The 53258-nt window shown below is 39.0% G+C and overlaps 2 protein-coding genes across 5 annotated transcripts; both read right to left on the bottom strand.

The window, feature by feature from the left end:
- Positions 1–1047: 1047 nt before the first annotated feature.
- sass6 (SAS-6 centriolar assembly protein) lies at positions 1048–11780 on the bottom strand. Of its 2 annotated transcripts, none has more exons than XM_042005958.1 (16): positions 11602–11780; positions 9761–9821; positions 9529–9608; positions 9327–9431; positions 8224–8392; positions 7397–7474; positions 6981–7100; positions 6334–6525; positions 5798–5992; positions 5537–5626; positions 3996–4175; positions 2697–2778; positions 2154–2278; positions 1975–2057; positions 1446–1534; positions 1048–1245 (listed from the first exon to the last, which is right to left on the bottom strand). In XM_042005958.1, the coding sequence occupies exons 1-16, from the start codon at positions 11661–11663 to the stop codon at positions 1193–1195; spliced, it is 1764 nt and encodes a 587-aa protein (XP_041861892.1). In that variant the 5' UTR covers positions 11664–11780; the 3' UTR covers positions 1048–1192. The 2 variants fall into 2 exon arrangements, with proteins under 2 accessions (XP_041861892.1, XP_041861893.1); XM_042005959.1 differs by having other exon boundaries at positions 1049–1245; positions 2169–2278; positions 11602–11779.
- Positions 11781–14759: 2979 nt separating this feature from the next.
- Positions 14760–47006, bottom strand: nfic (nuclear factor I/C). 3 transcript variants are annotated; one of them, XM_042005652.1, is made up of 13 exons: positions 46688–47006; positions 38528–38698; positions 38153–38329; positions 36258–36441; positions 34840–34914; positions 34196–34270; positions 32341–32473; positions 30729–30850; positions 26951–27064; positions 26466–26623; positions 26090–26273; positions 25710–25798; positions 14760–23275 (listed from the first exon to the last, which is right to left on the bottom strand). In XM_042005652.1, exons 1-13 carry the CDS (start codon positions 46688–46690, stop codon positions 23255–23257), a joined length of 1506 nt encoding a protein of 501 aa, XP_041861586.1. In that variant the 5' UTR covers positions 46691–47006; the 3' UTR covers positions 14760–23254. The 3 variants fall into 3 exon arrangements, with proteins under 3 accessions (XP_041861586.1, XP_041861585.1, XP_041861587.1); XM_042005651.1 differs by lacking the exon at positions 46688–47006 and adding an exon at positions 44603–44902; XM_042005653.1 differs by lacking the exons at positions 34840–34914; positions 46688–47006 and adding an exon at positions 44603–44904.
- Between the last annotated feature and the right edge of the window lie 6252 nt (positions 47007–53258).

Genomic DNA, 53258 nt, shown 5'->3' on the forward strand with positions numbered 1-53258 from the left:
TTGCTTTGAGAGCAAGATTTCTGGTTTTCACGCTCAAATATCATCTTGCGCACTCTCAAAACTCTGCTCTCACACTCAGAAAGTCCCTCTTGCTTTCAAAACTCTGCGCTCAGACTTGGTCTCTTTCACTCACACTCAGACACTTTATCTGCGCACTCAAAACTTTTGCTCTTGGATATTTTTTCCTCTCTCTTGGGTTGCAGAAAGAGCTGTCTGTCAAACCTCCTCCAGCCAATAGAATACGAGCTAATTCGAGCGAATAGTCCTCACTTTCTTCAGGGTGCGCTTGTTTTACTTGACACAGTGACGCCACACTGAAGACAGTCTCGGTCCTCTCTCCTCTAACATCACCCCCTCTGCCAGAAACCTAGGTGTCATAATTGATTCCAATCTTAATTTTCATCTTCAAATCAAAAAAGTCACCCAGTTATGTTTCCTTCACCTCCGTGAAGAGCAGACAACACATTACCCTGTTTTAGCCTCGCTGCACTGGCTCCCTGTACGTTTTAGAATTGATTTTAAGGTTTTACTAATTACTTTTAAAGCTCGTTTAGGTCTGGCCCCCGGCTACATTACAGTTAGATCCTCAGGCAGGTCCCTTTTAGCTGTGCCAGTGTCGAAACTCAAGACCAGAGGTGACCGAGCTTTTTCGGTCCAAGCCGCTCGACTCTGGAACTGCCTGAGAAGATAAGGCTGGCACCATCAGTATCATCTTTTAGGTCACTTCTTAAAATACACTTTTATCGACTGGCTTATATATATATATATACATACATATATATATATATATATATATATATACATATATATATACATATATATATATACATATATATATATATATCTTTTCATGGTTGATTTTATTACCTTACTTTGCTGTGCGCTTTGTAAACCTTGTTTTTTAAAAGTGCTATACAAATAAAAATTTTTATTTTTATGAAGGACATGGAGTCCAAATGGTGGAATAAATAAAGATTCAAATAAAATTAAAAAAATCTTACACCAATCACTTAAATCATCAATATGTAAAATAAAACGTCAACAACAGAAATTTAAAATCCATTTTATTTAACATATATTCTTTAAAAGTTTTATACAAGAGCTGAGAGCATGACACAAGTGGTTAAGGTTTCCTCCTAATGTGGAACTTAAAACATCATGTTGTGGATCACTGGAACCAGCAGCTTCACTTTCATGCAGAAAAGTACGCTGAGGCTATGGAGGGTTTTGTACGCTGCGGTAACTCTGGGTAGGAAAAAAAAAAAAAACAACAAAAGATCATCCAATGTGCAAATCAAAATCCTTATTCTTCATTACAAACACAAGGAATTTACGGCATTGATAGGCTTTTGAGAGGCAGTGATGTTTGATATCAGTCCATTCCTAAATAAGATTTAACAGATGTGAACAGTTCAAGTAGGGCTACAAATGAGGAGCAGTTTTACCTCTGTGAGGCAGATTGGATGATAGAGTGTAGAGCGGGATGCTAACATCCTTCTTGCCAAAGTACTTAGGATCCAGGCCAGCAGAGTCTCTAATAACAACAACAACAAAAACATAGACACACTCTCTCATTTAACACAAATACAGATCATATTGCTTAAAAATTTCTCTTTAATTCATGGATCTGAGCAAACCACAGCCGGAGGAGCATATACTGACGTTCCACATTTTTACCCATCAGACTAAAATATTTCAGCAGAATTTCTTATCAAATTTGCTTAAGCGCCCAGTTTGTTTAATTAAGAAGTGAACAGAATCTGACCTTTCATCTAATAAAAAAAAAGAACAAAACTTTTCTTAAAACTTTATTACTCTTTTAATGCTGACATTAGAAAGTAATATTTTTGTTTAAATAGTTTTTATTTGTATGTTGTGGTACAGTAAAGAGATTAAAAATTGAACAACTAAACACTAAACAGTTTATAAAAACCTCAGTATATTTGGAGAAACAGAGCAAACATCCAAACTCACGGCTGTGTGACGGCTGTCGGCTCAGCAGGACTGAACGTCACAGAGGATGCAGTCGTTCTGCCTGTCTGAGGATAAAACTGTGCCTACAAAAACAGAGATGTGTTCAACCGGCAGCAGAGTAAAAGGTGGAACTGTTGCTATAAAATTAGTGTAGAAAACTGATAAGAAGCCAGACGCACAGAAACAGGCCATACCCTCAGTCCTGGTGCTGTGGAGAGAACTGAAGGATTCTCCAGAGGCTCAGGAAACTGTGTCTTTGTGGACAGCTGGTTTTCATTTAGCTGCTTGTTAAGCCAACTTATAACTGCAGTAGAAATACAACAGAAGATGGGAGTTGTTAATAACTCAGATACCAGATTATTGTAATTGCAAACAATAAACACATGGAAAGGGACAGGAGTTTATGATCCTCTGCCTTCATACAGAGAACGGCACTTAAATCATCAGTAATGTAATAGACATTGTGCTGTATTTTGAGCTGAAACTTGAAAACATATTAGGACCATGTTAGTTACATGAACTTGTTCCTAACCATTATCAGCATTGAGGTTGTTTGGTAAACCTAAATGCATTTAAAAATGGACCACAATTTAAGGACAGAGAAGGCAGATTTAAAGGTAATATGGATCTATACACAGGAATCTGCTGTTTTATTTTTTTAAATAAAGCATTCAGTCCTGTTTAAAGAAAAAAAAAAAAACAAGTCAGGCCAGCTTGCTTACCGTTCTCATTTGTTTTTAACACCTCTCTGCTTTCATTTAGCTTCTGCATCGTTATCTCAAGCTGCTCCTTTAGTTTTGAAATCTGAAAGATAGAAAAAAATTGCATGAATGTGATGTTTTTTGTATCAATAATATAAACAGATCTAAATAACCTGTAAACTTACAATAATGATGCACTTTTCTCAAGGTAAATGTTTTGGCAGCTCATTGAAGAAGCTAAAGCTAGGTACACACAAAGATTATTGGGCTGTTTTTGTCCCGATTTTCCCTCTTCCCATCCAAGGAAAGCAAACGCCTGATTATCTTAAGTCTTTCAAGCTTATCCTGTGGTCTGAGGTGTTTGAAGAACAAATTAGTTCCAACAATTGGGAAGGATATAAAGTCCATGATCACGCTGTCTTCAGTCTGTTTTTTCAGTTCTGGATTTTTCTGTTAACAGTAGTCGCAAGACCACCATCATTACTTCATCATGTATGTCCTCTGCCATGCTGGGTGTTGCCATGGTTCTTCTTCGTTTTTCCAGTTGTTGCTATTTTTCTTCTTCTTTGTTTTTGTTACACAAAAACTCTTCTTTGTTGTCACATTTGATCACGCAAGATTTCTGGTTTAGAGGACTAGATTCTAGATCGGCTGCAGGACAGAAGCGTTATGTGTGTGTTGTTCTGTGCTGCGAGTATCGGAGCACACCACATAGTACGATCAAAACTGTTAAATGTAAAATAAAAAATCTCACAAAAAAATCTCTTCAGATTTAGAAAATCCTTGTGTGTTTACCAGCTTTAGACACTGTGTTGAGCCCAAAGGATTCCTGTTCACTGCGACCTGATTTGTTCATATCATGTTCTGCTGCTTTCTGCACTTATAGTTTTAAAAGATCACTGATGAGATCAGTTTAGTTTTATAATTATCAATCACGCAAGTAAAACATGCCAGTCTCTGCATTGGACTGACAAAGAGTCAGGTTTGGGCCAAAAATTACCTCTGTTGGCACACCTGCAAACCCAGGTCCTCCAGACCTGGTTACTAAAGCCCAGATTTACATTTGATTTCAGGTTATAAAGCAACCTCTAGGAATGCTCTCCTGGCATCATATTTATCTTTAACACTGATATCTATGGAAAATCAGGCATAAAACCTTTGATAATGAACATAAATTTAGAAGAAAAAAAACAAACAAAAACATTTGTATTACACAAGTAGAGAGAGATCTGAGCATGAAAAGAAGGCTAATTTAAGCTCTGCTTTACAAAATGACTAATGTAAGCAGTGTGTCAGTATTTCCCTTTTTTGAAAGCATACCTGCTCATCCTTGGTACTGAGCTGCAGCTGAGCACTCTGTAGATCCTTTTCAACGCTCTGAAGTTTGTCTGATGTGTCCTGAAGAACTTTCTCCTGGGACACAGTTACAGTGTTTTTGACTTTTATTTTTCCAACAAGGCCTCGAACCTCTCCTTGAAGCTTCTTGATGATACCGTTAGCCTGAGTAAGAAACAGGACCAGCGTCAAGGACAAATACAATGTTCCATTTTCTTCTTTTTTTTAATATTATTAGCTTTTCTTAATAGTTTTAGCATCTAAAAACTAATTGTTCTCTCGGGTGGGACCATCCACCTAAATAACAGCAACTCGTATTTCTATTAAGTGACTGTGCTGTTTAAGAACGTTTAAAATTTCTATACTTATGCATGAATGACCTCAAACCTCACCAGATTTTCACTCATGTCCTACAAATAGATTACAATAATCCAGTTAAATGAATGGAGCTCTCATAGTGAAACTCACTATTCTAATCAATGACAGCATTTTCCCTACAGCTTATTCTGTCTTTGTGCTGATGAGATGCAACTGATGTGTGATGAAAAAAGGTTTAAAGGTGGAGAGTGCAACCGGCTTTACTATCACAGCCACATTAGTACACTTACATGACACTACTGTGTATAGTATTGCCTTTCCATAATAATACTCAGTTAAAGAGACAGAGGGGGAAGGGATGCATGTTGTGTGTGTATGAGGGCATGTGAGAGATTATGATCAGGTGTGTTTTTAAAATTGTTGTGTGTTTTTAACACTTTGACCTATTTTTTGTATGAAAAGTGCTTCATAAGTAAAACTGATTTAGTTTTAAAATGCATGTAAACATTTGAGTTTGACCAAAATTACATGACATCAAAGCCTTGACTTACATACACAGATAATGTGACCGTAGCTTGAATAACTCCTGCATGTAAATATAGGGCTAACTGATAACAGTACAAACAAAGTTTTTCACTATGACAGGAAATTGTTAAATTTAGTAATCATGACATTTCTCTACAGGAGGCAAGCCCGTTTCCTCCATTACTGCCGCTCCTGTCAGCTCTGAGGTGTATCAGCAGAGGATCAATTTCGACCTCCAATTTGTTTCTGTACTTTCACACCATACAATGTGCAACAAAGAAGCATCAGTTCAGGCATGAAAAGGCGGATGTGTAAGAGGCTACTAAGATCTGAACGTTTCTAATAAGTCACCAAGTCATTACAGAGCTGGTTACATACATACATACCTACATACACACACACACACACACACACACACACACATACATAATAAACAAATAAATAAATAAAGAAGTTTGCAGGATATTTGTGCAGATTTTTTCCAATTTAGTTCTTTTATTCATTTATCACCCGTTCAAAAATCTGATGTCTCAGCATTTTTTTATGTTGTTTCTTTAATCTTCGAACATGACTGAATGTGGAACGTTCGAAGGTCAGATTTACAACCAGACTGTAATTTTAGTTGTGGGTATGTTATAGGACTGTGTGTAGCAAAGATGCAGCCTGCAAACAGCTTCACAAACCTTTATCAGCTCATCTGACAATGATTTCACTGTTGCTTCAAGTTTTCTTAACTGAACTTCTTTACTTTCTGCATTCTCCTCCACTGATTCCTAGAGGGGGAAAAAGGACTTTATATATAAAAATAGACACAAATCAAAGACCATATTTAGAAGGTCGGGGTAAGATAGTAGTGAATGCATTATGTCAATGGAGAGCCCATAGTTCATTTCAGATGTCAGAGGCATGCTGCTGACTGCCAGCATGACAGGCATAGCTCCTACCTTTTGCTGCTGAGTTGCTTCCAACACCTCTTTTGTGCGGCGCATCAACAGTTCCTTATCTTTGCTTTCCTGCTCCAGAACGGCTACTCTCATCTGCAGCTGGCTCACTAAACGCTCCTTTTCATGGACCTCTGTATCCAGAGTGCTGTTCTCCCTCCGCAAACTGAGAACCTGCTGCTTCAAACGCTGACATTCCTGCACATGAAAGGTTACAACAGAATGCAATCCAACAGCAGATAAAGTCAAACTCGCACATGATTCTGATCATCACTCTAATCCATAGTTATAATGTTACAATACAGGAGATCTTCTGAGTCTGTAAAGTTATGTTCACAAAGAAGAAAGAAGTAGGAGTAAGTCTGTGCATATCTGAGACAAGAGGAACACTATGTAAATGAGAACTGGTTCTCAAACATTTTTTTTACCTGGTTAAATAAAGGTTAAATAAAAATAAATGCACAATCTGTGTGCAGACAAATAATCAGTCAACTGTCATCATCATAGCTCCAATAGAGTAATACAGTAGATTCACCAACCTCCTCTGAACCCACTAGTTTAATCTTCAGGTCTCGGATGACAGACTCATTTTTGTATTTCTTCTCTGTCAGCTCCCTGCAGGAGCCCTCCAGCTCTGTGACTCTGCTCTGCAGTTGCTGGCTGCTTTTCTGATGAGTGCTCTCCAGCTCCTGACGCAGGTGCTCAGTCTCATTTTGAAACCTGCTTTGTAACTGAGCATAAAAACAGAAACAATCTCTCCAACCACTCCTGCAGCATCATTTATGGAATGATCCATATCCTGATGGTCTAAACATACATCATCTGTTTCATGAGTTTCCATTATGTAGGGAATATGAGGTTTAAATCAAAGTAAACTGCAGTGAGAAAGCTTGTTCAGCAACCACCCTGAATCAGGAGCTGTTCAGTTCAAACACTAGAGACAGATGTGTACTTTAAAGTTTAACATTTACCAGCTGCAACTTGTGAAACTGCATGTTTGAGTCTGATTGTGTCATTGAGGCAAAATGTGGTGACAGTGTACTGTGTACCAGGACAAAATGGGATTCTGAATACTTAGAAGAACATGGAACACCTGCCAGGTGGTGCTGGAGACTGACACTGGAAAAGAATGAAGGTCACATTGACAAAATTATTAAACAGAACCATAGACAGAGGAAACTCTCACCTCTAAAACTTTCTCCCTCTCCAGCTGTAACTCCTGACAGTGCCGGCTGGACAAAGAACTGCTCTGATTTGTCCACTCTGAACGCAGTTTGTCCAACTCTTTAGTCTTCTCTGATAGAGTCTGTAAGAAAATGACAATAAAAAAACTAAAAATTATTTGACACAAAGCCCCAACTCATAGAGAGAAATATTAAACATGCCACTATCATGGTCAAAAGCCGTAGCTCTGTAATGAATTTCTCAGACTAAGAACTAGTAAATATTAGCTTACAGTATTTTCTCAGTGGCCTGTCTTATAAAAGTACCAGCCGAACTAAAGACAAGAGGAATGTATACACTACCCACCTAGCACTACCAACAGAATTACAATGTTGTTTTTCTATGAGACAACAAACAAAACCAAAACAAAAAACAAACCTGTTGGGCATAACTCAGCTGTCGGCTCAGATCATCTTCAATCTTCTTCAGCTTCATGTCGACGGCCTGCTTTTCTGCCTGAAACAACAAAGTCACACAGTCAATCTGAGCAAATATTTTCTTTCAGTGTTTGCATGAACAAATATTTATGCAAAAGTAATAAGAAAAGTAAAAGACAAAGTATGTGCAGCCTACTGTCGATAGGTGACAGCTTCCTTCTTTTTACTGCTATATACACTTCATACTCATTAAGTGTATTATAATACAAGCAAATTCCCATTACAGCTGCTCTTATCAGAGGTTATCTGCTTCAGACAGCACAAGGAGTCAGAAACATCAGCTGAAGAGACAGCTGTTAATCAGAAGTCCCATCAGGGTCTGATAAAATCACAAATGAAAAATCCTGTGTTTTTGTTTCCACTGTATTTACCTTTAATAAGTTTATTGTACAGCTCACAGCCGTGTCATTAGTCTGTAGCTGCTCTGCAGGACAACCTAAGGCTAAATCGACTGCATTTATATAAGTTTTATAGACTTCAACACTTAGACTGGAGGAAGCAGGGGATGAAATCGCCAACACCCAGACTGAAAGATGACCACTGTCAGTCTAGTACTGCTGTTACTGCTGAGCTACAAGAATGTGCTGGTGACTGAGTGCAAGTAGCAAACAAACAACATCGGCTGACGTCCATATGAATGTTGTCATCGAATCTTCCATCTCATTTAAAACTAATGATACAGAAAACTACAGACAATATCCCACCCTGTCCTGACATCAGTTTAAAGTCACATATGACAGGTAGTATCACAATGTGGAATGAGCAAACCTTCAGAGTAGAAAGACACGTTGCCAGGTAGTCTTTAATCTCTTTGTCAGAGCCTTGGACCAGCCGTAAACTCAAGTGGTTCAGGTGCTTGAATGCATTTGTCTCTACAACACTGAAGCTGACAGGACCTTCCAGCAGGGAAGACTGGCATGTTAACTGCAGTAAAAACCTGGGGAAAAATTATAATAATGTATTCATTCTATGTGGATGGTTTAACTGGTAGATATCATCATAATATTGTCAAGAATTTCAGTTTCACATCACAGTATTGTGCAAAGCTTTTACTCACTTTGGGTTATTCATTTCTTCTATATTAGAAGTCCATATTATTCACTATAAACAGATTTTATTTACATTTGTTGGGCAAATTGTAAAATATTGTAGGAAAATATGGCATGCTGGCAGCTGTTAGCATTAGACTGATATTATGTACTTTTGACTGCACTCTTCTAAAAATAGATCTTTGATGTTGTGGAATTTATTGGAGCCACTCTCACAGTTTATCAGCCACGCAGACCAGCTTAACATGTTTAACTTCCAAACCATCATTACTATGTGTTGTGCTAATAAGTCTTATGAAGGTATTTTCTGGTGTGACAAGAAGCAAGAACCCAGAAAAACTGAGACAAGTCTTATGATTAGATGATGAGCCTTTAAAATATCTGGTACAAAAAGAATTTGGTTTGTTTGTCAAAGAGCTGGAACATGCTCAAGGATGACAGAACTGATGTTTGTTTCTTACATGTCTGGAGCTGCGTATTGACAGATGAAGCTCTGAACCCACCAGATTAATGGTCTTATTAACCCTCAAAGTATCAGCTTGTGCATCATACAAAACCATGAAGTGAGTCAGAAGAAAAGAAAACACCACATATGGACTGCCTTATGTGGTACACTTTTATATGAATATGGGCAATAAATCAAAACTCTTTGTAGAATAAATTTTTTAAGCATTGCATTCTAAAGAATTTTTCCTCAAGCACTGAGAATGTTTCCATAAAACTGGATGAGGTACGCAGGAAGAGTGATTTATCAAGACTGATAGAAGTTAAAACATAACAATTTAACTGCACACTGTAAAGTCTAGTAGCATTTCTCCATACCTTGGATTGTCTGACTCCTGCTCTAAGCAGCACAGGTTCAGCAGGTCAATAAACTTCTGAGGAAATGATGCAAAGTCTATCAGCAGGCCCTGCTGCATTTTTAAACTAACCAAACACAAAAACCACAAGTGTAAAAGAGTTTGTTAGTGTCCAGTATTCAAACATGAACCATTACACCTCACACAGTTCTAGCAATACGAACCTTTGGAAATCTTCTTCTGATATAGACAGGTTGAAGAGAAAATATGGATCTACATCATCAGTTAATCTCACCAGAAGATCCTAAAATGAACAAAAGAGAAGTTCAGTCATCGAAAATATCTGCCTTTAATCAAATTTACACCAAAAGGAACATATGTCTAATTTAAAATTACAAAGTACTTTCAATTATTTATACAAGTAGTTTGAATTATTCATGCAAAACTTCCACTGACCCTTTTATGTACGGGACTTGTTGTCAACTGAAGCTCAATGGTGACGCGGACATTTGCTTTCCTGTAAATATAAGTTACTAAATCAGGTTATCATCATTTTGAGAAGTACTGATGATACAAGAATCAGTTCATCAGTACCAGAAGAATTAAAGCCAGAGTACAAGGTTCAGTTTCCCCAACATTTCGGTCAAAATGTTTATATAGCCGGAAAGGTTATTTCAACTGCATCTTTTGTAGGATTACTCTACTCACAGGTAGGGTTGTCATTATTACTTAATTTCACAGTTAACTGCAGTATTAAAACACCACAATTAATCAATTACAGAAGTCACTCAGTATTGACACTTTCCATAAAGGATTATATCCAAACAATACAGGCATATGAGCACAACTTGCGCACGAATAAAAATTTTACACTACATACCCATGTAGTTGTGACGGAGAGTTTCGCAGTTCAAATAAGACTTAGCGTGAGGTCGGTGCATTTTTACTTTTTAAAAAGAAATATTTTGTAGTTGTCAGTGTGCAAAGGCCTGTAGAAGAAACCGTTATTAATTTCAGAAATATGTTGTTTTATATCTTTATTCTCACTGTTCCAGTATTATGTATGTTTCAACCAGCAGCTATGCTGCTACAGAGCAGCTGCAATTCCAAAGCTAAATAGATGTTTTTCAGTGCATTTCAAAATTTTCTTCTTAGGTTCAGAAGAAATGTACAAAAACATTTTTTGTGATGTAGCTGGGTCACTGCAGAACAAGAAAGAATTTTCCAAGACCAGATGTAGATTCAGTAGCCTTTTCCATCTCTTTTCTTTGAGAGAAATACAGTTTATAAAGAGTAGGCCATTTATTTATTGTTTACATAGCATATTTTGTTAGAATGAGGCTTTGTGGTTACTTTACTTTGTTTCTATATTATTTTGTCATGTTAGCACTAAAATATAGAAAGAAATTAAATTTGAAAAATCTATCAGACCTTTTCATTTAATTTGACGTATTTATAATGTTGGAAAATGAACACATAACAATCAAGATAACTGTAAAATCGTGATGACTGTTCTTACAATAATTGTACCAAAACAAATGTTTAATCCCGACGTTCCTACTGACAAGCATTAAAGGCAAGTGTTTCATGAGCTGGATGCTGAGAGCAACAGGACTCGCTTTTTAATCAAACTACATGTGTATGTGTGATAGCAGCTTAGAGCCTGTTCAGTGTATCTTGTAGCCATAAGCAGCATTTAACATCCCTGATACAATAGAGTGATCAGCTCATGAGGTAAACAAATTACTTCAAGGGATTAATTAATAACATAATGCAAAGTTTATGTCAGGTGTCACTTTCCGTGCATGCACAGAAATGAGGATTGGACTGAAGTTAGGGCTCAATGTGCTTTTTAATCTGTAAGGTGCAGTGTGAGGTATGGGCAAATAAATCTTTAAAACCTGCATTAATATAGAAGGAAACCTAACGCAGAGGCAGCAGAGGATTGAATAAATTCATACAATCATATATTTATGTATATAACACTGTCCAGCATGTAAATGTGGAACTTCTTGTTGAGATTTAAAATGTTGAATCAGTCTGCTGTGAGCATGTAACATGTATTAAATATAAATCGTGAAGACTGTGTAGCTTTTAAAAAAATACACCATCATTATATGAAATTTATGTAATATATAATTTAACATAAGAACAGTGAGAAAAGTCGATGTTCCAACATCGGAGTCTAAAATGGTGAATAGGGTATCCGGTCAAACCACTTCACTGACCGTTAAAATTAATTGAGTTAAACCCGCTGAAGAACACACCCCTTTCTTCTCTCTAAAACACACACCAACCTTTCTTCACAGTCTCGGCACCGCACATGAACTTGTAAGACTTTGCTGAATAGTTCCTCCATGGTTCGCCGTTTCTAACCAGGACAGCGTTAACTTTCACCACACACTTTGTTTCTCATCGACATTTGTAATTTGCCGCTTTTCAGCCGCCAACTGAATCGTCCTAGAAACGGAAAACGAAACATTTAACTCTTTCCGGTCAGTAAAACTACCAACATCAGCGCCACCTACCGACCCGGAGTGGTACTTAGTGATGGACGAGGCAAGTATTTTCGAAGATTCGGCTCTTTTGGCTCGTCTTCCCAAATGTCTCTTCATTTAGTATCACTCAGAAGAACTTTCTTTTTCTTTTCTTTTAGCCTAATTTAGCAGTTATGAATGGTCTGTGTGTTGGTAGGCAAATTTGTGTTTTTTTAATGTGTACATTATTATAACAACTAACTGCTACATTTTCTGTAAAGCTATTTAATGATGTCTTTTACATCTTTGTAAGCTGAGCCAGTGGAGATTCACCCCTGTTTTTATGTCCTTTTTTTTTTCTTTAGGCAGTAAGGAAAACTGCGGAGAATACAGGTGGGATCTGCACCTCGCATGCAGTGTGGTTGGCCTAACAGTGGTGGTCACTTGACTGTACTTGTAGATCTGCTTTTCCTTGCAGTGTGAGATTGCAGTGTTGGTGATTGTAGTGGGCTCTTGTGGTGGTAATTATTGTGGTCTGCAATAGAATTTCCCAATGGGCAAAGAGGTCGAGCTGAGAGGGGGACTGTGAACATGTTTATTTCTGCTATAAAGTTGGTATTTTTAATATGGGAGTCTATGGGGATTTGCTCTGTTTTTCAGCTAGCCCCTAGCGGATGAGGGGTGAACTGCAGTTTTTTTGCAATTCCGCAAAGGCTTCACATTTTACAGGCCGAGGTTGGCGCTTGGTGTCAATGCATAAAGTGGGCAAAAATATGAATATGGCGCTGTAGCGCACCCTGTAATGTTTTGTAAAATAACTGAGTAACTTTCATTCACTGAACTCAAGTAAAAAAAATTATTGTTACTCAATTAGGCAACTCACAACAGAGTGCTTTAGTGCGCTCTGTAATGTATCTCGGAGGCTATAAGTCAGAAACCAACTTCATGAGCTGTGCCCAGTTGCGTTTTGTGAAAAATATTTGTATTCACTTAATAATAATACATCTTTATTTGTATAGCACTTTTAAAAAACAAGGTTTACAAAGTGCTGAACAGCACACAGCAAAGTAAGATAATAAAATCACAAAGAAGACAAAAGACACATGCATGAGTACATTTCGACAAATAGAAGTCTGACAATAAATAAGTCAGAAATAAAATAGATAAATAATTAAATAGGTTACTAAAAGGACAGTCGATAAAAGTGTATTTTAAGAAGTGACTTAAAAGATGATACTGATGGTGCCAGCCTTACCTCCTCAGGCAGGTCGTTCCAGAGTCGAGTGAAAAAGCTCGGTCACCTCTGGTCTTGAGTTTCGACCCTGGCACAGCTAAAAGGGACCTGCCTGAGGATCTAAGGCTGCGGGGAGGCTCGTAGGGTGTCAGTAACTCTGTAATGTAGCTATGTGCCAGACCTAAACGAGCTTTAAAAGTAATCAGTAAAATCTTAAAATCAATTCTAAAACGTACAGGGAGCCAGTGCAGTGAAAACAGGGGTAATGTGTTGTCTGCTACAACCAGTGAGAAGCCGAGCTGCTGCGTTCTGAACAAGTTGGAGGCGAGAGAGGGATTTATTGTCAAGACCAGAGAGGAGGGAGTTGCAGTAGTGGAGTCTGGAGAAAATTAGAGCATTGATAACTTTTTCTAAATCGGGCCGGGAGAGGACTGGTTTGATTTTACTGATGGTGCAGAGGTGAAGGAAACAGGACTGGGTGACTTTTTGATTTGAAGATGAAAATTAAGATTGGAATCAATTATGACACCTAGGTTTCTGGCAGAGGGGGTGATGTTAGAGGAGAGAGGATCGAGACTGTCTTCAAAATGGGCGGTGGAGTAAGAAGAGTTGATTAAGATCATTTCAGATTTAGAACTGTTGAGTTGTAGAAAGTTTTGTGCCATCCAACTGTTCACATCGTTGAAACACTAACACAGCAGCTAGGCTTCCAGTGTCCCATGGTCTCAGCGGGAGGTATATCTGTGTGTCTTCCGCATGACAGTGGAAGGACATGTTATGGCGGGCTATAACATGTCCTAGGTTTTATATATATATATATATATATATATATATATATATATATATATATATATATATATATATATATATAATTTATTGGCACATCAATTTGTTTACTGAACCTTTTTTATATTTCTGTATTTTTAATTTTGGCAGTTTTGGTCGTCCATAGAAGCTAGTTTCTACTCCTCTTGTAATTTTAAAGTAAAATTCAAACCATGAAAGGTGTCATTCGACACAGGAGAGCCATTTTAACTTTTGTACGTCACGTGACACAAATATGGGTACAATTTGGCATACCCATTTTATTTTATAAGTGAACTTAATAATTAATTTTAATTTACTTTTTACTTGATAGAAACAGAGCTGGTGAGAACATGGATGATAGGCTACCCCTCAGAATGGCACAGGTTTGGCCTGGACCCCGATCTCTCACTTTATGTACCTGCCTGGACTACACCAGTACACTCACTGTCATCCTTCCTTATTTCACGCATGATCTCAGTCTGTCCTCACGCTGATTGACTAGTTGAGTGAAGACCATGCTGAGCAGCTTAGCACAGTGACGTAGTGTGTGTCCATATAATGCATCAGGGCAAGCAGCCTTATGAATGTTAAACTTTTTAAATAGATTTGTGACACTTTCCTGACTAATAACCAAGTCATTCTAAGGTACAAGAAACTTGTGTAACATGGAAATATCATTTAAGAAATCAGATCTTTCAAACCAAGAGAAAAATATATCAAGTTCTTGTAATCAATGTCTCAGAAGACGTTTGGTGTCAGAAAAAGACATGTTTGATTTATGCCATGAACTTCCTTTCTAATCATTTCCATGCAGCTCAGAGGACACCCTACTGTACTTCCTTTCAACAACTGCCATCAAACTTGGTAATATTGTAGAATTCTTCTCAATCATAATTACCATAAGGACGTTATATGAACCAAATGAACAAACACGAGGTTTCTAAGTTGTATAGCTTGTTTATTGATGTAATATTTTTGCATAGGGAAACATATTCGTTTTCAGTAATGAATTAGAATCTGTTTAACAATGGTAAATGTGGTTCTAAAGACATTTTATCAAATATGTTAATATCCCCCACAGCAGATGAATAATATGTCATATGCACGAGTTCAGAAAAGCTGTCACTTAAATCATGATACATTCACAAAGGAACAGAAACTTGAAGCAGAAGCCCAGAACTTTACTGTGGAAATAAAGGCTGATGATATCTGAAACAAACTGTCAGCGGTCTTGTTAAAACTGCTCCAATCTGGAGCAGGAGCCCTTTCCACAGTAAACATAGAGGTCAACAGTCCACATCTTCCAAATACAATCTCAGTAAACGTACCTTCAACTCATCTAAAGTTTTTTTTCTTTTTTTTTCCAAAATATTTGTATACCAGTTGTGCATTACTGCACAGTTCTGAGTGGCTACAATGTATTAAAACTGTACAATGGTACAGTTAATTAGAGTCATCAAGATGAGTTCATTGGTTAGACAAGACAGTTCTGGGACACTTCTTTGTTAGACGATGAATAAGCAAAGCAGTAATACTGTTATTTTTTATTATAATTTTTTTTTTTTTTTTTAACATTTTTTTTAAAGTGTTTGAGTACAGCAGATAACAAGACTGATGGACGCCACAGCTCTCTGCTTCACAACAATCTGGTCGACTGTTATCTGGAAGACCTCATGTTTGTTTGTAAAAATATTTAGTTATCTCATGGCCAAATAAAGCATTTCAGTTCATGTGTGCACAGCTGTTGAGAAAAGGCCTGTGTGGACTGTACTCATGCAATATCATATGGAAACTTCATGCCTACACTCTCTCTGATGTAAGGGATACATATACATATATAAATATATCTGAAATCAAGCAAAGCAGTCCTTTACAATATCTGAAAAATTATGATAAAAAAGCATAAAAATCTATGAGAAACAATCCTTTCATTCATTACACAGTCTTCAGCATACAGAGTAAACGGCGCAGCAGCAACAAACCTGCAGACTTAAACTTGTCAGATCAGTGTGGTTTCCCCGTCACAGGGAGGCTGCACCTCTGCAAATTTTAAAGATTTTTTCATCTGCGCTGAGTTTAACATCAGAGGAGGGATTTTGTAAAGTCGTGAAAAACACAAAAGGAAACTTGAAATTCTTGCAACTCTGGTAATTTTGCAGAAAACAGCAGCAGGAGAGTAGAGTATTAAATCACATGAAAAGTTGACAGAACAAAGGTTTTCAAATAAAATTTTCCACAAAACCTACGCTTTGTGCTGTAAAATGAGTTTGCAGCACGACACACACTCAAATCACAATAAAATCAACTCCGGCTGTGATGGGGTGAATTTTATAAAAATCCTCTGCCAGCAGAACAGCAGCAATATAAGCAGCAGTTGCTTTGCGCTACATCATACAGAGAACAGAATCACCAAATAATCATGACATCTCTGCAAACACAAAGTCAGTACTGACCATTACTGATATTCAACTGTCAGAGGAACTCAGCTCCTGGCCACATCTTCTCCACATTAAGCAAGAAATCTGATTTTTCAGTCAGCCATCAGTTTTCAGTTCTTATAACTTTAGTTAGGAAGCACTAATTGCTGCATAGTTAAAGCTCATGAATAAAATAGTAATTGTTCATACATAACAAATGTGTACCAAATATGATAGGTTTTCCTGTTGGTAATTATTTGACAAAGCTGAGTTAGAGCATAAAGCCAACACAGTCTGCCTTATGATAGACAGTATGAGGTCTTTGCTGTCATAAGACCTCAATTTTACTCCTGCCATCAGCTTTTAGATCACTAACAAATACTGTAAAGAAAATATGAAAATGGTCAAAAGATGAGCAAACTAATGATGCCGTCTACAGTGACTTCCTATCCATATTAGTACAAACACGACACGTGTACTAATAACATCAGATCATATGTTTTGACTGAGACACGATCAGAACTGTGAGACAGGCTAACATGTCCTGGGTGGACAGAATTGTGGCATCAGAGCTGAGCTGAAGATAAAGCAGATAAAGAAACATTCCAACACTTTTAGACATCATCAACTATTTATCAGTAAGTGAGAAGCTGCTGATTTTCTCCCCTCCTCTGTTCTTGGTAGCTGTTCATAATTTTTTGCATGTAAAATATTTTGCAAGTGCAACCTTGAGAAAACAAAAACAAGGACACAGCTTAAGTTCCTGTGTAATGTGAAGAAGCACGAAGCCTCCAACGTCAGTGGCTGCATTTTCTCTACAGTTTCTTAACTCTTTGGGTTGCTTTATGGCTTGTCACCTTAGGTCCTGCACTGTGATGGCAACATTGAGTGTTTGCATACAACCAGTACTGCTAAGCACAGCTTACAAAACACTGAAGATGAAAGTAGCAGTACAGAGACAGGCACTGCTTGTTGAGATCATTTTTGGTTGCTGTTGACCTGCTGGTTTATCAGAATGGAGACCGAGAGATAATGTGTATTCTTCCTCTGTGTGGACATAGTGCTGTTATGTCAGATTTTCACTGCAGAATCACTGTGGCCAAAATAACTCACTTTATAATCATATCTATAGAAATTAGTAAATTTTTTATTGTTTGGCCTCTTTTTCTCTAAATAACTAACACTCAAACACAAAGTTAAATGAATAAAGAATTAACAGTGATGACATTTTTACAATATTAAGACAACCCTTGAATGCATCCGTCTCTTGACTCGAGGTTAGGAAATTTCAAAGATCATGAGGACAGTGATTATTTAGTGACAGATTGATGGATGCTCACGGTTGCCAGCTGGTGCTGCTGGTGTACAGATCTGAGCAGGGATATGGTAACTAAACACAGAATGCACATCATGGCAATCAGCTGGAGCAGAGAAATGAAATTTACCTCTGCACTCCCAGTTTGATGTATGGAATCTCTCACTGTGTTTTTGTCTTTGGGTTTACTCTGTCAATTTAACCAAGAAACTGTAGCTTGACAAGTTTTAGTTTTCTTTACTGATGCTAATCCAGCATTTAATCCCAGACACGACCCGACTCAGCCACAGTCAGTCCTATCAGGGCTTTATTTGTTCAGCATTTTAACATGGAAACCATTTTATCCTTGTTTGGAAGTTTTTGTGTTTGTTCTGTCTTCATGCCATCTAAGAACAACTTCATCCTAAAATGTTTTCACTTGTGATAAATGGCCCTCCATCAAGCTGATTCATTTAATTTATACTGGTGTGTCTTTCAGCAGTGTTTTTTTTTTTCAATAAACCTTAGAGGGTAAAACAGCTTCAAATATAAAGCTGAAGCACCATCATTTTGTGGGAAGTACTTTTCAATTAGGCTTATAGTTTCTGACAGAACTCCCATTAAGGGGGAGTGTTTATAACAGACAGTGCAGTTCTCCCTCTGCTTGGATCTGTCAACATCAAACACATTTTATATTCAGTTTTGGGTAAGTTTGGAGCAGGTTTATTTAGGATGTTCACCATGGAATGGGCCTCCTCTACAAACGTCCTAGAAAGTCATGAATTTGTATCGTCTACAGATGTGTCAGCAAATTTTCAGTGAACCAAATGAATGAGCTGTTTTTAAATTCTAAGTCACATACATTTTATGGCCACTTTAACTTAGATATTAACTTACATGATGGATAACATGCCAACAGAAAAACATAGAAAAAAAAACTAACAACTCAATTTAATTTGTAATTCTGCAAAATGCATCCAATAAAAATTGATTTATGTCTAAAAATTTGGCTGCCAACACTGAAAGAACACAGAGGTATGTTATCCAGGTAACTTCATGTCTGAAATGATCCTTATTCGTCATCTCTCACACAACTACATGTTAACACAGCCACAGTCTCCCCATTTCATGGGTTCACTTACTGTCTCAATCCAAACTAAGTTTTATAACTAATAATTTGTACATATCTTTATACACATGGCTGTGTTTTCTACAAGAAATAACAAATTAACCCCAAAAAAAGACGAGTGGAGTAAAAGTAGTATTAAGTACACATAACTGGTTTGATGGCAGGATGTACTCTATGTGATTCAGATCAGAACTAAGTTATGTGTGGCCCTTTGCAGCCTTCAGTCACATGCAGTTTTTTCACAACCAGTTTTAGAACTGCAGACTATTGAAGTTTTAAATACTTCAATTCCAGGAGCATGAGAGGCTAAATGTCTGACATTGCATGCTCAACACAGAGAGGACATTCTCCTCTACGAAACACTATCAAATGGGAATGTCTGTATTAATGATGAATATTAAAACATGATGACACAGTTAACTATCCTCTCTAAAAATGGCTTGTTTTTTTGTGTTTGTTTTTTTGGGACATTTAAACAAACTCCAAGTCCAAAACCTTCAACTTTCACATCCATGGAAGCCAAAATGTCACCACACACTGCTGCCACACAGACAAACACTGAAATTCAGCAGCGTGAGTGACGTTACAAGTTAATGTTTATTTCGCATTTCAGCCATTGTATCAGTTTAAACAGCAGAGCCGCTGAACGAGAACACCTGAGTGTGGCCAACATCAGCTTCCAGTCTGCAGGACAGAAGAAAACAGTCCAACATTTTGAAGCTTTTCTAAACGCTGATCTGATCTGAGCACTGCTGTTGTTTCAAAGCTTTGTTAGTCTCAGCTGGTTTGATGGCAGGATGTACTCTATGTGATTCAGATCAGATTTCAAGTCAAACATTGAGCTATTCTCACCCTCCCAGATTTACATCCAATGAAATCTACAGATGGGAGCAGTAGAAAGAAAAAGGGAACCTCTGTAATAACCATCAGTTTAAGTCAGTTTAGCATGTTTGAGTCTGTAGGGTAACCTGCCACAACCTAAAATCGTTAACCAGAAAAGTCAAGCCATCCCACATGCAGCTTTTTAGAAGTGCTAACAGCTGATCCATGAAAAGTGTCGTCACTTCCCATTAAGTGTTTCTGTTTTCTAACTTAAGGCAAGGCACATAATGTGTTATGAGACATCGTGCAAAATAGAAGCTTTTAAGAGCATGGCTGTTATCAAAATTCAAAGAAACAGACAACCTTTCCACCCACAGTTCTCTAATGAAGAGCAGAGGGAGGAAGAGGAGGAAAAGCAGGATAGAAATGAGGAGGTATCGTCAGGTTGAGCCATGCATTCTTGAGGTTAGCACAGCGACCACAGCAACACCATGCAGCCCACATCAGCTTTAAGCCGATCCAATTGAACCATAAACCAGAAGGCGGCTTATATGAGGAGTTTCTCCACATCAAAAACCTTTCTTGGGACACACTGAAGAGATAAAGGAAGAGAGATCAAGAGAAGTCTGCTTCCCATCTTCCTGCAGAATGCCTTCTGGAAGTCCATGCAGGTACAAGGTAACCTTACCAGCTGCTTGGTTAGATTAAGGAAAACAATTGGGTTTTTATCAAACCCCTGAATAAGGTTTACCTCATCATAGAAAGCAAACTTCTCCCACCAGAGACTTCGGATCTACAGAAATGATGCTGATGTGCAGCCTGTGTACATACAGTGAACAGACTGATTTACAAGGACCAAAGAGATGCTAAATCAAATGAAGACACATCTGAAAGTTTAGAAGCCTTATACTGTGTATTTGTACGTGTGTATGTGTGTGTGCACATGCTTGTGTAGGGAAAAAAAAAACTCATTCCAATACTGATACATTTAGACATGCAAAGAGGAAAAAGGAGATAAACTGGAGCTTTTGTCCTGCACACACAAACACACACCTGTCCACATCTTAACCAAATACATGTTAAAAGCAAAACACTTCATGATGCAACATGGTCTCTTTCCCTTGCTTGTTGTACTTTTATTGTTCTTTGTGATCCCACAGATGTTTGCCTCCTCCAGAAAATTAAACAAAACTAAAACCAAACTTCTAGATGAACTATCTGCTCCCTGCCACGTGTTTATTCTTCAGGCTCTGAGTTTCAGTACATTCAGAATGAAATAAATACTGGATACAACATTAAACTATCAGAGTCCAACTTTAATATAATGTAATGAATATAATGGATATATAAGTATGGAGTGAGACAATGCTTGGTGTGGTTTTAATATACAGAAACATATTTAGGGATTGAGTCATAGCCAGGCAGTCATGCAGTAACTTTAATGTTTCATATATTGTAGAAGATCTCTTTTTAGTGACTGAATGTCAAAGCTCAGACCCACAGGCATCAGAACACATGAAATCTCCTCATTCCTCTGTATTCCTACTGAAATCAAAGTTAAAAAGACTTGGCACGTCAGATAATCTTCATTTGTTTTTAATTTCCTGTTGAATGTGCTGAGACACAGAGCCTGAGGAAATTATCTGAACATGAGGTGACTGCTGGTTACAAATGTCGGTTCGAACTTTGCTTCCATCTTTTCAGATGCCTGCTGTTGTGTGATTTGCCACTAAATTTAACTTTTGGAGTGCAGATCCGGTATGAACGAATTCTGGAATAACGTCAGCAGACAGACAATCTGCTGTTGATAACATAAGTTATTTTAAAAAAGCAAAATTAACAAAAAAAACAGCAGAAACACCAAACATTTTTTTGTTCCCAACCACAGGGAACAGACCAAAAAGCTACTTCATAACTACAGATAAAATACAATTTGGCACCAATTATAAACTATCATCCCTAAAAACTCTTTTGTGTTTAGTGTTTAATGTTTATCTCCACAATAATCAGTGAAATGATGAACACCTCATGGAAAGTCTGAGGAGTACAGGGTCTGGAGCTCTTTCTGGAATGCCAATACAGACGTGTTTATTACCTCCGCTATGACTCTATTCTTTCCAGAAGCATGTGGTTTTGGGATGTTTACATTGTCAGTTAGGAAAAACTGTCTGGACCTAAGAAAATACCTGTTTAATCAGCATTAAAATGCATTAGGTAAGCTTTCAACAGAATAAATACTTTTGAAATATCACTAAGTCTTAGAAGCGGTGAAATTCGGCGAAAACAAAAAATTACTTTGCCACTGCAGTGCAGTGAGGATGCAAACACAGGGTCAAGGCTGGACACAGATAGCTCAGGATCAACCCTGCTTTAAATGCTCCATGTGTTGGTTGGACCTGAAACCAACCTGCTGCTCACCTGTCCTGTTCACCCGAGTCTCACCCGGCCTGAACCAGAACCACACAGCTGCTGCTGCACACACTGATCACACAGGTCCAAACTAGTCAAGAGCACTGACACACATGCTCACAACGAGCTCATCAGCATCAGAAACTTACTTAGTGCCTTAGTATGGTGCTTTCTATATCTGTAACACAAACCAAATTCACACAATATCTCTTGAAAAAGACATACATCCACACACACACACGCAGCTGTGTACATTCATTTCCTGTAGCCTCAACTACAAACAGCCAAAACTTCATCTTCACTTTTAGTACTTGATGATGCACGTGTAAGGACTTGATGTCCCTATAGAGAAGAGACATGTCTGAAATGTGAGTGTGTAAACATGTAACATGAGTAAAACCTAAACACACACACACACACACAGGAACTCCCCACAGCAGGCTACAGTTTGAAACTCAGCAGACAGAGTGCTGCTGGCTTTGCTGCCACTTAACTCAAACACTGCATCTGTCACTGCTGAAACAGTAACATCACGGTCCCGCCGTGCACCCAACCTGTACTGGCGTCAGCTGGAGCACTGTCTGTTTTGGGTTGGAGGCAGAAACAGAACACAAATTCCACTGTTCCGTGTTTTCTGGTAAAAAGCACAATCAAGTAGTCTTAAAAAAACATGAGCCTTGCAAAGCAACTGAATGGTTTCAGGCTGATTGTCAATAAAAAAGACAAAGCCTCTGTCTTTTGGTGGATGGGAAGAGAGAGGTTAATGCGCCATTTCAGCTTGTTTCAATAAAAGTTAAAAAGTGCAAAAAAAAAAAAAACATTATTCAACAGGCTCTATTTTATAGTCAGTTTGGAAAATAATGGAGGCTTATTTGCATATATTATAAGCAGCACCTGCAGCGGAGAGGGGCATTCTGGGTTAGGGTTGTTGGTGTTGGGGCTCTATTTGGGCCTGGAGTAAAGGCTGACATACATCCCAGGAATTCAGGCCTCATCCTGGGGACACTGTTGAGTTACAAGCTTCTCGGATATGCTGTGTTGAGGCCAGTTCTGGTCTGTAATTTACCTGAACCTTTCACCAATCTACTACTTTTCCTTGAAAATCACAACTTTGTGACAGTCATGTAGTGACTTGCAAAAACAGCTGTGCAGCATCCATCTTCCATCCAGGTGGTCTCCTCTGGATACAAACACATATATAAATATAGTATCGTGTATATTTATATATGATCAGGTGTTGTGTTTCTACAGTGCTGAATGCGTTTTTTTTTTCCTTCTTTTTCTGGTCACGTCCCAACAGGATTGTCTCCTTTCCTCCAGGACAGCACTTCCATAAGCATCATGTCTCCTCCAGAGTTCGTTCAGTTACCCAGATACCATGACTGCAACAGAAGAAAAAACATGATCACTGTTTGCAATTTCATTTTATTTTCTAGATTTAAAAAGAAACTCAGAAATCCAACCAAGACAGTGAGCTTCACTTTAACAGCAGAATGACGTCAGTGTGAGGCTAAGCTTTCTATTCAATCTTACACTGAATACACACAAATTACTACAGCACAGTAAAAAACACAGTGCCAGTTTAAGAAGAAACAAACCATTTTCTAATGAGACCTCCCCTTCATTGTTCTTAGGCATAAACTGTCTTTTTTTCCTTAATCTATTACCCAGATACCACGACTGCAACAGAAGTGAAAACACACCTCACAATAAATGTATGAGCTCAGTCTGTACTTTTTACTCTTTGAAGACTTTGTGGACAATCTTTATAATTAATATACATATCTAAAAAGCTTTAGAAGCACACTGTAAACATTCATAAATGTACTAGAAAACACAGTTTAATCTGTGATTATATCTAATGTTATTCCTTGTAGAAGTGGTTACTCATTTATGACGTGTTTATTGGAAAATAACATACAGATTTGGAAGCTTGTTTCCTGTCCCAGGACTTTATAAGCATGCAGCACATCTGTGTTGCGATGGTTTGTGATCAAACTATTTTCACTAACCTGTGTACCATCTTATCAGCTTTTTCATCAGCCATCAGACCTTACATGCAATATTGGAATGAACAGGAAAAAAAATGATATATAACTTTCAGATTTGTTGATATCTTCTTGCAGAAAAATGGTGGAATAAAGTGTGTGTATGTGTTTGTGTGTGATATCGAAATACTTAGAGATAAACCTAAACTGGTGTTAAAATACCAAAATCAGTCTATCAAATCAGCCTCCAAACATGAAAGTGCTTGTTACCTACATTAATTCAAACTTTTTAATCTTTAATTTTAATCTAAGCTCCTGGTTCCTGTGGTGGAAACAAAGAGATGGAGGACGGGACCTCTAAAAGATCCTGAGGCCTCATTAACTATCTGGTCTTACAAACAAATTTGTTTTTTAAGTCTTACTAACTATTATAAAGATTCTGGCATTCATGAAAATCTTCGTATCCTGGATTTGTGTTCAGGTAAAAAGAAATTCTACCAACACTCAGGAATATTCAGACGGACATTTGAGTGTCAGTCAGCATTTGTGTTGCCTTTTGTTGTTCAGTTAATTAAAACACAATAACAAAATTATAGTAATGATTTTAAATGCTTTTAAAATAATTTTGGGTAATTTACAAAGCATTTTGTTATTCTAAAATATACAGCAAAACATTTAAGAATGTGTCCTAATGTAATAATTTCCCCCCAGGGGAAAACTTTCATTTTTATTTTTCATTCATATTAATCATTCAAGGAAAATTGCAGACAAGACAAGATTTAATTGTACTCCTGGTCTTTCAAGCACCATTGGTGCCATAGACTGCGCACACATGCTCATTAAATCAACCTCGCCTCAGCCACATGCACTGTCACTCCATAACGTCAAAGTCACCTGTGAAAGATCCACTGACTGAATGTGGTTTTTAATAATTAAATTTTTACTACAGCAGTGGGTTTTTATTATAATTATCAGTGTTATTAGGAGATCAAGGCTATCCCTGGTTAATAACACCACTGGCCTACCTTCAGACTCACTGGAAGGTTTTATTTAATCGGATGCATGCACTCACTCCATCGGTGCACCGCATCTTAAAAGGATGCTGGATGTGTTTGGACACAGCAGGCGACAATTTTCTTTACAAACTGTAGAAAGTACAGTATGTAAAGATAGATAAAAGTTTTTTTTACTTTTTACATTGCACCACTTTCCCCTTAAAAACAATTTTGAGTCTATGAACACCTTTTTAAATCTGATGGAGAGGTTTGATTTAAAAACTTCTCAAGTACAAATTAAGAAAAATTTTAAGAAGATTCATAACATATTGGTCAATGAGGCCCCTGGTTCCTGGAAATGAAGCTAAACTGACCCCTTCAACAACCTGATACTTGGCTGGCACAACTGAAACGGTCACTTCAGCTGCCACTTCAGAGTGTCTCTGTCAGTATGAATAATCCAACATCCAGTATTGAAGCGTCACATTCAGTGAGAAATTTAGAAATCTTTTGCCTATAAATGTATTTAGGCTGTGAAACATTGACTTTTTACATAAAGCTGTTACACCAGCATGAGGGGTAGCTTGCATAAAAGCAAGCTTTTTGTTTTTAGACTGAAGCAAAACATGAAAGGAAAAGCAGTTTACTCAGGTTAAATAAGTATTCATAAAACATCCAACTTCATCACAGTTTGAATAAAGGAAGAAACTGAATTACAGCAATATCTGTCACAGACTTTTGCTGAGTTACAATATGCAATACTACCATGAGAAAGTGAAAATAGATTTGCTTTATTAAATAATCGTTAGTCAATACTAATATTAAATACTAACCTGGGCTTGGTACAGTCCACCTGGGTCTCGAGGGGTGACTCCAACAAAGGAGGATCGATTGGCTGGAGGGGTCCCAGGAGCCGAATACGCTGTGGAAGTTTGTTTCAGTAACATCAGTTTCATAGTCAAACATTCAAGCTCAATTAAGGTTGTATGATTCAGCAGCTTTAACAATGTTAGCTCTTCTCTAAACCAGTCCAAACCAACATCTGTTTTGTGTGAATTGCATATAGTTTTACAGATAATTCTCAATGAGTGTTTTTTGTTTTTGTTTGTTTTTTGTGTGTTTCACTGTCTGAATGTTTCAAAAGGAATTCAGGAAAAGACAGAAACATGAACATTAAATATGATCGTGCTTCTCTCAGTTTATCATTACTTACTGGGTGATGTTGGGGAATTTGTTCCCCCATCGGAGGAGGATGCGGTGGCTTTTGACTCTGTAGGAAGTGTTGCTCTGGGGAGGGACGATGGAGGACTGGTCAGGGAGGGTGCTGGTCCTGGGGGTGCCAACATCTGAGAGGATATGTAATGGCTGGGCACTTTAACCTGGGTGCTGCCATTCAGCTGGAAAATTCACAAAAAACTTGGTTCAAACTTTGCTAAAAATTTCCTACAGTCAATGTAAAACCCTATTTTGGACCCAATTTTGGAGAAAGAATTTTATCATTTTCTGGGTAGCATTTAAACTAGTAGTTACCTGGTTAGGGATATAGCAAGGAAAATATACTTGGACTTGGATGATGTAGCTGTACTCACTGAGCTGGGGGACTGATTTGCTGGATCACAGGCTAATGAGACCAGATCCTTTAGTGGGTCTTGAGCCAGGTGTGGAGGATAGCGGATTGCTCCGTGAGGGAAGTAAGAAGAAGATGGAAAGTGAAGCGATGAAGAGGCGTGAGGACTCCGAGACAGACCTGAGAAGAAATTGAAATCATATTCTGTTCGTTCTATTATTCTAAGTGTCAACATTCAAGTTGAGTTTATTTATATAGCACATTTAAAAACAAGTGTTGACCAAAGTGCTTTACAAAACTTTGAAAACTAAACCAACTAAATAAACTGTTAAAATATAAATATGTTCAAATAAAAAAAAACACAAGAACATAGAAACCAAAACCATAGAACTGGAATAAAATAAAATAATCATTAGAAACAAAATTAGTGTCATGCTGTGCTCAGGAATGCTGCTCGAACAATAATTTGTGTGTATGTATATGTGTGTGAGGCTGCGTGCTACAAACCACTGTGCACAGCTATGACAGGACGGTGGTGCTGAATGAAGGAGCCCATTCTTGGTGAGTCTTCCTGGTGAGATGGACTGTCCAGCTCTGCCTTCTTTACTGGAGGAGACAGGCCTGAAAAACAGGTGACAAACACCAAATATACTCCTAATGGTCTAATGGCCACCTACTAAGGTTTATTAAAGGGTCTTAATATACAGCATTATCTAATAATTGTAATATCTCTCTCCTGTGTATTTATAGTTGTCATTAGCATTGCTAATATTAATAATTTTGTGCGTTTGATGCAAAATCTATCCAGAGAACTGTCTGTAAAAGGTGGAGTGTGATTACGGCTCCCCATTCCAGTGCTCTTTTCTCTTTCTTTTTCTGTCGTTTTTCTGTCTTTTGTGCACGACTGGCCGTGCGAACATCCCGTACACCCGTCAGATGCTTTTGGATATCGGATACCAACACCAGATATCTATTTCGAGTGACTTCCACCACACGCACAACATCCCAGACGACATAGCGAGACCACCGGACTCTCCGTGGATTGTTATCGGGTCTGGAAGGCGGCGCAGACGGAGGAGGGAGAGGAAGCAGAAGCGGGGCTGCAGGTCCGGCGTTATGCTACGGCTAAGAAAACAACCTCACAAGCCACCTCTTCCGAGCCTGTACCTGTCCAACGCCAGATCCCTGGTACATAAAACGGACGACCTGGAATTACTACTCGCTGGAAACCGCTACGTCCGGGACTGTTGTGTACTGATCATCACTGAAACCTGGCTTCACCCGGACATACCCGATGCTAGCGTGCAGCTCGCAGGCCGAACTCTGCTACGCTGGGACAGGACTGAGGACTCCGGTAAGAGCAGAGGAGGGGGGCTCTGTATCTATGTGCACGATAACTGGTGTAACAACGGGACAATCATAGACCAACACTGTTGTCCGGACATAGAGTACATGTCTGTTAGATGTCGGCCTTTTTTTCTGCCGAGAGAGCTGTCTGTTGTTATCGTCACAGCGGCGTATGTGCCACCCGACGCCAGTGTAAACACGGCGCTCTCTCTCCTGCTGAACGCCATAAACGAACAACAGCGGGCTCATCCCAACGGTGTTCACATTATTGCAGGGGACTTTAATAAGGCCAACTTAAAGACTGTACTCCCGAAGTTCTACCAGCATGTTAAGTGTGCTACAAGGGGGGAGAACACCCTGGATCATGTCTACACTAACATCAAGCATGCATACAGGGCCGTACCCCTCCCCCACCTCGGACAGTCAGACCATCTTTCCCTCCTGCTTCCCCCAGCCTACACCCCCCTCAGACGTAGGAACAGGCCCACCACAAAAACTGTAACAACCTGGCCTGATGATGCCCTCGCCAAACTCCAAGACTGTTTCCAACAGACAGACTGGGACATCTTTGAACAACAGGAGCTGGAGACACTCACAGGAACGGTACTGGACTATATTCAGTTCTGTATCGGGAATGTGACTGTGGACAAAACCATCAGGGCTTTCCCTAACCAGAAACCCTGGATGACCAGCCAGGTCCGCGCACTCCTCAGAGCCCGGGACGCTGCCTTCAGGTCAGGGGACAGAGCACTGTATAGTGCTGCTCGTGCTGACCTGAAAAGAGGCATAAAAAGAGCCAAGGCGGACCACAGGATGCGCATAGAGTCCCACCTGTCCAGCAACAACACTCGGGAGGTGTGGCGGGGCATACAGGACATCACTAACTTCAGAGGTTGTGATGTGTCGACAGCAGATCAGAGCGCAACACTGGCAGAGGAGCTAAACTGCTTCTTTGCCCGGTTCGACTCTCAGCAGCATGCATCTGCTCCAACCATGCCCCCACCCCCACCCACACCGACACCCCCATCTGGCTCCCGCACCACCCCACTCACCATCCAGGAGCACGATGTCAGACGGGTGCTCCTGGCGGTGAACACCAAGAAGGCTACTGGCCCAGACGGAGTACCTGGCAAGGTGCTCAGAGCGTGCGCCCACCAGCTCGCCCCCACCCTTACCAGGATCTTCAACCTCTCCCTGGCTCAGGCAGTCATCCCACACTGCCTCAAATCCTCCACAATTGTCCCGGTGCCGAAGAAATCTCCCATCACCAGCCTGAACGATTACCGACCGGTGGCCCTCACTCCGGTAATCATGAAGTGCTTTGAGAGACTTGTTCTTCAGCACATCAAGGACCATCTCCCCCCAGACTTCGACTCCCACCAGTTCGCATACCGCGCGAACAGATCCACTGAGGACGCCATAGCTGTAGCTCTTCACTCTGCGCTGAACCACCTGGAGCAGCAGCAGAGCTACGTCCGGATGCTCTTTGTGGATTACAGTTCTGCGTTCAACACAATAATCCCGGACAGATTATGCACAAAACTGGACACTGTTGGCCTCCCCCCTCTCACATGTGCCTGGATAAAGGACTTCCTAACAGACCGACCCCAGACTGTGAGACTAGGTCCCCACCTCTCCTCCACCAGCACGCTGAGCATCGGCTCCCCACAGGGCTGTGTGCTGAGCCCTCTCCTGTACTGCCTCTACACCCATGACTGCAGGCCGGCCCACAATGACAACCTCATCGTCAAGTTCGCTGACGACACTACAGTGGTCGGACTCATCTCCGGGGGTGATGAGGCTGCCTACAGGGAGGAGATCCTGAAGCTGGCTGCTTGGTGTTCTGAGAACAACCTCGCTCTCAACACCAAGAAAACCAGGGAGATCATCATCGACTTCAGGAGGTTCAGCACAGACCCAGCCCCCCTCTACATAAATGGAGAGTGTGTGGAGAGGGTCCACACCATCAGGTTTCTTGGCGTCATCATCTCGGCCGACATCTCCTGGTCAGAGAACATCACGTCAATCACCAAGAAGGCTCAGCAGCGGCTACACTTCCTGAGAGTCCTCAGGAGGCACCAACTGAACTCCAACCTGCTGCTGACCTTCTACCGCTCATCCATTGAGAGCCTGCTGACATACTGCATCACAGTATGGTACGGCAGCTGCACTGTAGCAGACAAGGAGAGGCTACAGAGAGTGGTAAAGACAGCACAGAAGATCATTGGCTGCCCTCTCCCCTCCCTGACGGACATTTACACCTCCCGCTGCCTCAGCAGAGCCAGAAACATCATAAATGACAGCTCCCACCCTGGCTCTGATCTGTTTGCCCTGCTGCCCTCTGGGAGGCGCTACAGGTGCATCAGGACTAAAACAAACAGACTCAAAAACAGTTTCTTTCCAAAAGCAATAACTGCCCTGAACTCCTGTAGGACTTCAAATCTGAAATACGCTGGACACTAACAACATATGTGCAATACATTCTGTCACATGACATGTACAACATATCATGATCCGTGCAATAATACTTTGAACGTGCAATATATTTTATTTTTTCAGACATAGACATCATACTTATATCTGCAAATAACTAGAGTGTGCACATCTGTTTTATTTCTGTAAATATTTTATACCTTAGATCTTTTATTTATTATTTATTTCTATACTGCTCTCTTTGCACTGACACTGGGGATGGCTTAATCTCGTTGTACATGTGTATAATGACAATAAAAGGCATTCTATTCTATTCTAAAAGAAAGCGCTGAATGCTACAGGTGGATGTAGAATATAAAGTCATTTTTTAAAAACTTCTAGGAAGGTGTATTATTCTTCTTCTGGGAAATCCATTCATTTCTTGTCATTACTGCCACCTAACACATGTGAGATAGACTGTATGAGTCATTTCCTTGTTGGAGAATAAGTTGTTGTGTATGTTTACCTCCTTCCATGTCATCAGTCCAGTTTCTGGAGCTGCTTGCGGGAGATGAAGGTGAATGATAATATTCCCCTCCTGGACTGTCAGCATCTTCTTCTATGGAGCCAGACTTATGACGTTTACTTCTACAAAGACAGACAGACACTCATTCAGAGCCATGGTTTAACAGCTGGCTGCATGAAGCAATGAGAGCAGAAGGGCTGGAAAAATGTTGGTCCAAAGTTATCCTCTACAGTAATACAGTCATTCAAGCTCCTGTACTCTGAATGTATTTAACTACATCACCAATCTGTTATTGGACCCATGCAGTTTTCCTACAGTGTGGATCACTGATTTCCTGTTAGAAAGGAAGGAACAGGCGACACAAGAAAGCACGTCTCAGACTCACAAACCACCAGCATTAAATCCTCCCAATCCTGTGTTCTTTTTCCTGTATACATACAGCTGCAGCTCCCGTTTTCAGTCCATCCAGCTCTTGAAGTCTGCGAACAAGCTCACCCTCACTGTTTATCACCCTGCATACCGGTGGAAGATAAACAATCTGATTACCTGGTACAGTGATACTGTAAAACCAGTGGAGAAGGTGGTGGTCTTCAGAAAGAGCCCAGTTCCTAAACCTTCATCACCCTGTGAGACTCCACAGCTTACTGTGGACCACTTCCATTTCTTGGGAGTTATCATCACACAGAAACTCAAAAAGCTCAACAGATGATGAATTTCCTGTAACAGCTGAAAAAGTTCTAGCTGAGACCAACAACCATGGTGCATTTCTGACCCGTCAAAAACACCTAGAGGACATTGGTCTGCAGTCTGATTTAGAAGAGAGCTGCTTTACAAACTCATATACAGTCTTTTAACACTAAAGCCATCTTAAAATCTGACACTGTTCAAACATTTATTGGGGCAACACCATGGGTACGAGCAGGCATGTACATGGGAGGTAAAGATAATTTCTCTTGTGTGTTGTTAACGTCCCGTTTCAGGGGTATGAGTGTGGCACAGCATAAAAGACAGTCGTGGACAGGTGTATAAGTAAAACACAGCATTTTATTGGGGTGAGTATAAATAAGGGATAAAACAGGAAGTCAAACCTAACCAAGTGTTGGGGATAGTGGAACTGCTGAAAGAAATAAAAAAGGTTAAATCTGAAACCATACACGAAACCCGCCGAGTAAACCATACAAAATTTATACAAACAAAAGTGTGCCCCTAACTCGGCGTGATAACTAAATAACAAAAGGTGCAGCAGTTCCAATGTGCTATCCAGCTTCTCCCTCCCGAATGATCCCTGCAGCAGCCCTCTATTTCCGGGACTCCACTAAGCTGCAAGGTGATTGGCTGGGCGTTGAGCCAATCAGCGGGGAGGAGACAGGGGTGCGTCTGATCCAGCAACTCCAAACAGACATCAGGGCCAGGCATTTGCATGTAGGATGAGCCCCAGCTGTCTGCAATGAGCAGCACCCGTAACATGTGTTGTGTCCATTCTTCTTCCCACACTCTCCTTCACATTTCTTGTCCTGATGTGGCTAGCATCAGTTAATTGAACAGAGCTGACAGACGACTGGTGCATTTCTAATACTGTAATGCGACTATGTTATGGGTTCTGTAAACCTACCCACTGGATGATGTGCTGGCCAGTGATCGTCTGAGGCTGACTGGCTGGTTGACAGACTGGTTGAGGTCATAGGCCAGATGACCCTGGAGCTCCCCCACAGAGAAACCAGGTCCGACTCCTGTTACTACTGGCGCTAAATATAAACAAGGCACACCGAGTTAATGACTAACAGATGAAAACTGAGTGTAAGCTCAACAACACTTGACCGTTGGCCGATTTATTGCAGAATAACATCAGACATAACAAACTAGGCATCCTCAGTAGCTGAGAGTCAAATCAAACTGTAATCATATTTGTTCACTTGTGATTCAAAGTAGTCAACACAGAAAGTAATACCTTTAATTATATTAAATTTAAAGACTAATTGAAACTTAACACTAATACAAATAAATGCCATTTCAAGAAACCAGACCTTTAAAAATCGAGTATCACTTATCCAAATTCACCACACTGTAGTGTGTTAAAATGATGTACAGGACTATATGATGTAAAATTTTTAACTGTAAAACTGAAGTTAGTGTTTTTGCTTCTACAAACACATTTAAAACATGTTCATTCTGGATGGTACTGATCCCCAGCGGATTGTTGTTTAACCTAAAGGAAAAAGTCAGCTCCTGGGCATTGTTCTATGAAAAGTATAAAATATACACCTTTTCATAATAAATCTGATTACTATAGGGGTCATGATTTTGGGAACATGGGAGCAACTGCAGAACCACTGCACTCATGTTTATTAGCACTGGAGGTTTCTGAGTCAACACTAACCTCAGGGAGGCATATTTGTGCTCTAAAACATTTGTGCTTTTTTAAAAATCTTTTTTTCAGAAAGTCGCCATATTGGTCAGGAGGAAGCGATGGCTCTGCTTTTCTATTGAATAGAGTCCACTTTAGAAACATCACATACTCATTTCTAATTGCTTTGTTGCTTTTTACAGAGACATTCTGTTTGTGATGCAAACACCTAGTGCAGTTAAACCTTAAAGCTGACAAAGTACCTTCTTATAAAGATGACATTAAAAATTCCTTAAAGATTAGTTTGAGATTTCATCAATTACACATCTCATCTGAGCACATTCACTGTATGTATCCATGTCAGTATAACACCAGTGACCCCCAGCAATCCAACAGGACTGTCACTGTGCTTATTTGACGCCATCTTGTGGCTACAACTGTGCTCTACATGACACAACAGCAGATGCATCAAGTACAACCACAGCTGGGTCTCCACAGATCCATTCTGGGTAAACCATGTAGCCAGTCACTGCAGTTCCTATGCTGGGTTTGGGTGGACATGTGAAGTTCAACTTCAGTTAACCTGAGCCAGAACTTCTGTTATGCTCCTACTGACCCAAACCCATTCACTGAGTGCTGCTCTTTCACTCTGCTTACATCAAGTCATGTGAAAACCTAAAATTCACTCTCATGCACATTTTTGGCTTTTCTTAATATCTTCAGCAAAGGCAGCACACACAAAAAAAGAAAAAAAAAGAGTACTTCTGTGGAAGTGATACGTCGTCCTTTGGTCTAAGAAGCTAGTTATGCCCCCTTTATCAGGACCTAAATATATGCCCAGGCTTAGCAGTTTCTATCTTAATAAAATATCTACATCCCAGTTGTTTCTTTTTTTTTTTTTTTTTTTTTAATTCCACGAGTCCTGTCTCACTGATAAAATGAGGAATAAAGTTGCCCTTTTCCTGTTGGGAGATTCTTCTTACCCATGTCAAAAGAATTGTTATCAGAAATATTGAGATAAAGTTTACACTCAAACACAGACCTATTTGCAGCAGTACTAGTGTCAGCATTTAAGGGGGTGGTGCAGCGAGTTAGATGAAGCTTCATGGTGAAGCAGACTCACTTCTGGACACCTGGACCAGCTCAGCAACACTGAAAACTCCTGATGTCATAAAACTTTCCTGGAACTCTGGACCATCTGCAGACACATAAAGCAATAGCAAAGTGAAATTATTTTTTTTTTAATGTGTTATATTAAAATCTGGCTGTATGCTGGGGTGGTGTTAGCACCATCTCGTCACAGCCTAACGTCAAAATCCATCCTTCCATCCATATTTTATACCCACTCAATCCAGTTCAGAGTCTTGTGGGGGTCTGGGGTGTTTTTCCTTTTTTAACTTTATGGTTTTCTTTATTCACCAAACAAAAACATAACTGTTATAAAACTAAACAGTATAAAGTATTAATTTTCTGTTTAAAGCCAAATTCTTTATTCATCAATAATGTAGTCAAGATGAAAAATAAGGAACAAGCTGAATTAAAGTGGATTGAAGTGTTTTCCTGGTGCTCCTAATTTTAGTTAAGAAATTATCAGAGCTGCTACTGGAAAAAAAAGCCTGAATTTGAGAATTGTGACAACTTTACAAGTAATGAAAGTAAATGTCACAAACAAAAAAAAATATTATGGATCTGTGCATGTATCACACCATCATTTGTTTCAACTGACTCTTCCATGTAACATGTATCTCTCTATAGAAGATGATTTACCCATGGTAGCTGTTCGACTGTCCTCCTGATCAGAACTGACTCCGGTCCGGCTGGGACTGTTACTCTGCTCTGACTCTGGGGAGACGGACACAACAATCCTGACTTCAGCTCACAGAACAAACTGTTCCACATCCATCCTGATTTCCCACATCATGATTCAGACCTGTTTTTCTCACCTCGTGTCATGTTTAACATGTTGGAGCTACACTGATAAACCTGAGTTTAAATAAGTTGCTTAAAGACACTTTGACATTATTAATTGGGTATTGGATGCATGACAGGATTACCCATCTGACAAGTTTATTGGTAGTGCTTTTAAATCACAGCCTAATATTTTCCCATCTCTCTGCAACAGGGTGTCAACAAATATTTACTGTGTACTTATTATACCACATTTGAATTTCAGATGTGTTGGTATTATTGATTGTTTAAAAATGATGCCAGTTTCTGCATGTGTCATTAAATAAATAGGAAGGTATCCAATCTTAGTTTACCTGGTTTCACAGAGTTTCTTATATGTTCCTATGTGAAATCCTGAGCACTGGAAACTGCCACACAGACTACACACAGCATTTCATGGGACTTCAGTACAAGTCAAAGGTAATATCTATGCACCAAACTAAATAATCAAACACATCCATTATAGTTTACTGTACACCACTACAGCTGTCCGACTACTTTCAACTGGATCGAAAATCAAACACTGAGGCTGTTTTCAAAACTGTGTACTATATTAGTTGTATGTACTGATTTTGCCAAATTGCAAGATGCAAACTGTGGCAAACCCAGTGGTATCAGGTTGGTGTGACAATCTGAAAAAAATTCTCCAGTATGCACCTGCCCAGTCTATGGCTAAATATTTTTGCAATATATCTGAATGAGACAACACATCTGAGAACTATTTATTTATTTATTTGGCCATTAGTTATTCTTCTTCTTCAACACATTTAGGTAGGGGTCACCTCTGTCAGGTAAGTAAAAATAACAGTTGTATCATAAACATGGACATTTTAAAAATATCTCGCAACTGTGCAACTGTACTTCCAATTTTCTAAACCAGAAATTATCTAAAAATCTGATAGCATGCTATGAAATTAACCTTTTTTAAGGGTCACTTACTACATGCTAGGATGAATATAGTATGCAGAATGTACTGCATACTGTGTGCTACCAAGTATGTTTAGTATGTAGTAGGTGGTTTCAAAAACAGGATGAGTTTTGGTTTACAGGTTGAAACCCTCTTAAACAACGGTGGCCAGTCAAAGAGATAATATCTGATACTAAAATAATGCTGCAAGAATAAAGACTGGGCAAAGAAAAATAAATGCAAGGGAAAAAGTGTTCTGTCAGCTTTGCTAGCTTAGTGTAACAAGATGGAATTTTACATAATGTTGACTGAAATGTATCATGTAACTTACCTTTCTCCTGTACATAGAAGGCGAGGTAGAGATCAAGCTCTTTGACAGAGACAGAGATGTGTCGAGGCTGGACACAGAGAACTGGATTGGAGCACTGGCCTCCCTTTACCAGCCTTTCTCCATCTGTGCTTTCCAGAGGAATGCCTTTAAAAAGGATCACCATCACCAGGTCCAACCTCCACACCTTGGAAGAGACACACCACAATCATTACGGCTCAAACTAACAGATGTAACCATAGTTACTGCATCAATGCACCTTTTAATGCGAAGATACTCATGGTTGATTAGGGGCAAAGGTTGGACAGCAGATACATCTGTCTGTCAAGTTAACCTGATGACATGATGGGTGAGTAGAAAACCTGGGGACTGTTGTCCTGGCAACAGAGTCAAACATGATACATGATTCATGTTCACAGATTCCTCCTGCCAGATCTGTGTGGTGTGTTTATGTAAATCAGTAAAAAACAGAAGTCGTATGTTGTATGACATCAGTTGAATGATTCAAAAGTGCTTCACACTTCAAAAACAATATTTCTAATTTGACCTGCAGTGTTGTTTTTTTTTTGTTTGTTTGTTTTGCTTGTAGTGATAACCACAGTAAAAAATAATGATCAGTGCAGTAAGAGTGAGCACATCTGTCATCCCCTACAGGTTAGAAAAAGGTGTCACCAGAACATGTTTGTTTTCATCACACCAAGCTTCATGAACACGTTCAGAAAACAAACTGTGAAGACCAGAACAGTTTCACCCTGCATTATCGCTCTACAGGAAAGAAAGACCAAAAGAACTGAAAAAGCCCACACATAATCCGCAGATAAGGGAGCAACTAAAAATGAGCTGAGACACAGTTGTGTGGCACAATTAGTTGGCTTTCTGGAGTCCTGAAATAACTCCAGGGACACAGTGCTTCAGGCCTGGCACACAGGTCATCCATAAAAGCTGGACTTTCTGTGACACCTTAGACACTCCATGGAGAATGCCCAAAAAGATGGCAAATTGTTGCCATTTGGCACAGGCCCTCAAGGTCCGGCTGTGCCAAAATAAGAAAAAAAGGAATCTGATGAAAATCAGAGCAGATGGGACCAAAATTAGTTTGCTTAGTTGAGAGGGGTCCAAATATTTGCAAATGTAGATTCATTGTGAGATAAAAGTTGGATATTACTGTATGTGGTTGCAGGAGTACAAAAGCTGCTCTGAGGATAAAACAATGGTATTTCGAGTGTCAATAAGCATCTCAAATTAGTAAACTGCAGCTTCCACGATGACTGCTGGTCTCCAGGAGATAATCAGAGGTGGGATATTCAAGCGTGATGACGATCCAAAGCACCAGCATCACAGAGGAATTTCTTAACTTGGACCCAGCCACATACTTTACGTCAAATCAAGAAACTTTGGTGTAAGTTAAAGTGAAAGCTCGGGCAACACAAGGTGAAAAATGACAAAACATGTTCCTTCCTACTGAGGAGGACTGAGTCTGTCATTAAGTCCTTAGAAAGTATAAAAAAGATTTAGCTGTTGAGGGACAGACAGATCAGTCTGTACAAGTTGTAATTTGTGAAACACAGAACATGTGTGTATTTGAGCCAATATGAATGTGAACATATCATTACATACCATGAAGAGATTAAGCTTCAACTGGTTTTGGTGGCATATATGTAATGATGGACTGGAATGACATTATTATTAAGTATAATACATCATGTCAATAGTGGTTTTGTCTGGAAGGAGCTGAAAAGTAGGAGCTTCAGTGAATTAGTGACACATGACCATAAAAATATTAAGCCATTAAACTAATACCATTCACATGTGTTTCTGAAAACATACCATGACATAACTTCCTGATCTATGAGACAAAAAATAATTTATATTTCTCAGGTAAAACAGGAAGCACTCACTTTGTCAGCTTGTCGGAGACAGTCTATACGTCTCATTTTGCCTTTCTGGTCAGGGTTTGACAAAACACAACATGCAGCTTTCTTCCCGGTGATTGACAGGACAAAGTCCTCTCTGCATTCAGGTCTGATGTCCTTTCTCAGTTTAGCCAGAAGGCGACTGGCCCACTTCTGTTTCACCTGGGAGCACAAAGACTCTGTCAGTTACTGTATTTTATTATGCTTTCTACTCACACATCATTATGCTTAGCAGAATTTGGATAGATATAATATAAAACCCTGAATTAAACATCTTCAGTTTCTTTAGTTGACATAAATTAACCTTAACTAGATTTAAAAAATAAAGTTAAATAATAACGCTCAGCTCTAATGCATCACCTCTGCCTTCTCGCCCAAAAGTTCATCTTTGACTGCTCTCTCTTCTTCTTTGGTCATCCTCTTCTCATGTTTTTTGAAGTACTTTCTCTTCCTGGCTTGAAGATTGAACCATGTGTAGGCGAAGGCACGGACCTGGGGCAGCAGAGCCTCGATGAATGGATGGAACTCATCCTGCATGACAGAAAGATGCACATAAACAATTATCAGAAACCACAACAAACATACTGTTTGGCAGCAGACAGCATATGCAGCAATATCTCTGATGAAAGGAGCCCTGCTGGGTTTGTTCTTCAGTTACCTGCTTCTGCAGGCCTGATTTTACATCAACATCACCTCCTGTGACAGACCACAGGCTTGTCTAACTGTGCCAAGATGGCAGATTTTTTCAAATGGGGATGATTTTATATAGAAATGAAGGGAGAGCTAAAGCAGTCAGTTATAATTCAGAACTGATCGACATATTTTACTCACTTTGTGTGTATAAAAGCTAAATAAAGAGCTCCTTTCCAACATCAAGCTCCATCACTGTTATGCCAGCAGACAATAAACCAACAAGAAAAAAGACTTAAAAAGGAAACATCCCATTCAACATTCTTTTGCTTTTGTTTGAAATGCCCCCTTTAAACTTCAGTGCTGATAAGTGTGTTAAACCTCTTAAAACAAAGTTTTGTGGCTGTAATATTTCAGTTTTATCTCTTAGTTGTAAATACATTAATTATAGCATTTGTATATCTGAAAAAATGTCAGGAAAGAAACAATGACTTGGGGTCGAGGGACTGCTCAGCTCTGCCCCCACCAGATGAAATCTCACTCCAGAGTTTTAAAGAAACTTGAGAAATCTGATTCCTCTAAAAGCTCCATTGATTTTGTATCTTCCATTTAATGCGTTAAACATTTTAGTCCTCATACAAAAGTCACCTACAGCCTCACATTTTTAGTTTTGTTCTAATCTTCATCTAATGATCTGAGCTTCATTTGTGGACTCCCTCACTGTGTTCACAGTATACTTTTTGATTACCTGCTCTGTCTACAGAAATGTTAAAACCATCTGCTGACGATTTGTCAGGGTTCCAGGCGACCTGCAGGACCCCAATCCTACTGCAGATTGTACGCGGTCATCATCAGAAAAGACCAGGAGATGTTTTGTTTCAAAGCTTCATCAGTGCTGTGATTCCTTAAAAGTTCTCTTAACAATTAGAAGCAATGTTGTCTGCAGCTGTGTAGCACTGAAGAAATGAATATATTTGATATTCACAAGCCAGAAGAAAACTGTAAGAAGACAGCAAGGAGGCAGTTTTCTTAGTTCATAATGTATATATGAGACAACCACAGCAGCAAAAATATAACCTTGATGACGAAAAAATCTGTCCTGTAACACAACTATTCCATCCATAAAGGGTTTGACATCCATGCTCTTATGTTACTAATAATATTAATTCTGAATTGAAATAGTGTGTGTATGTGTTTGTGTATTTGTGTGTAGAAGTCAGAGGTGTTTTATGGAGTGTATGCATGTTTGCATTTTAACCTCTTAAGGTCTATTGCACCCAGTATCAAGGGAAACTAGTACAGTAATTGCTACACAATGCTTCCAATAATTTGAATGTTATACATCCATGAAACTAAAAGAATGACAGCTACAAGCTCAACAAAACCAATTTTAAGAAAACAGAACCACAAGCAATTAAATAGACATGTCAAAAACAAAGAAAACAAGGATGACATCTTTTTAGGTGTGCACTGGAAATCTTGTACTTCTTTGGTGCAATGACAAAAATAAAGTCAGTCAGATTAAGATTCAGATTTAAATTCTGGAAACAGGAACTGCATATTTATGATGAAAACAGAACTTTTTAGCCCTAATGAGCAAAATTATGTTTTGCTACATGAGAAGCCCTAAAGAAAGATGAACGCAGAAGAAATGGGATCTCTGTTGATGGTACCAGTCAGAGCTCGGACAGCAGTATTTTGGTTCTCGGAACTTCTCTCCCACACAACTGGACTGTCGACTTGCTCATCACTTTAGAAAAATAGACAGTAAAACCCAAAGTAGATACTATCCTGGTATTTTCACAGTTCCATTCTTAAAACAGCAACAGATAAATCTAAGGATACTATGCAGTCTTGAAAAATGTTTTTTAACCAAACAAGCCCTGTGTTCGGGTATAACTGTATAATGTTCTCTGATAGATGAAAACAAGTATAAACCCAGGTTTTCTCTCAACTCTGTGGCCACAGTGACAAAGATCCACAGAGCCACTAAACAATGGGTTCATTCATCCCTTACCAGCACTGATTTTATTAACTTAATTATTGATACAATAAATGTATCTTCCCCACCTAACAGCTGACACATGTAAGAGGAAAATTCATTAAGGCAGTTTTTATCTCTTTCAGTTGCATCTGCAGCTGCTCTGTCTATCATCTTCTGCTCCTCTTTCTTTCAGTTATCTTCTGTATAAAATACAGCTGTGCAGAACGACTGCACAATTGGGTTTAATAATTTGGAGGAATATGAACTAAAGAAACAGATTAACAGTGATGGATGGGTAACCTGTTCAGGGTGTACCCTGCCTCTCACCTAGTAGCAGCTGGGAAAGGCTCAAGCTCTTCATGACCCTGTGTTGGAATAAGCCTTTGCTAAATGAGATCAAATTCAATTAAGTTGAGATCACCGACACATTGACTGAAGAATATTCCACTTCCACGTTCCATATTCCACTCTCCCTTTCACAGTTTGGTTTATGATATTTTACTGCTTTTATCACTCAATAAGTGACTGCAGCTGGTGGTGACAGGTCTGGTTCCAGTATGAGGTTCTACATTTGACTGGATGTGTGGAAGGGAATTGTTTTAATTTAATTTTTCCAAGCTGCTGTTTTGTCCACGTCTAATGTCTTCAGGCCCCACCTTTACAGCTGGATTTGAATAACACACACTGAACAAAAAGCAGCATCAAAACCCGTGGGATGAATTTTTGGCAGAAAATCGCCACCTCATCTTTGATGTTAGTTTCTCCAAAGCAGATGAACAAAGCTGCTATGAAGACAGCTCCGGAGCTGCCCTTTGATTCTTTTTGATGAGTGTTACCATTGACTTTACACGCTCTGATCACTGCCATATTTAGTGCACACAGTAAAGTACTGGAGAAAAACAGCTGAAGGTCTGCTGATTAGAATTTCAGAAGTTGTATCATCACAAATTATTTAATTTATGCTCCTTTCCTTCTCTCTGGTCATGTCTTTTACATACCTGATTTTTTTTAAATGTTTGTAAATAATTTCTAAATTAACGTGACTCATGTTTAGGGTGCTGTATTTATGATTTTTACAGTGTGGACCTGCTGGTGTTCAGTTTGTTGCTACATAGTTTTTTGCATACAGAGCAAGTAACAGAGTCAGTCATAAGTGGTCACTTTGGATGCAGGTGGAGACAGACTGTAACACCTGGTGTTAACCCACTGATCACCCAGGACACATTAGCACTGAATGTGAACAACATAAAAGTAAACAATGTTTTTTCATACACTACTTTCTGCCCAATAAATAAACATTAATACATTCATGTGTACATATGCAGCATTTACTCTTTCTCTATAATCACACGAGTGTATTCTGGGACAATGTGGGATTCAGTGTCTTCTCAAAATATACTTAGAAATAAAAAAAGGCTTTCCAGCTGGAGGATGACAACTAAAAGGGAAATTATGCATTTTATGTCTGTGGTAATCTATATCCTCAAACCAACAAGAACTCTGCTGACACACAGAGTCCTATACATACTACCATTTGGGTCAGCTGTGCCGATGTTTCTTGTGCCTGGGCATGTAATCAGTCTACAGAGCCTCAGAAGTGTGCATCCTGATTCTTCGGAGGAGTCTCTCATTGTCTTTTTTCTTCTGCTCCTTGGCTTCTTTATCTGGAATACTGTTTTCCAGATTGAGAGGATATAGTTGCATGCATAGTTGGAACCACAGTCGCTTGGTTGCTAACATTTGGACTGCACGTGACTGGCTGCAGAGGAACCCAGTGGACTCTCACAGACCAGAGAGGATGATGAAATTTACTTCACATGGGCCTTGTGGTTAAGCAGACACATGAAACCTTTATGTGCATGAGATTTTCCTTTTTTATTCCTGAAGAAGAGTAAGTACTTCTGAATACTTAATACCTGATCTCCTTGCAGACAGCAGACAGAGAACATCAGACAGTTCACTTTGTCTATATTATATTCAATCCAAGAATGTCAAAGTTGCTCAATGTCATTGCATGCACAGTGGTATATCAGTCTATACTAGTGCTAATCAACTGTGATTCCAACACTCCCAAAATACTAACCACAACACCACAAGAATGAATGAAAAGCCTGGAAAAGCACAAACATTCACTCAGAAAAATGTCCAGAAATAATCTGACAGACTGCTGATCTGCAGGATGCTTTGCAGCAGTATATGGTGACCGTCCACCGAGAATACAGCTGTGCTGAACAACAAAGATGTTTTATTTGATACGACTGTGTAAGAAAAGTTTAAAGACCTTATGCAGCTTCTAATGTTCTCTGTGAGAGATCATGGCACATGTAAATGCACCTGAATTCTCTGCACAGATGTCGTCCATAAGTTACTTAAATAGGGATTTTCAGATAATAATAATAATAATAATAATCATCATCATAATCATAATTTTTACTTTATTTATCCCTATTAGGAAATTCTTTCTCTACATTTAAACTATTTCTAGGAGACATACTAAAGCAGTGGACTGCCATATTTCACAGCAGTTGATGGGTTAAAGGCCTTGCTCAAGAGCCACCAGTGGTTCATCTTTGTAGCCACTAGTCTACCATGAGTAGTAGCCTAGTTGTAGCCAGGATTGTTTATAGAGCAAAGTGACAGACTGGGAATGCTTTAAGTGACCACAAGTTGACATTTAGTTAACGGTTATCCAAATAAATAAGCCATGGATAACTAAGAACCATCAATGCTCTACTTAACAGGAATGCCTTTAGAGGTTGCATCAAGGTTTGAACCATGTAGGGGAAACATAAGATAAAGATCAGGGAGACAGAAGAATTGCAGGAGAGATTAGACAGATTAAACTGCAAACTATAGCAGAGCAAAACAAATAGACATCTAAACTGATATGAGAACCATTACTTGTTTATGGCAGCTAACAGTGGAGGAGGTGTGCAGTGTTAGCAGTTCTAATGAACTCGATTGCTTTTTAACAGATTTAGCAATTGGTCTTAAGGTAGATTAGCACTGAAAGTCTGATAACTATCTTACCAAAGCCAAACTACTAAATTGTAAACTGTCTTCTGGTTTAATTGCAGAGCTCGTCTTCATTACTATTTAGTGACAGACTGTGGGGTACGATGCTACCTCCTACTGTTGACTTGATGGTTAATGCAGTCTGTGGCTGCCAGGATATACAGGTATATAACACAAGACAAAAATGGAGTTGTAAAACTGATGATGATGATGATTTGTGAATCAATATAAGGATTTTATATATATATATACACACTGTGACATATGGTCACAGTCCATACCATCTCCATTACAGACCACATTACAAACCCCTGATAGCTGTAACACAAGAGCAACTCACCTAAGCTGAAAGTTCATGGTTAAAATGGATATCTGTAGCATTTTAGTAAGGATAAGTACCTTTTGAAAGTCTTTACTGCACTACATATATTTCCTGGGAACATTATAGTAGCCAATATGCTGATGCTCACCACAGCAGCAGTGATCTTAAAGATGCTCTGTCTGCTAGAAGATGAAAAACACAAACAATAAGGAATCGTATCCCCCATGGAGAAGGCCAAAGGTCAAGATCAAGGCAACACAAAAAGGTACAGTGAAGAAAGACTGTTGGCTACCAGCCATAAAAGGTTCATTAGAAAGTAGGGTACTATTAAAAATTTTCCACACGCTTTTTGTGACATCAATCTTAGGAACAGTGTCTTCAAATCAGGAAAGTATCACGGATGATGGAATAATTCTATTGAAAAGGGCTGATTCTGTCTTTAACAGCGATCAGAAGGTGAGGAAGAGGCACACAGTTGTTTTACCTGCGACAGAGAGAGAGAAGAAAACATCATTTGCAGGGAGGAGGCAGAATCACACCAAGCTGTACTTTAGCTTAACCATCCTTGAACCGAGAAGTGAATTTTTCCTCCTTCGTCTTTACTTTCTACATATTTCTGCTCTTCCTGCTGCTGATCCAGTGAAGCACTAAACGCTGCGTTTCCAGGCTGTTTAACAAGATTTTTCAAAGACCTAAAACTGAGTGAGCAATAGTTGCCTCGGATGACTCTGCTGCAATAACTCTAGAAACGATGACACGCTAGAAAAGTTTAGGCCCTCAGAAGAAAAAAGAAAGTTCCGCAGGATGAAAAACACTTAAAAAGTTCGGAGTAATCATTCCTTCAGGGAATATGGCCGGAGGTCTACCGCGGCTTGGGGGATTGTATCATTTAGAGAAGGAAGGAGATGAGGGGGAGAGGGATAAAGGAGCAGAAGTGAAATGACGTTATGAATTCAGCCCATCCCAAACTATGGGCTTAAAGCTGCAGGCTCAGCTGTACTCCTCTTCAGCACACTGGTCTGGTGGCATAACATACTTTAAGTTCAGAACTAAGCGCAACATAGGCATGCATCCTGCTGTGGCCCTATGGGTCATATGCGGGGAAAGCACGGGGGGAGTCTGATACGACCCATTTTCTGGTCAAACCTGACAAGTTTATTGTGACTGTAAATAGTAATAACGTGCAACATTTCTTCTTTTTAACTACATATTTGTGTATTCAGTTGCGGAGAAAAAAAAACAGCGTGTAGCAAGAATAATTTCATAGTGTGATTATTTCACTTAAAATAACTCAAAAGTGATTTTTTTTTCTGATGGATATCACGTGAATATAGTGCCATGTGGTCATATGTTGACATGTAATGAGTCTGACGGCGACACCATCTGTCTGTGGTGTGCTGTGACTTCTGGTGGTTCCTGCTTACAGTTTCTACCTGGACTGCGGGCTCAGAAGCGGCAGCCAGCTGCGGGTCTGTGCCTGAGCAGCTTTCTGTCTGTTTGTATGCCGGAGAAAGGAGGCCCTCTGTCGGCCTTTTCTTCTAACTCAGCCCGCTGGCTCTAACTGCGGCCATTTTCTGCTGACTAACACAAACACGCAAAAACAGCCAACCTTCCACAAACCCGAAGGAGGAGGCTCGAGCTCAACTTGAACTTGGCCTCTCATCGTCCCGTAACCAGGAGCCGGGGTAGGGCCAGGCCTGCCCCCTTCAATTCGTTTCCAAAGCCCAGTGCTCAACAACTTTCAGCTGCGAGTGTAAACATTTAACATAAACCAAACCATCCGACTTACCACACATCACCAGGGCTCGAAAACCACACTGATAGACGAGGTAAAGCCCATGTAATGCCAACACGTCACGCTCTACGGCTCACTTACATTACTCAAAACTTCAATGGAAGCTTCAGGAGTTTACATGGAATCGTTATTTATCATAGCTGTACTTGTTGTGTCGTGTGTGACATAAAGTCATCTCATGCAGCGTGGTCTTTCGGCAAATTCGGCATGTGTATGATCCTAAAAAAACAAGCTTCATGTGGATAAAATGTGAACTTTGATGTTCATTTCAGTCTGATGGCTTCCGCCTCGGACAGTGCTTGACGGAAAACGCCAGCTGGATGAGGGCGAACGACTGTAAAAGTTAAGATCAAGATTAATTATGTGGGCTTTTATGACTTATGTGTATGTGCCGATTTATATTTAAAATACGGGTTGTGATAATACGCCGTTGTTTTTTTTTAGTTTTGTTGTCCCGGTGTGTATATTAATCATCTGTAGGGAATATTTTATTTGCCTGGCTTTGAATTAAATTAAGCGACATGATCTGCCTGTCGCTGACCGTAAAGGAAATTGCAGTACACTAAAGGACATAAAAGAAGGAAAGACATGAGGCTCGTTGACATTTGAAGATATTGAAGCAACTAAACCGTCGCTTTGCGCTGCACTTCAGCTGCGTAGCCTGTGTTACTCATTCAACTCCTCGCATTGCGTCTCTTTTTAGAAGACAAGACAGAGTCCATCGATAGGAAGGGACTCTACCACATTATTGGAGCGGAACAGGTTTTGTCCTACCATGTCGAAGCTGAGCAACCACCGGGGAAGTTAAAGCTGATCTCAGTGCCTGCCCATCTTGCGCTAACGGCCGTTATCATTCCATATCCATTTCTATCATCGTGCGCGTGCCAGCTGGAGTAAATCCGCTGTACTCGATACCAGAAACGTCCCGCGTCAAGCTTCGGGCTGCACGGCGCCCTCCTCCTCCTCCTCCTCCTCGGGGCTGCGGCAGAACTAAATGTTGCTACGTTCACCTTATTCCCCTCTTCATTTTACTCTACTGCCATTCCATTTCTCTTCTATTCTGCAGCCTGTTTATTCCTTACTGTTTATTCGTCACTTTAATCTCTCACAGTTTTTGTTTATTGTCTCCTCTCTCTTCAGCCTCTGATTTATTTATTCCTCCAAAGGCCCAACTTTATATCTCTTCTTTATAAAGGGAATTAACAGGCCACCTTACCTGGAAATTCAGCACTAGGAAGATAATCATGAACATTGTTTAAATCAAATCTTAGTTCACGTTTGTATGTAATTTACTTTCATCTGATGGTGAATAACATCCATAGTACAGTGTCTTTTATATTTTCTTTGAATGCATTATGTAAAGTATTGTATACATTCTACAGAACTGTGATGTACAGCCATGCCTTGCCATTCTTTCAGCTGTTTGAAAACAGCTGGATGAAACTCCTACATATTCTATATTTAGTACAAAAAGTAAATAAATTTTCGTTTGGATGATTTTTTCTTGTTTGTTTGTCTATACAATGCTTCTTAGCAATAAATTGTATACTGTTGGAAAGCCTGATTATTCCCCTTTAAGTGATTCCACATCTATATTGGAGACAATCTCGGTGCAAAGAGAAAAACCGAGATGAGATTCTGCAACCTGTTAAATAGTTAAAATGCCAATATTGTTTCTTCAGACTTCAAACATCCAATCCAATAAATGACTCCAAACAAGCAGAGTACTGTGAGCTTTTTGGCAAGCCTTTAATTGCATTTGAATAAGAATGTAATTAAAAACAAAGCATTAACTTCTTTTTTTTTTCACCATCACTGACATGTTTTCTTATTTCATTTTTTTAAAAAAAGAAGAAAAAAACAGAGAAGAAATGTTTTAGACAATTCTGTCTAAAACATTAAAACACGATGATCCAGATCTGATGATGCTACATTGTGTATTTCATTAAATAAATATGTTGCAGAGGTTTTCTCTAGTCTTCTTCTGTCAGATTGTTGGCTGTTATAATTTATCTTTCTACCAAATAAAGAACAAATAGAAGCTCACTGTCCAAACATCATTGTTGTTTTCATTTGTTCATTCTGTGAGAGATCTGATTGGTCTGGACGTGGAGCTTTCATTTGTTATATCAGAACTGAACCTGCTCCAGAGCATGTTAGGTTTCCAGCATCAGTTGCCTTGGTGATACAACCCAGTAAGAAGTGAACCAGCTTTGCGTGGGCACAGGTGTAAGTGTCCACATACCAAGGTCATCAATAACTTTGTTAAAATAATAATTTTAATTGACGTGACTCTCTGTAAGAAAAGAAGCTTAAAATATTTAAAACTTTTCAATCTAAGATGAATGAATATCTAAATTCATGTTTGACCCCGTGATATAGTGATATGACACTTTCATATAAACAAGCACATAACCCATTAACAAATAACTCTGTTGGGATTTTAAACTGAGTTTTAATGAGGATTAATGATGATTAAAAGTTAAGAAATTAGACTGTTGGGTCAGGGTAACTATAGAGAAGTGTAAAATTGCATGGCAGCAAAATTTCATTAACAGTAATGCGGTAGTGATGTGATCCTGCCAAAAGAAGCTGGATTCTGAAAGCCAGCTGAGCAGTCTTTAAGCAGATAATTAATTCACCAACAGCTGTCATCTGTATGCTTAGACAGACTCTGCTAATCCTTTCATAGCTTTCCTATACATAGCTCCAGATGGTAAAGCAGAGATGTCAAAAACAAATATCTACAAGATGTAAAGTGAAGAACGTCTTCTCTCAGCAAACAGAGAAATGAAAAAAATCTTAAAGAACCCTATTTGAACTGGATTGTATAGATTTAAATTTGATTGGCTTGCATGTAATTTAATTAAATTTGTTTGCTCTCCTTGTTAAGTGTTTTTAGATTAATTCTACGAACTGATACTTCATAAATAAATATAACTGAATTGAACTAAAAAGGGTTTAAATATGCCCAAGTTCACTCAGATTCACTGACCTCAGATGATTGTATGTTATCACTTGTCCTGAAGGTCCACCTGCTACAGTCTGAACTCTGATTGATACACCTATTATAACTTTTAAGGGTGTACCCATAAACCAATTTAGACCAATACATCCATTAAGTGATCAATGAGCTGATAGCATTAATCCAAATTGAATGGAAAATATAGATCAAACATCAATATAGTAATCATAATAAAAGAACTTGGCATTGTGGTAGAACTTCGACTATTGATTAACACTGGACCATTTTTCCATTCGACTCAGTCAAAGGGACCATTTACACCACTTGTAACTTGTGACTTTACATCAATATGGAAATACACACACTAGTTTCCAGAGCACTTTCTATCATGGATGTATTTTGCCCCCATTTGTATTTTGAAAGTCTCTGTTGGCTTTAAATGATTGTGGTTGTAGTGATCAACTGAGCTCTTTTCAGCTTGTGAAGCCTGAAACATGACGCACTACAGTTTATATATTGGAAGCCCTGCAGCCAAATCCATTCCACTTATTCATGTTCAACATTTTCATTCACAACTTTCACTAAGCTGCAGCTGAGTGTAACACTGTGTGTCTATGACTGATATGGATGTATGATTTTTGGAGAAGGAAGTAGGCTATCATCACTGCTGGTGTAGTAGGAATTAGTTCACTCCAGCAAATTAACAGCAAAGAATCCTTTATTACTGATGAACTAAGTACTCAATGTTTTGATAAATAAGTCCCTGCTAGCCCTGTCAAGTTTAATTCTTAGCATTAATTGTTAGCTTTTCTATATAAGTCTTATTAAATAATACTATTTAATAAAATTTGTTTGCTGTCTTTGGAAAACATGAAACGGCACAATCAAATCGGGGCTGCTGTAGGCTGAAGATCTTTAAGAAATCTACCAACTGGAAGGTCAGAGGCTCAATTCCTGGCTTTCCCAGACTTTATGACGAAGTGCGAAGTGTTCTTGAAGCCCATGTTGCCTCCAGGTGTGTTTATTGGGGTATGAAAGTGTGTGTTACTTAAAATCACTTAGTATAAACCAATAGAAATGCTGTATGAGTGTGTGTGTCTGTCTGATTGGATGTAGTATAAAAACACTTTGAGAGGTCAACATAGGATTAGAAAAGTGCATGTATAAGTATTTATCATGTAACTTACAGAAGAACTCTACAACAGCACAGTCCCACTGGCAGGGAAACGTTTTTCATGTAATCTCCTGAAGGCTGGACCACTCGTCTTCAGCCCTGGTTCTTGTCAATGCTGTGGCAGAATTAGGCACAGCCGACAGGAGAGGCCATGCAGGTACTTGCAAGTTTCAGCAGTTAGATTTGTATGATCTTTGTTTATTTATTTATTTATTTGTTTGTTTGTGTATTTATTTAGCTCATTTTCATGTCACAGTGTCTGCAATGATTTTAACTATGTCCAGAAGGAACAGAATTCATCTTAACAGGAAGAGAGACCAAATATTTGCCACTAACTTCCAACATGTGGTGCAGTCCACCTCTCCCTGTGACTGTTTAGGTTCCTTGAACACAACCTAGAAGCCCACTCTTCCTTATTTTCACTCTCTTCTCAGGCTTCCATTTTGAGCTTTAGCGCCCCCTGTTGTTTTCCTTAGGTTTTATCAGCAGCTTGTCCCTCTATTCAGACTACTATCACACACAGGGTTTCATGTAGAGTGCAATTTAAAAAGGGCAAACAGGAACAATTCTATTTATGTAAAAAGTTCTAATATTAATCTGCTTTTTGTGTAACTTAGTTCTGCTAATGTGAGGTCATACATTTATCTCAGTGAATTTATTTCCTCTACTTTCTTCATTGAAACATGGCTGAAGTCTAGAGAATTTAGCCAGCTTTATTTGTTCACTGATTTGTGGTCATGGTGGTGGTAGGTGGGGTATTTCAGTTATTTTTAAAAACTCCCACCAATGCATTCCAGTGGACTTTTAACACCTACACTAGTTAAAAGGTTTGTATGTTTTCCACTGGCTTCACAGGACATGAGGAGACACAGTGGAAGCTCTGAATAAAGCTATTTTCATTGACTTAAGCTGGAGATATTTAAAAGCGTTTACACAAACAAAATTCTGACTGTGCTGAAGAAACTGCTGTAAATGACTCACTTGGTTTAAAAATATATTTAATGTTAAATCCTAACTTGTTTACCATCTGACTTTCTCACTGAATAATGCTGACCAAACGTCCAACTTATTTTCCGCTGTGCTGCCATTTAACCAAATTAACGTAGAGACTGCGTATGTTGGCTTTGTTCCTGTCATTCAAGGAAACAAGCTGACACAAAATCTTTTGTAGCTGCTTTCTTTACTGGAGCAGAAAACTTCCATACCCTGCAAAATCAACAAAACTTCAAATCTGGGCAAAATTCTGAAGCCCCTTTTGTCCTTTGGTGTCTAGAAGTTATTTTTGATAAAAGCACTTGCTAAATTAGCATAATGTAAAAAGTTACGTGTCATTACAAAGCCTGTTTTTGTAATGTTGAGGTCTTACAGGAGCTGATGCTGAACTGAACAGAGTCCTAAAAACCAGGCGTGCATAGCTTTCATGTTATTTGACATAACACTAGTTTATGTTTTTGTTTGTTTCCCTCCACCATAATTTAACGTGTGCTGCCATTTCTCTTTGGTGATGAAAAGCTTGTAGAGATGCTGTCCCCCACCTCCCCGGGTGTGTTCATCTTCCTCTCTCATTACAAATCATTACTGCCTGCTGCCCTCCTACACATCACTTACCACCCAGAGAGTTGTTTAAAACACAAATAAAGAATGGTGGTTTCAAAAGGAACATGGGCCAACAAACATTTGGCCACTGCTTACCACAATACTTCAGAAAGAGAACAACTACAATAGCAGCAAATTATCAACCAGAGTATCTAACTGTTTCTATTGTTTACAGACAGGACAAGAGGTCACCTGAACACTGTTTAAGGTACTAACCTGGCATTTCATTTTTATTTACACATATTTTTGTGGGGTATTATCTCTTCTTCATCACAGTTCATCTCCACATTACTCTTCAATCTTCAACTTAGAAAATTGTCATAACACTAAAATGATCTATCAGTAGGATGTCAAACTGACACTCCCTTTTACACCCCCAAAAATAATCATCCCAGTTATACTGTTGCTGTGGTTGATAAAACAACCATGACCCCCTCCCAAAAAAAGGCTTTTGGGTCTTAAATTGAAACAGTGGAAATCTCAAAATGCCACACTGATAAAAGGTAAATGGAAGAGTCTTGCTATTTTGGTACTACTACTACAATGTATAATCAAGTTGTACATCTCTTAGGGGTCCCAACTCTTCTCTTAAGGCTATCTACAACCTCATTCCAACACAAAAGCAAATCTTAACCCTCAAAAATCACTTTGTACTTGTGGAAATTAAATTTCTGTCCTCATATTCACAGGAAGTCTCCAAAGTTGGTATGTAGTCAGCTTTATGTCCCCATCAGAAAAAACAAGTACGTACAGACACACCACATGTAAAACATGTTTTTTTTTGTTTGTTTTTTTTTTTTTTTTTGTTGTTGTTGTTTTTTTTTTTGTAAAACATGACCAGTGTGTTCCTGTGCAGGTAGCATAATCCCCTGCCCTAAAACTGTTGTCCTCCTTTCACTGAGAACAAGATTTTTTTAAAGATCATGCTTTAGAGCCTTTGGATCTGTGCCACAATAAAATTGTCGCTATAAAAGGAAAACACTTACTTAAATGCATATTCATCTGTTATCATCACGTGACCACTTTTGTTTTTATTTTTTATTTTTTTGACACAACACATAAAAGTGGAATTACTCATTTTAAAAATGTGTTTAGCATTTGCAGGATTAAAAAACTCAATGTGTAAAAGAAAATCAAAAAAATAAAATAGATGTTTCCTCTTTATAGTTTATCATAGACACAGAAACAACTTTGTAATCTTTAAACCCTCCATTATTGTCTTGTTTCAACCAATGAACAATAATTAGCACATAGCACCAAGCGCAACTTTTAGGATGACGAAGAACACGCACAGCTGGTGATGAGAACATGTCATGTAGTGCTGACAACGGCATATAAATTATTCTGTAAGTCTTCAGATATTAGAGATAAATGAGCAATGTGAAAATGCAAAACACCCTTAGGGTTTCTTCATACGTGCTGCTCCAGATAAACTGTTGGGAATGGAAGAAAATGCCAGTATGTCCAAAATACAAATCCAGCCACTTCACACAAACTGATGAACTGGAGACAAAGCAGGGTTCATTGTCTTTCCCAAGGACATGTCCATATGTGGACCGGGGAAGATGTGGATTTAGCTACTAACCTTCTAGCTAGCAGACAATCACTCT

Source organism: Melanotaenia boesemani, chromosome 14 (genome assembly GCF_017639745.1).
Source record: "Melanotaenia boesemani isolate fMelBoe1 chromosome 14, fMelBoe1.pri, whole genome shotgun sequence".
Taxonomy (NCBI): Eukaryota; Metazoa; Chordata; class Actinopteri; order Atheriniformes; family Melanotaeniidae; genus Melanotaenia; species Melanotaenia boesemani.

Bases quoted from the DNA above. Each gene is read 5' to 3' on its own strand.
- sass6 (XM_042005958.1), bottom strand. From the start codon at position 11,663: ATGGAGGAACTATTCAGCAAAGTCTTACAAGTTCATGTGCGGTGCCGA. The intron at 9,822-11,601 runs GTTGGTGTGTGT...TTATATTTACAG, and splicing joins TGCCGAGACTGTGAAGAAAG to GAAAGCAAATGTCCGCGTCA. The intron at 5,993-6,333 runs GTTGGTGAATCT...TTTCATGTGCAG, and splicing joins AACTAGTGGGTTCAGAGGAG to GAATGTCAGCGTTTGAAGCA.
- nfic (XM_042005651.1), bottom strand. From the start codon at position 44,632: ATGATGTTTTCTTCTCTCTCTCTGTCGCAG. The intron at 30,851-32,340 runs GTAGGTTTACAG...CTGTCTTTGTAG, and splicing joins GCCAGCACATCATCCAGTGG to AAGTAAACGTCATAAGTCTG. The intron at 26,274-26,465 runs GTGAGTACAGCT...TGAATTTTCCAG, and splicing joins CAAATCAGTCCCCCAGCTCA to CTGAATGGCAGCACCCAGGT.